The 72,089-nt window shown below is 40.1% G+C and overlaps 1 protein-coding gene across 1 annotated transcript; it reads left to right on the top strand.

Moving 5' to 3' along the window:
• The first annotated feature begins 53,511 nt into the window (after window positions 1-53,511).
• On the top strand, window positions 53,512-58,705 carry NR0B1 (nuclear receptor subfamily 0 group B member 1). Its single transcript, XM_002720004.5, has 2 exons — window positions 53,512-54,695; window positions 58,145-58,705. The coding sequence occupies exons 1-2, from the start codon at window positions 53,525-53,527 to the stop codon at window positions 58,387-58,389; spliced, it is 1,416 nt and encodes a 471-aa protein (XP_002720050.1). The 5' UTR covers window positions 53,512-53,524; the 3' UTR covers window positions 58,390-58,705.
• The last annotated feature ends 13,384 nt before the right edge of the window (window positions 58,706-72,089 follow it).

Genomic DNA, 72,089 nt, shown 5'->3' with positions numbered 1-72,089 from the left:
CCAAGGCTTAAAGATGAAATTTGGATGATTTACATCTCCATCACTTCAAACATTTATCACTTCTTTGTGATAAGAACATTCAAAGTCTTTTAGCTATTTTGAAATATATAATACGTTAGTGTTAACTATAATCACCCTACTGTGTAATAGAATACCAGTAATAACTTCTGGCAACAACTACCTGGCTTAGGTTTAAGGCATAGTCTTTCATAAGACTTCTTTTTTTATAATATTTGGATTTTGATGTCTTATCTATTTTTATCTTCTTTTTAAAACCTTTTTTTCCTTTTTAACTTAATTGCTTTTTTAAAATTGAAAATTTTGATTAACAGTAATTGTACATTTTTATGGAGTACAGGGCAACATGTCAATATATGTATACATTTCTACACCTAAATAAACTTGTTTTCTAATTTTATTTTTCCCCCACATACATTTCTGTCATTAAGCTTTTACACCCATCCCCAAACACTCAAACTGTTGGCTGCTAATGGTCCACAGCTGCATCCTTGTCTCTAGAATTACAAGTACTCTTGTATCTTACAAACATCTAGCTTCTTGGATGTAATTGGAATTTCCAAGATCAGAGCGAGGCCAGAGAAATAAGAAGTGACTCACACTCTTCCCAACCCACTAGATCAAAATCACCCAGAGAAAATAGCTCAGAGTTTATTTAATCTGGCACTTCTCTGGTTCTCCTATATTCTAGATATTGCCCTTGGATTAGTATTCCTAAAGTACATCTTCAGTAATGTCAGTTACCATTTAGACTTCTAGTGATCTCATTTCTTTATCTATTTCATAGAGTACAAATTTCTCAATTTGAAAACCATTATCCTACATTTCTTATTTATCTGTAGCTTTCCCTTTTAACTGTACTCTCCAGTAACTATAGGATGGTTTACTTGGCACTGAACATGAATTAGTACTGCAATATCTAGAGGATTTCAAATTATTTTAGTGCGATCAATTGCCTTTTTCACTTTGGAACCACCTTGGGGGTGGAAATGCTCCCATTGGGTCAGGTGTTCACAACTGCAACGTTTCTCAGGATGTGAGATTTTCTTTGCTAAAACTAGAAAACTCCCAGAGAAAGCAGAATGAATTGGCCGTCTTATCTGGGACACTGGTAAGGATGACAATTCAGTTTTCCAGGACTTTGTGAGCATCATGATCACTTCTTACTCCCATTCGTATATAGAGAAGACAAAAGGAGATACAACACATATGGATTAGAGAGCTCTTGTCCTAAATGAGCTGATATGATTATTTCTTCCATGAAAGAATATGAGAGATTTTGCTTCTATGGATGATGTTCTTACACCTGAACTGTTCCTAAAGAATTACCTGATTTTCCAAAGGTGCCTTCTTCTTATTTTTCAGCAATGAATGATATGGATGCTGTTTTATCCTTTATTCCTCTCCCTAGATCACAGTTGGGCAAACAGTGTAAGTATGAATAATGGGTTGTATTGGCTGCTGGGTTGGTGCGTCCATCCTCAGGATGCTCATGGTTGGATGCTAATGGCCCACAGCTGCCCCTTTGTCTTTAGAATCGCCATCATTGGTCTCTGTCAAAGGGGTGCTACCTCACCCAGAAAGTTACATGTCCTCCACCCCTCAGGGACAGTCAATAATCAATGACTGATGACAGGAGATTACAAAAACCGTCCATCTTATCTCAAGGTAGACCAACCAATTAGTGCCTTAGAGTTTCCTAATGGTCAAGTTGAAAAGAATCTCTAGCTGAGTCTCTATTCTTGCTTAACTTTCTTACTTGCTTCTTCCATCTCCCTTTTCTCTGAAAACACTCCATCATTATATTACTTGGCAGGTGACCAAATTGTCCTGGTTTGCCTAGAACTTTTCTAGTGTTAGCACTGAAATTTTCATGTCTTGGGAAATCCCTGAGTCCTAGGAAAACAGGGACAGTTGGTAATTCTACATTTTAACAAGAATCTCAGTCTCGGGCTCTGCCTCTAAGCAAAATCATATGTAAGACATCAATTTACAACACGTATCTGCTGAGGCTGCAAGTGTGCTATAACCTACTAGCTAGTGAGATTGGTGGTCTGGTGTTAGGAACTGGGCAGGATCCCATTACACCATAGGCTACCCTTGAATGAGTTAGAATACTCATAAAGCATCCCTCTTATCTGAAACAATCCCACTGCCATCTGGCTTTACCCTAATTGCCTTGTTGTGGAGAAAAAAAGCTCTGTTTCCTCAGGGGGAATGCAATTGCATGCTAGGTGCACCGCTTACCAAGAGGAGTACAGGCTGAATTTCATCCCCTTCCTCACCATCTGGTCTTGGTGCCTTTGAGCAGTGCACATGCTGAATGACCATCAATGGTAGCCCTAGGGTAAAGCAATAAGGGAAATCCTGACTATGTTCCATTTTTCTACATCTTTGCCCCTCCTGCTATTTAAATATCAGGATGACAAATTCAGATATGCAAGAATATTGAATTTTCTTTGGGCCATGCTGTACATAGAAGGTGAAATGAAGATGTAGGCAATCCAATGTCAGGAGAAAATCAGTCTAAGAAAGGCAAAGTAATCACCTATTTTCTATAGATCAGGGCATGAGATTTATGATTGATTTCTCTAGGGAAGACTCAAAACTTTTACACACTCTATAAGTGAGTTAAAACCATTTCCTTGACACATGGCTACTCTGGAATGAATGGCCACCATCACTTGGAGGGGGACTTTTAAAAGCGGTAATCAACCTAAAAGTAGTTAACACTAAACCAACAACACAGAGCTGTTAGCATTCCTAGACAACATTCAGTTGGAAGGAGAAATAAGACATGTTTTTAAACTTTTGCTTTCAAGTGTTCAAATAACTCATAGTTAGGTCTATATATCACCCGCGGAGTGAATCAGTTTGAGAACAATCTCACCACAATATATCCACTTGTTTCAATAAATCTTAACGTTCTTCAGAGATTCTAGTATCGAGACCGATGTTATGTAGAAAAGTGATTTTCCTCTTATGCTTCTTGCTATACTGTCCAAAGGAATGAAACAACAAAAAAAGACATCCTGTAAAGTAACAAAAAGTGTAATGACCCGGGAGTGAACAAGGCCATGGGAGGAGTGAACTTCGCTTCATTTCCAGTTGAGCTTTACAGAGAGTTGGTCTCTGCCAAATGCCTTTCAAAAGCTTTGTGTTAAAACCATATCCAATAATACTGTAACTGGGTCATTACCCACACACTGTTTCAAAAAGGACTGATATAATCTCATAGACAGTTAAAGTTAGAACTCCTCCCCTGACATCTCCAAAATCCATACTGGTTGACAGGAGTTATTTAACTTGTGGCTGTGGAGTAGAGAGAACTGGCTTAAGGAACCACTTTCCAGTGTGTCAGGAAACTGTAACAGAATTGGATATTCGAGAAATATAATGAAAGTATGAGGATAACTCAAAAAGGCCATGCAAAATGGAATCAAAAGATTAATTAAAGGCCTATTTTCATAGCACAAATTTTGAAATCTGTAACATGCATTTCCATGACCTTTTTGAATTTCTCTTGTATGAAGGGAGAATGTTCTTTATTCCTGTGTTTGGTAAACAGGTACGGAAAGTTAAAGAAAAGGCAGATACTGCTTATATAATGTCCACGTGAATATTTACACTATTTCTTCCAGTCTTTGGGAATTTATTACAAGGGATTTGCCAGGAAAATTAGCTGCAGAGAAAAAGTAAAAGCAAGGCAGAGTCTCAGCCATTTTAGCTTTACTATATTGCTTTCTTATTGCCAAAAATGGCGGCTCAGTCTTGTTCTGCCTTCTTTCCCAGTAGAGAATCCTGCTCCTTCTCCCAAACCTACCCAATTAATATATGTCTTCCAATGTGATTTTGTTTGGGATCATTTGCTGGTGAGAGCTTGGAATTTGAGTTTTACTCTCACCTGCGATGTCTCTCACTCCAGGAGTAGAGAACAATCACCTCATCCAGTTGCTTGCCTCATGAGCAAGCCTCTCTTTCTAGCAGGTCAGTGATACAGTGTTTCTGTTCAAACAAGCAGACCTCTCTAACCCTGGCATCACCATTCAGGAATTGGCTATACATCCACATCAACATAAATTGCAAAGGTGAATAAAATCTTATCTTTTTTATAGATGTATTTTATTTATTTGAAAGACAGGGTTACAGAGAGAGGTACAGACAGAGAGAGAGGTCTTCCATCTGTTGGTTCACTCTCCAGATGGCCGCAATGGCCGGAGCTGCGCCGATCTGAAGCCAAGAGCCAGGAGCTTTCTCCGGGTCTCTCACATGGGTGCAGGGGCCCAAGGACTTGGGCCATCTTCTACTGCTCTCCCAGGCCACAGCAGAGAGCTGGATTAGAAGAGGATCAGCTGGCACTAGAACCGGTGCCCATATGGGATGCCAGTGCTTCAGGCCAGGGCATTAACCTGCTGTGCCACATAAAATCCTGTCTTTAATGATAGTTGCAATGATTACAAATCTGCATCTTATATCTTGTAGGATAGGGCCCTAAGCCTGAGATACTACTGCTGTTTTTTATTACAAATAATCATTGTCGTTTTTAAATTCTGAAGTTCATTTAAAGAGTCATGTCTAGAGTTACGGTGTCCTAGGGTCTCTGAAGCCAAACCATCTGGATATAAATCCTGACTGTCACTTTTGCTAATTCTTCAATTTCTTTTTTTTAAAGCTTCTTTTTAAAAAAGATTTATTTATTTATTTGAAAGTCAGAGTTACAGAGAGAGAGGAGAGGCAGAGAGAGAGAGAGAGATCTTCCATCCGATGCTTTACTCCCCAATTGGCCGCAATGGATGGAGCTGCGCCGATCTGAAGCCAGGAGCAAGGAGCTTCTTCCAGGTCTCCTGAGCGGGTGCAGGGACCCAAGGACTTGAGCCATCTTCTACTGCTTTCCCAGGCCACAGCAGAGAGCTGGATCAGAAGAGGAGCAGTCGGGACTAGAACCGGTGCCCATATGGGATGCCGGTGCTTCAGGCCAGGGTGTTAACCTGCTGCGCCACAGCCCCGGCCCCAATTCTTCAATTTCTTACATAACAGCATCAGCTTTTGCAAATATAAAATGGGAGAGTGAATATAAAATGCTTAATACTGTGTCTGATTCATCACAGATGTTTCAGGTATATTTTCTAATCACGACATCTGGGCACAAATTTTTACTGAAGAAGCTTAGGGAATATGTGTTTGATATCTCATTGTGGTTAGCTTCCTCTCTCATATGTTCATATTGCATCATGTTTAATTAATTAAGCATACATTTATTGTGTATCCTACTTGTGTCAGACCTCATACTAAACAGTAAGAATGTAAAAGTGAAAAATAAAATAGACCTTCTCTCTGTTCTCGAAGAACTTGGGATCAAACAGGGGAGATCACTACTAAATAACTAATTCTGATTATATATTTAATTGCAATTATAGGTTACTGTGTGAGAGGAGGGAAAGGAACCTGAATTACAGTAAAAGGGCAAGGCGGACTTCCTTTGTGTATGATGTTTGAACTGAATCAAAACAGAACTGGCAGATTATTCCAGGTAAAAGAACAGCTGCGACATATGAGAAGCTGTTATTGAAGGAGCATGGAAACATTTAAGAAATGGGCCAGGGGGATGGGCAGCTGGCCTACTGATTAAGACATCAATTTAGATGTCGGCATCCCATATTGGACTCTCTGGATTCAATTCCCAGCTCCACTCCTGACTCCATCTTCCTGCTAATGCAAACCCTGGGAACTAGCAGTAATAGTGCGCGTGATTAGGGTGTAGCCAACTAAATGGGAGACCTAGATAGAGTTCCTGGCTTCCAGCTACAATCCCCTGGCTGGGCCATTTTGAGGATTTGTGGGATAAACCAGTGGATGGGAGTTCTTTCTCTCTCAAAAGAAAGAAAAGGAGGAGGAAAGAGGAAATGAAAGGAGAGGGAGGAGAGGAGAGGAGAGGAGAGGAGAGGAGAGGAGAGGAGAGGAGAGGGGAGGAGAGGAACAGTTCGGGGTAATGAAACCATACAGAAATTATTGATGTGAGAGGGGATTGGTGAGGTAGACAGGACACAGAAAATTCAGGGATACTGGCATGAAGGATTTTACTTTATTTTATAGAAAATTAGATGATATTTCCATAGGTGGTACATTAAATTATGCATATTTCTATTTTTAAGATGTCACTCTGAATGCATTGTGGGTAAAGGATAAAAGATATCTTAGAATAAATATGAGTCAGTTTGATAGCATATATTACGGTCATGAACTTATATTAGAATGTAGATGGAGATGGAGAGGAGTGGATAGACTTGGAAAATATTGAGAAGATAAATCAGCAGGACTCTCTTGTTGAAATGAGATATAGAAGGGGAGAATGGTGTCAAGAACAACTCCCAAGCTTGGGGCTCGAATAGATGAAGGTGGATGTGGGGTGTGCGTGTAAGGGGTGCATGGAGCTCCATTCTTTGTGTTAGAGAACACGAGGAGAGAACCAGCTTTTGTAGAGGTCAATTCCCAGTTGACTTTTGGACATGCCATGTTTGAAATGACTGTGAGACATCCAATTGAGATGCCAGGAAAGCAGTACACCTCCCAGGACCTTAAAGAAGGATTTTAGTGAGAGGGAGATACATGGCAGGCTCTCAGCATATAGATGATACAGCTTGTCTGAGAAACGGTTTTGAGTGAAGAGAGAAGATTGCTTGAAAAGGAGTCATGATACTGAATCATAAGTTTCTGCTTATTTTACTCTCCTTCCCACCAGTGTACAAGTTCTGTAGGGGCATGATTTTAGTTTTTTGTCTTTATATTTTCTGGGAGTTGACCTATCTTATTTATGGGGAGGCAAATGGTTTTCATATTCCCATTATACTATTTCCAAGTGATTTATCAGAGTACATTTTATGTAATTCCCATAAAAATGTTTCATATTTAGCTACTCAGTGATTCCTAAGAGGCTCTTCAAATAGGAGAAACAAGGATATTTCCAATACTTGAAAGCTAATTGGAAAAACTTCTGATAACAAGAGTGCTATCTCATTCATTCTTCTATTCATTCCTCAGGATTAGTTAAGGTCAATAAATCTAGTTTCCGCAACATATAAATGTGAACATTTCCACCTTAATGCAATAAAACATTAATTTTCTCTCTTCCCATTCCAGTTTTTATTGACTAAAGGGAGGGGTGGCTCTGCTCCATGCTGTCATTCAAGGACCCAAGCTCGTTCTTTCTTATAAATATGTTGTTCTGAGGTCCTTAGAGTTCTTTCCATTCAGGTTCTGGATTGGGAAGGAGAGAGAGGATCATGAGGGGAAACTTTCTAAAGGCCTATCCTAGAAAAGTTACCTGCACGGTTTGCCTACATTCCATTGTCAGTACTCAAACATGTGTCCACACCTGATTACAATGAAGGTTGGAAAAATTGAGTCTAGCTGTGTGCACAGGAAGCATGAAGAATGTAGATAGCTTTGCCTCTCTCTCACATCACCCAGTATGTGATAACTAATCTATCAGACACTTGTTACTGTGTTTTAAACATAGTAGATGCATTTCCTGCTTCTGTGGTAGCTATTGAAAACAAGAGAAATAATCAGAAAATTTACAGTTTGGGGGAATTTGAACGGTTTCTGAAATTGGGTAAGAAGGGCAATTGACTTAGAGTCAATGGGACTTAGCTTGTGCTTGGCATGTTTCCTTCTATTCAGTTGGCCACTGAACAAGTTAGGGACAGCATTATGTGCTTGGGAGACCCATATTCTATATGGGTGCCAGGGGGTCAGTTTCTGCCTTCAGTATGAATCCAACTTCCTGCTAATGTGCTCCCTGGGCATGATAGATCATGGCTCAAATACTTGGGTCTCTGTCACACATATGGGAGACCTGGATGAAGACCCTGGCTCCAGGCTTCAGCCTAGCCCAGCCCTGGCTATTGTGGGCCTTTGGGGAGTGAACTAGCAAATGGAAGATCTCTCTTTCAGTCTTTCCCCGTCTCTATCTATCTATATTGCTCTGTCACTCTGCCTTTCTTTTTTTTTAAGATTTATTTATTTATTTGAAAGTCAGAGTTACACAGAGAGAGGAGAGGCAGAGAGAGAGAAAGGCCTTCCATCTGCTGGTTCACTCTCCAGTTGGCCGCAGCTCCAAAGTCAGGAATCAGGAGCCTCTTCCAGGTCTCCCACATGGGGGCAGGGGCTCAAGGACTTGGGCCATCTTCTACTGCTTCCCAGGCCATAGCAGAGAACTGGATCGGAAGTGGAGCATCCAGGACTCGAACTGGTGCCCATATGGGATGCTGACACCTCAGGTGGTGGCTTTACCCACTACACCACAGTGCCGGCCTGTCACTCTGCCTTTCAAATAAATAAATAAAGTTTAAAATCACAAGCATTTGAGGGAAGAAATGAATTTTTTTTAAAAAATATTTATTTATTTGAAAGGCAGAATGAGAGAGAGAGAGAGAGAGAGAGAGAGAGATCCTCCATCTACTGGTTTATTTCAACAGCTAGGTCTGGCCCAGGTGAAGCCAGGAGCCAGGAAATTCATTCTGGTCTCTCCTGTGGGTGACAGGGGCCCAAGTATTTGGGTCATCATTCACTGTCTTCCCAGGCACATCAGCAGGAAGCTGGATCAGAAGCAGAGGAGCTGGGATACTGTTGCTTCAATATGAGATGCTGGCTGTGCAACAACATTGGCCGTGAGAGAAATGTTTTTGTTAGGAGCACTTAGTTATACCCTCTCTGAATTTACATTTTCCTCATGAAAATCACTCAATCTGAATGTCATATACTAAAAATATTGTACTCAAGAAATGACAGATTTTATTTATTTTCAATATCCTAACATCTTCTTAATAACAGGCAGCTAAAATAAAACAAAGGATTAATCAAAATTATACTAAAAGTCCTAATATTATCAAATAAGGAAGATAGTGCCAACTTCAAAAACATCAGAGAAGGACTGAAAAATAATTTTCAGTTGTTATTTTTTAAATAATGTGTTTCAGCCTTTCTACTTTGTATTTCCTGAGATAAATGGAAATCTTTCCAGAGGAAGTTCTTTGATGTGACCCTATATTTTGCACAGGAGACAATCAGCAAATGAATGACTTGGAGAAAAGGGAATTTTTTTTTCTTAACAGTAATGAAGAAACAGGAAGCATTAAGACCCATGGCCAAGTGCATGGATTTTGGAATCTGGTGTCATGATCTTGACTCCTGAAACCGTTTCTGGCTATATTCCTGATACTAAAAGGATTCACTGAGCTAATGCAAGTAGTGTTAGTGCCTTGCTTCACATGCATTAAATGTGTGTTCAAGGGGCTAGTATCGTGGCGTAATGGGTTAAGTCACTGCCTGTAATGCTGGCATCCCATGTGGGCACCAGTTCAAGTTCTGGTTGTTCTACTTATGATCCAACTGCTTGCTAATGTGTCTGGGAAAGCAGTGGAAGATGGCCCAAGTCCTTGTGCCTTGCACCCATGTGGGAGACCTGGAAGAAGTTCCTGGCTCCTGGCTTTGGCCTGGCTCAATCCTGGCTGTTACAGCCTTTTGGGGTGTGAACCAGCAAATGGAAGATATCTGTATCTCTCCCTCTCTCTGTAACTCTGCCTTTCAAATAAATAGAAATCTTAAAAGATATAAAAATAAGTGTGGGTGTTCATGTTGCATACCATGATTATCAGCCACATGAGTTGTGAGGGAGTTAAAAGGACTGCTCTGGCCACCAGGAGATATAATCTAAAAATAGAGTATGATATTTAAGTCATATTGTGATTTCCAGGTATGTTAGCTTCCTTCGGGGAGCCAAAAGTTGTGGAATAATAAAATAACAAGCATGTTACAAAGCAAGCTCAAATAATTCATAATTTGAACAATCACTACTTTCCATCTGCTTTTTTATTTTCATTTCCAGTTAAGTGCTGGGTTCTTTCTATGCTAGTATCAGAATAAAAACTCAAAATAAAGGAAAGAAAAATTCTCAGAATTACAGCCATGTCCATGATTAATGCAATATTGTGTTCACCCTTTAACATAGGTGGAAAGAACTCTGAAAGCCAGGATTGATAGCTGCAAGGAACAGAAGATGCACTTCAACTGCACACATTTCCTGAATGATCAGCTTTGTATGACCTTCATATAAAACCCAAAGGTATTTATTGGCCTTGTGCACAAGCACATCTCAAGCAAAGGCAGCTGTCTTTCCTCGCAGTACAAGTGAAAGGTTTTAGATTAGGAAGCAGATGAGGTTAAATTACTTCATTATTTACTCATTGGGGGAAAAATCAATTTCTGGAATATAATCCTATTGACCTGACTGGCACCAACCAGGAGCATAAGTAATTACAACCTTAAAATAAATATCCGTTCATACCTTGAGAAGACTCCTACACTAGCCATTCTCCTTTATGCATTAAGGGTCTCAAATAACCATGCAAACCAAATTCAAGGCTAATAGGCCTCTTTTTTGAATATGCCACTGAAATAGGATGGTGAAAATTCTACTTATATTTTTCTGACCTTGTGAAAATTACACATTCTATGTGTCAAGACTGTGTATTTCTTCTCTCAAGTTAGTAATAAGATTATTATGGTGCCAAACAATGTTGAAACAACAAACATCACACAGAAAAGTTGTTTAATTACAATATAAATTAGCACATTCATATCCAATGTGCAACAAATTATGGTACAATATAATAGACAATATAAAATTTAACCCTATCTCTAGAGCTGGGGTCCACAGTGACCCAATGCTACTTTATTTCTCATGGAAATTTGAAAATACTTTCCTTCCAGGCTTGTCCTTTAGCAAGGATGTCCTACGCTTCCATCATGTTGAATTTAGCCTTGCAAGGATTTTTAATTAACAGCGATGATCCACAAGCCATGATTTATATGCAAGAAAGATGCCCTATTTTATCTTCTTTCCCCAGGCTATGATATATGGATGCTTCTAATAAGCCAAAGATAAAAGTGGTTTGGACCAAAAAGCACCTATTTTCTCAAAGATGCACATGAAGACTGCAGCTGTCAACAAGGGAATAAAGTAGAGCTCAAGTGACAGAAAATATAAAGGAAGTAGTAAATGATCAAGGTTTAGTTTATGTATTTGTGATAAGATCTTATTTTTTTCTTGAATTATTTAATTTCTACTCCAAGTAAAACACTATATTTAAGAATTATAGTTTAGTGAGTGGTTATATGAAGCATTTCTAAAGGAATGTGATGCTAGCCTAATGAAAGATTCTTTAATTTACCCATTCAAGTTCATGCTGCTCATAGGCTATCCACTTCTCATGATGATGTTTCTGTAGCTAAAACTATGGTAGCATCTTTTTTTCTACTATAACTCTCAATACAGTGGCATATTCTTCTGCATATACGTAGTGTTGGAAAATCATGATATTTTGTGGCTGGATTGAGAAACTGAAAAAGCCTATCCTCTAGTCCTAGCTCTGCTATAAAGTAGTTGTTGACCTTGTGCTGTCACTTAATCTCTCTGGGGTATGGTTTACTTTTATATATAAAAGTGTGATTGGACTACATCACAGCCAGAGGCCTTTCCAACTATAAAATTATTCAATTTTGTATGTTGATACTTGCAAACAGCCAGAAAATAGTGTTGAAACTGGAGAAATATAAATTTATATGTTTAGAAAAAGAAATTCTCATGCAGACACTCATTCTTTCAACAAATATTTTTGAATGTCTACCATGTTCCAGGCCCTCTTCTTAGTGCTGAAAATACATCAGTGACCAAAATAGTAGTACTAACTTTATGGAACTCAAATAATGGCTGGGAAAGACAGTCCATAGACAGTGAATGCAAGAAATAAATCAACTGTAGAGTACTATAACATAGTGTAGTGTAAGTACTAGAACTAAAAGTAGAGTGAGGTAAAGAGGATGGGGAGTGTGGCAGTTGGGGTACTAGGAAGGGGTAGTCAGGTGGTAGTATTAAATAGAGTTATCAGTGACAATCTCATTAGAATGTGATGCTTAGACTTGAAGGAGAACAGGGATTTAACCAAATGATATCTAATGAAATAATGACTCAAAGTGAATAACTAAGGCAAAGGTCCTGAGGTAGGATAATGTGTGCCTTGTTTGTGAAGGAGCAGAGGTGTCAGTGCTGCTGGAGCAGATGGGGCCATGGTAGGAAATGACAAAGGTAACAGGGACTATTGTGGAGGGCCTGGTGGGCCACTGTAAGAACTTCGGCATATATATCAAGTGGCATGGGGACCATTGTAAGGCTTTAAATGAAGTAGTGCTGTAAACTGACTTGCATTTTAAAAGGATCACCCTAACTGCTATATTAAGAATAGTTATAGGAGAACAAGAGTAGAAGCTATGAGACCATGCCATTTTTTCTGATGTGTTTTGCAACATAAACAAACACATGAAGTTGATTTTAAAAGGTTGCAAAAGTCTTTAGCAAAAGGTGTATTGGAATATTTGAATAATTTCAAACATTATCTAGGTTTGTAAATTCTGATGAGTTTGTAACAATATCTGTTCCAATAGTTATATCCATAGGTCTCTATTGTTTGTATTCCCACAATCTTCTGTTTAAGCTGATGACAAATCGTTCAGAAGTGAAGATGATGATCACTGCTTAAAAAATGTATTTTCCTGCTCAGAGATATATAGTTTTTCAAAGGGAAGAGGGCACTTACTCATAATAGAAAAAAAGAATCTGTATTTTGTATTCTTGTGTCTTTGAATATCTGTGGAGGATCCTTCCCACCTCTACAAAATGTTTCCTATTGTTTTACCTGGTTGTGTTCATAACAAATTTACTTTCTCCGATCTTGTTCCTGCCCTAACAGATACCTAGTGTATCTATGGCTCTGGCTTTAACAAATATTGTGAAATTGTTGCCCTACCGGGACTTGTCAGAGGACAGCCTTGAACTCACAGTTGCTCAGTGGCTATCACAAGCTTGGCTGAGACAAGCTTGTTTGGAAAATTGTCAGTACTCTATTTTAGAAGGCGAAGGCAGTGTCATTTAATTGAACTTTCTACAGTGATGGTAACATTCTTTATGCTGTTAACCTTGTAGGCCTAGCCCAAAATGGCTTCTGAGAACTTGAAATGTAGCTAGTGTGACTAATGAAGTAAAATTAAAAGAAATAATATTTATTTGAGAGGCAGAGAGATAGCCAGAGTTGGGGGAAGGGAGGGAGAAGGATGGAGAGGGAGTGCTTACGTTTGCTGGTTCACTCTCCAAATACCCACAATGGCCAGAGCTGAGCCAGACCAAATCTGGGAGCTAAGAACTTAATCTACATCTTCCATGTTAGTGGCAGGGGCCCAACTACTTGAGCTATAACCTGCTGCCTTCCAGGGTCTGCATTATCAGGAAGCTGGAGTCAGAAGCCAGCTTAAATTTACACGTAAGTAGTCTCATGTGGCTAGTGGCTACTGAACTGAACAGCTCAGTTCTAAACTCCTAATGTAGATTATGGTAGACTAACCATGAGGTATTCCCACTCCATATCGTTTTATTATCTCCCTGAAATGCTTCTCTTGAATGTTCTTTGATATTCCACTGTCATTCATTAAGGGCATTTAAAATAAACAGTCTTATGAAATCTATTTATGTATTTATGGAAAAGAAGTTGTTGAGGTCATTGATAAGTATATAACATATATAGAATCCCATTACTCTGGCCCTAATACTAGGAAATGATGTAGTTCTAAAGTTTACCTGTACCATATAATTTACTATATTGCATCTTTGTGTTTGCTGCAGGGCAGCACAGAGTCAAACAAGTGCTCCATCTCTAGTAGGGAATATTATCTACTCATAGAGTATCTGGGGGTACGTTCTGTGTACTTATTTTATTCTTAACTACTTTGTCTTATTGTTTCTGTCCTTACACTCTCTTTGCCTATTTTTGTGTTAATTTGAATGTTACCTGATGGTATTCATTCTCGCATCCCACAAATAAATTGGATAAAAACAAGTTAAAACCTTATCTATTTTTGATGATGTACTCATTCTTTTTCTTCAAAGTGCTGACCAAGTCTTTTATTATTACTACTGTTTTCATTGTTCTTTAAATTATTTACAAATTGGCCGGTGCGTGGCTCACTAGGCTAATCCTTCGCCTTGTGGCGCCGGCACACCGGGTTCTAGTCCCGGTTGGGGTGCCGGATTCTGTCCCGGTTGCCCCTCTTCCAGGCCAGCTCTCTGCTGTGGCCCGAGAGTGCAGTGGAGGATGGCCCAAGTGCTTGGGCCCTGCACCCCATGGGAGACCAGGATAAGTACCTGGCTCCTGCCATCAGATCAGCGCGGTGCGCCGGCCACAGCGCGCTGGCCGTGGCGGCCATTGGGGGGTGAACCAACGGCAAAGGAAGACCTTTCTCTCTGTCTCTCTCTCTCACTGTCCACTCTGCCTGTCAAAAAAAAATATTTACAAATTCTATATGTGTCATGCCAATTAATGACCCTAAGCTGAAATTAAGACATTCAAAACATCCTAGAGATGACAATGAGAATAAAATAATCTTATACATAAGTCAAGTAAGATGACAATTTATGCATTTCAGTGTCATCTTTGTTATGTTACTATGAAAACTTTTGATGTTATAAAAGTTTCATATAAATTTAAGTTCGTGAAGACCTTGAGTTTTACTAAGAAGATGGGATGTCTCCTAGGTTGAGAGTATGGTTATTTTGGGAAAAGAGCCATTTCAAAAAGTGTACAACAGTGGTTTAAAAAATGAGTTTTTGAGGGGCCAGTACTGAGGCATAGTGGGCAAAAGCTGTCGCCTGCAGTGCCAGCATCCCATATGGGTGCTGGTTCAAGTCCCAGCTGCTCCACTTCCAATCCAGCTTTCTGCTATGGTCTGGGGAAACAGTAGAAGATGGCCTAAGTCCTTGGGCCCCTTCACCCGCATGGGAAATCTGGAAGAAGCTCTTGGTTCCTGCCTTCGGATCAGCCCAGCTCTGTTTTTTGCGGTCATTTGGAGAGTGAACCAGTGGATGGAAGACCTTTCTCTCTGTCTCTTCCTCTCTGTAATTCTGCCTCTCAAATAACCAAGTAAAATATTTTATTAAAAATGAGTTTTTTGCCACATGTGTGAGTGCATGACTTAGAGATCATTAAATAAAATTAACTACAGTATTGTTTGCCTGCACTGAATTGAGTTCATTTTGTGATTTTTTTTTCACAATCATGACTGTTTTCAGAGCCAAACTGCAAATAAGTTTATGATGTGATTTCTGTCATCAGAATTACTTATGGTTTGCAACAATTTGAATCAGTTAATTTATTCAAGGGATTAATGAAAATTCTATTTCTTATGAGGAAAATATTCATCACTTGTTACACTTAACAGTCTTCATTTCACTGGATATGTTCAGTTGGGCACTTGGGTTCATCATTATGAACCAGTTCACAAGATGAGAGGGTCCTGGTGTCTCAAGATGTTATCTAATGTTCTACAGAGTGGTGAATAGAGGGGATAAAGGAGATGAAGGTTTGAAGCAGATGACTCCTCTAGAGTTTGAATGGCAGAGACAATGTTATTTATTTACCTATTTCGTTTTTTCTACTGGGCACAAAATAAAATCACATTTTCAAAACCTCTTGAAGATACCTTGTTATCAGATCAGTTGATTTCCCCCTTTTTTTACCTTATAAGAGAATTTTTTTTACCAAAATCGATTGTCTTTCCTTCAATCTATCTCTCCTATCATCTGTCTATCATCTATCTATCTATCTATCTATCTATCTATCTATCTATCATCTATGTATCCAATTTACCTAATTGGAGGGTACTCTGGAATTTTAACCATAAATTTGCCTTTGTTTTCACAGTATTATGCTTCTTAGCTTGATATTTTCACTATATGGTTCTAGAATGAGCATATCATCTTCTTTTATCTCTGTGTCCATAGGGCTGTTGCATCCTCTCTGTACCATGATCCTTAATTTCCCTATTGCAGCACAGGCAAACAAGGTTCCAGTGATGTGCTGGAGGGAACTCCTAGTGATTCCAGATAGCCAAATGCGTACATCTCTTCCAACTGTGTTCAGTGACACCATGCTAGTGTCTTGAAATCAGCCATAGTGGGGATATTTACACCATAGAAATAGACAAAACACTACAAATCAGAATATTTATATTTCAGAGTGCTTGATAACTGAAAGACATGACATGAGAGCTGAAGGTAGAGGAAACACAAATTTGGTATTGTGGAATGGAAGAAGAGTGGATAGACCGCAGTAATAGCTAGCAACTTGATAATTCTTAAGAGATTGGATCCATGTTGGGCAAAGGAGAGAAATTGCTTGTTCTACTGGAGGTTTTGCTGCAGTCCTGATTAAGGTAATGTTTTGTCATTACCTGGCAGTGAACCACAAATGGTAACCAAATGGTAATCTACCTTTCCTGTATTGGAAAACTAATGTTTAAAACTAATGAGTTCTGTAAGTTTGATTTATTTTTATATTAATTTGCCACTGATCCCTTTGCTATATGAACTCTATAATTTTACTGAAAAAGTACAATAAATTACAGTCCTGTTCTTCACATTGCAAGGACAAGATTCAACTGAATAGCTAACTCTTAAATAATTAAAGAGGAAAGTAGGTCAATGCCACGTATTAAATGACTAGCTCTGAAGATAGCTATATCAGCTATTGTGATTTTAGAGATGACTCTCAAAGATGTAAAGTTATTAAGCTACCTTTGGAGCTAGTCTTTTGCTTCATTTAAATGTATGGAATTGACCTCAAAGATTATCCTCATATTGAATTAAATATTAACTTGGTTCTGCTTCATCATTTAATACATGGCATTTATATTTCAAGATAGAAAATAACTTTTATTGATTTTAAAACTCTAATTACAATAGAGTTCCCTAACAATGTGTCCTTGGAACATGGTAATTATCCAGACACTCTTATCAACCGTACACTATATTACATTTGGACCCACTTAAAAATCATCTGTGTGAAGTCATGCCCCTCTTATTCCACCTCTTATGAAAGAGAACAGGCATGAAAGAGTTAGTCTTCACATTCTTACCTCGCACTCTCAGACTTCTATCCCCTGTACTCTGAAAAGGTTCTTATCAAGGTCACCAGTAACCTACTTAATACCAAGCCCTGTGTTTAATTTTCAGTTCCTAACTTCTCTGACCTCTCAGCAACATTCGACACAGTTAACGATCCTCTCTTCCTTGAAACTCTTTCTTCTATTGAATTTCCAGATTTTTACCCTCCTTCGCTGATTGCTCCTTCTCAATTTCCTTTGTTAATTCATTTTCTTTCTAAATCTCTAAATGATAGAGTATCCTAGAGCAATCTTCATCCCTCTTTTTGTCCACACCTTATCCATTGGTGATTACAAAGTTCAGTGAATTTAAATACTATCTAGGATTATGACAACTGCAAAATTTAAATCTTCCACCTTAATCCATTTCCTGAATACCAGACTCATATATGAAACCACCTGCTCAATATTTTTATGAATTAAAGAGCATAACTTTAATCATTTCCTTTCACAAATCTGAGGCTTCCTCAGTGTTTCTTAACTTATGATATCATAACTCTGTTTACTCATTTGCTCGGATTAAAAATCTAGGAGTTGTTGTTAATTCGTACATTTTCCTTCCATCCGTCTTCCAACTTATTATCAAGTTCTACTGTCCCTTTCTTCAAAATACATCCTCATTCTAACTGCTTCTCACTGTTTCCACTACACTGAGATAAGGTTTTTACAGTGCTGGGCAAAGTGCATGGAAAACATTTTTTCTCAGACTCCCAATCCAATTCATCAGCAATGCCCGTGGGCCTTACTTCAGAGTATGTCATGAATCTCACTGCTTCACATAACTGTCATAGCTACCACCTTAGTCCATGTCATTCTCATGTCATACTGGAGAATGGCCATAACTTCATAATTGGCCTCCCATCCCCCAGTTTTATGCTTACATCTGTTGAGTGTTGAGTGATATTTCAAAAACATGAATTACATGAATCACTTTTCTATTTAGAACCCTTCATTTGCTTTCCAATATACTTAAAATCTAAATTTCCTGTTAAAACTTGCAAAAATCTACATGATTTGTGTATTTTCTGCTTCCTGGAGTATTTATCTTACCACCCTCCATTTTAGTATCTCTGCTTCAGTTACACTGGCCTTCTTGCTACCTTTGTTAACACATAGATTTGATCTTGTCTCAAATGTTTCATTTGATGCTTCCTGTATTTGTAAAGTATGTTCTCATTGAAACGAACCTGGTTCACATTCTCCTTTCATTTAGACCTGAAATGTTAACTTCACAGAGAGGTCTTCCCTGCCGCATTGGTAAGTTTCACCAGAAAGGAGGCAGGTGATGAACATCCATCTGAGGAAGGCTGGACATTTACAAAGCTCGAGCTTTGCATCCAGACACCCTAGGTTCAGCCTCTTGGTCAACCATCTAACAGTAACATGACTGTGGGCTTCAATTTCTTCATCTGTAAATGAGGAATAAAATTAGGAGTAGATATTATTATTATGAAAGAGTTCATAAATTGGGTAATCAAATAATTTATCATCCAAACTGGGTACTTTAAGAAGAAAATGCAACATTTGAAAAATGTTCCATTTTATTTTTAAAATTATCATAAATTTAAATTAGCCTTTTTTGTGGTGCACAAGTCTATCCTTTAGATATTTATTTATTTGACAGGCAGAGTGGACAGTGAGAGAGAGAAACAGAGAGAAAGGTCTTCCTTTTGCCGTTGGTTCACCCTCCAATGGCCGCCCTGGCCGGCATGCTGCGGCCGGCACACCGCGCTGATCCGATGGCAGGAGCCAGGTGCTTCTCCTGGTCTCCCATGGGGTGCAGGGCCCAAGGACTTGAGCCATCCTCCACTGCACTCCCTGGCCACAGCAGAGAGCTGGCCTGGAAGAGGGGCAACCGGGACAGAATCCGGTGCCCCGACCGGGACTAGAACCCGGGGTGCCGGCGCCGCAAGGCAGAGGATTAGCCTAGTGAGCCATGGCGCCGGCCAAGTCTATCCATTTTAACATATGAGGAGGTCTATGGGGGTAGTCCTAATAGTTATGATATCCGCATCCCACATGAGAATGGCTAACTTCAAGCCCTGTGTTTGCTCTGGATGACATTATTCACTGCTTATGTGGTTCTTTGCCATTTGTGTATCTTCTTTGATGAAGAAAGTGTCTGCTCAAGTCTTTCTCTCATTTGTAAATTAGGTTTTTCATTTTCTTATTGTCGTGTTTTGAAATCCCTTAATGTATTCTGGATACATGTTTTTAGATTTGAAATTGCAAATATTTTTGTCCAGTATGTAACTTGTCAATGTTTTTTCCTCTGAATATCTTTCACAGAAGAAAAGTTTTCAGTTTTTACAAACCTCTATTTATTAGTTTCTTCTTTCATGGGTTGCATGTTTGGTATTATGCTTAAGAACTCGTCACCTAACCTCACATCACAAAAATGTTGTGTTTTTCTTAAAGGTTTAATAATTTTATGTTTATTTTCGAGTTTATGATACATTTTGAGATATGCCTTGTGTAAAATATGAGGTAGATTGAGGTTAACTTTTTGCATATGGATGATCGATTGTTGTCAAACTATGGATCTTCTACTGTATAGTCTATTCTTTTTCTATTAGATTTCCTTTGCACTTTTGTTAAATATTAAATTGTCATATTTGTCTACTTCAGGACATTGCATTCTATCTAGTGATTTATGTGCTGTGTGTCTATCTCATATGTAATAGTGCACTTTATCATTAAGGCTATATAGAAAGTCTTAGTATTAATTAAGGTGATTCCTCCCATTTTATTCTTCTTTTTCAAAACTGCTTTAGTTATTCTACTTTATTCCCCCTTCCACATAAATGTCAATCAGTTTGCCCATGTTAACTAGAAAATACTTCTGGGTTTTAATTGTTATTGTTTTAAAATCATTAAGTTATTTGGGATGAATTAACATAGTTAATATGTTGATTCTTCCAATCCATTAACACAATATATATCTGCAGTTATTTAGGTCTTTGATTTTTTTCTAAGGTTTTTGTTATTATCAACATATAGACCATGTACATGTTTTGTTAAACTTATTTAATAGTTGTAGAGATAGTCAGATTATGTAGTTAATATTGAGGGAGTTTTGGCAGCTTGTAGTTTTCAAGAAAATTTTCTGCTTTGTCTTTTTTTTTTCTGACAGGCAGAGTGGACAGTGAGAGAGAGAGACAGAGAGAAAGGTCTTCCTTTCGTTGGTTCAGCCTTCAAATGACCGCTATGGATGGCGCGCTGCGCCAATCCGAAGCCAGGAGCCAGGTGCTTCCTCCTGGTCTCCCATGGGGTGCAGGGCCCAAACACTTGGGCCATCCTCCACTGCCTTCCCACGTCACAGCAGAGAGCTGGACTGGAAGAGGGGCAACCGGGACAGAATCCGGCGCCCCAACCGGGACTAGAACCCGGCGCCTCAACCGGGACTAGAACCCAGGGTGCCGGCGCTGCAGGCGGAGGATTAGCCTAGTGAGCCCTGGCGCCGGCCATTCTGTTTCATCTTGATTATTGAATTATTGAATTCATGTGCATAGGGATGTTTGTAATATTTTTATTATCCTTTTTATGTTTAAATGATCTTTAGTTATAAATCCTCTTAAGTTATGATATTGGTAATTCGTATCTTTTCTCTTTTTTCTTTATCAGACTGTCTAGAAATTTATTTATCGATATTTTTCAAAAGCCAGATTTTGATTCTATTGATTTTCTCTATTGTTTTTATTTTCAATTTTATTGATTACTGCTCTTATGTCTGTTATTTCCTTCCTTCTGCTTGCTTTGGCTTATTTTACTCTCTCTTTTATAATTTCTTTTTTTCTAAGTTAATTAAGCTTGTATTTATTCCTTTTTCTTTATTTTATTTTTTGAAATTTTCATTAGCATGTAATAGCTGTTCACCTTTATGGGGCACAGTGCCATATTTCAGCAGATTCATACACAGTACATTGATGAAATCAGACAATCAACATCCATACTTTCCCACCTTTCCTCCAGATCTTCACACAGTATATGATATATATATATAATATATAATAATATATAATATAAAACAGTGTTGTGACCTATAGTTCCCCTACTGTGCTGTGGAACACTAGAATCTCTTAGTTCTAGCTAACTGTGTCTTGATACCTTTTTTTCAACCTCCCTCTATTTCCCCTCTTTCTAATTAGATGATCCATTTGAGAGCTTTCTTATTTTCTAATATAAACATTTAGTGCTATAAATTTCCTCCTAAGCATTGCTTAAGCTATGTTGATATGTTGTATTTTCATTTTTGTTCAATTCAGAATGTTTTCTAAGTAGTTTCATTGAGACTTTGTTTTGGACCCATGGTGAAGCATGTGGATGAATTTCCAAATATTTAGACACTTTCCAGTTATTGGTCTGTTATTGCTCTCTAATTTAATTCTACAAGGATCTTACTTTGGGTGATTTCTATCCTTTTGATTTTTTTAAGGTTTGATTTATATCCCAGGATAGGATATAGATGGTCCATGTGCATTTGTAAAGAATGTGTATTCTGCTGTTATCTGGGGAGATGTTTGATAAATATCAAGGACATCTAGTTAGTTGATGGTTTTCTTCAGTTGTTCAATATCCTTGCTGATCTTTTGCCCACTTGTTCTATTATTAAGTGACGAGTATCAAAGTCTCCAACAATGATTATGAGTTTATCTACTACAATTTTAACTGTAATCTATGAATTTTCATGTCTGCTCTAGAGATTTCAAAATAAATACCTTTCACAATATGTGTTTTAAAATTTATTCATTTATTTGAAAGGCATGGTTACAGAGAGAGAGAGAGAGACAAAGAGAGGGAGAGAGAGAGAGAGAGAGAGAGAGAGAGAGAAGAGATTGATCTTCCATTCCCTGGTTCACTCTCTAAATGGCTGCGATGGCTTGGGCTGGGCCAGGCCCAAGTCAAGAGCCTGAAACTCCATCCTAGTCTGCCACGTGGATGAGTGGCCCAAGTACTCAGGCCATCTTCTGCTGCTTTCCCAGACGAATTAGCAGGGAGCTGGATTAGAAGTGGGGCTTCCAGGACTTGAATCGGTGATCATAGGGGATTCTGGTGCTGCAGGTGGCAGGTTAATTTAGAGGAAATATTTAAAACAATTGGAATGTATATACCTTACTACCATACAATTATCCTGATTCCTGAAGAAAACATTTACTGGTTCAGCCATTTAATGGTTAAGATGCCTGCATTCCACGTTAGAGTGCCTGGGTTCAATTCTTGGCTCTAGCTCCTAACTCCAGCTTACTGATAATGCAAATCTTCAGAGGCAATGATGATATTTCAAGTAATTGAATTCCGGCCACCTACACAGGAGATCTGGATTGTGTTCCTGGCTCCCAGCTTCAGTCCTTGCCCAGCCTCAGTCATCGCAGGCATTTGGAAAGTGAACCAGCAGTTGGGTGTGCTTCCCCCGCCTATCTGCCCAACAAATACATAAAAAATAATTCCTATCCTCATCTACATTTTATAATTATAATTATCTATTACTTCTGTGTACATTGAAACACCTATTGGACTGTTAAGTTTTGTTTTCAATTAATAAATATATTTTATTTATTTTTATTTACTTTTATTTAATAAATATAAATTTCCAAAGTACAACTTTTGGATTATAGAGGCATTTTCCCCCCATATCCTCCCTCCCACCCACAACCATCCCATCTCCCATTCCCTCTCCCATCCCATTCACATCAAGATTTTTTTCAATTATCTTTATATACAGAAGATCAATTTAGTATATACTAAGTAAAGATTTGAACAGTTTGCACCCACACAGAAACACAAAGTATAAAGTACTGTTTGAGTACTAGTTATACCGTTAATCACATTGTACAACACATTAAGGACAGAGATCCTACATGGGGAGTAAGTGCACAGTGACTCCTGTTGTTGACTTAACAAATTGACACTCTTGTTTATGGCATCAGACATAGGTCATAGTCAGAGTGAAAGTTCTCTCCTCCCTTCAGAGAAAGGTACCTCCTTTTCTGATACTGGGATCTCACTCGCAGAGATCTTTCATTTCGGGTTTTGTGGTGTGGTGTTTTTTTTTTTTTTTTTTTCCACAGTGTCTTGGCTTTCCATGCCTGAAATACTCTCATGGGCTCTTCAGCCAGATCCGAATGCCTTAAGGGCTGATTCTGAGGCCAGAGTGCTATTTAGGACATCTGCCATTCTATGAGTCTGCTGTGTATCCTGCTTCCCATGATGGATCGTTCTCTCTCTTCTTAATTATATCAGTATTAGCAGACACTAGTCTTGTTTATGTGATCCCTTTGACTCTTAGTCCTATCATTATGATCAATTGTGAACTGGAATTGATCTCTTGGACTAGAGAGATGGCATTGGTACATGCCACCTTGATGGGATTGAATTGGAATCCCCTGGCACGTTTCTAACTCTACCGTTTGAGTAAGTCAGCTTGAGCATGTCCCGAATTGCACATCTCTTCCCTCTCTTATTGCCACTCTTATATTTAACAGGGATCACTTTTCAGTTAAATTTAAACACCTAAGAATAATTGTATGTTAATTAAAGAGTTCTACCAATGGTATTAAGTAGAACAAAAAATACTAAAAGGAATAAAGTAGTAAGTTGCTCCTCAACAGTCAGGACAAGGGCTGATCAAGTCACTGTTTCTCATAGTGTCCATTTCACTTCAACAGGTTTCCTTTTAGGTGCTCGGTTATTTGTCACTGATCAGGGAGAACATGTAATATTTGTCCCTTTGGGACTGGCTTATTTCACTCAGCATGATGAATAAACATATTTTAAAGAATTTGAGAAGTGAGGAAAAGAATATTATATTTCCCACATATTTACAATGTTTGGTTCTCTTCCTTCATTGCTGATCTTTCTTTCTGGTATATTATGGCTTCCTTTTGAAGAACTTCCTTTAACAATACTCTCTGAGCAGGTCTTTTGTTTAGAAGTTTTCCAGTTTTCCTTCAAATGATAATATATTTTACCTTCAGCCCTGAGGAATAGTTTATCTGAAAATAGAATTCTGAATTGGCAGTTCTTTTCTTCCAGCATTCTAAAAATGATCTACCTCTTTTCTCTGGCCACCATAGTTTCTAATGAGAAATCCACTTCCATTTAAGTCATAATTCTCCTATGGGTAAGGCATCATTTTTCTCTGACTGCTTTTGAGATTTTTCTTTGTCTTTAGTTTTCAGCAGTTTGATTATAATGTGTTTACGCTTGAAATTTTTGGGTTGTTTTTGTTTGGGATTTATTCGGGTTTCTTGAATTTGTAGGTCTTTTGTAGGACTTGGGAAGTTTTCAGCCATATTTCTCCAAATATTTTTTCAGCAGCACATTTTCTGTCTTTTTTCTAGGACTCCAATAATGTGAATATTAGATATTTTATTACAGTTTCACAGATAACCTTTGGTTCTATTCATTTTTTTCTCAAATTTTTCTTGGCTGTTGTTCAGACTTGATAATTTCTATTGTTCTACCTTGAAATTTGCTAATTCTTTCTTTGTCATCTTTATTCTGCTACTGAATATGTTTAGTGAAGTTTTTATGTCCATTGTTGTATTTTTAAGTTCTAAAATATTGATTGATTTTTCTTTATATAGTCAATTTCTTTGCTTATACTTTTTATTTGAGTTTTTTCAAATGTGTTCTTGATTGTTATTTCTTTTTTTTAAAGCTTTATTTCATTTTATTCGGAAGACAGAGTGAGAGAGGTAGAAACTGAGAAAGAGGTCTTCCATCCATTGGTTCATTCCCCAACTGGCTGCAACAGCCAGGGCTGGGCCAGTCCAAAGGTAGGAGCCAGGAACTCCATCCAGGTGTGCCATCTTCTGCTGCTTTCTCAGTCATATTAGCAGGGAGCTGGACAAAAGTGGAGTAGCCTAACCAGTACACAAACTTAATCTGCTGCTGTGCCACATATCAGCCCCCTTTGAATGCTCTTTCAGCATTTCTACTATAGGTACATGAAAGTCTGTGTCAGAAAGTTCCCATCTATATATCATCTCATTGTTAGCATCTTTTTATTGTCTTTTTCCATGTGAATTGAGACTTTGGGGGTTCTTAACATGCAGAGCAATTTGGGATTGTTTCTTGGACATTTTGACTTTTACATTTTGAGGTTTTGGGTCTTCTTTAAATTCTGTAAAGAGTGTTGACATTTTTTAAAGAGGTACTTGAACTGGTTAAGATATTTTTGTGATAACATGTACTTCACCTGTTTAGATTCAGGTTGCAAGTCTTAACCTACCTTCTGTGAGGTGTGGTACCAATGTCATTTCAGTCACTGAAGGCTTCCCATGCTATTTGGAACTGTCCCTCATGTGCACCACCCAGTGGCCAGTTTGGGGCCTGAAAAGAGGTCTGTCAGCTTAGTCCTTAAAATCTTTAGTACCTCAGATCAAATCTATGCATGAGCAGGTGGAGAACGAAGCCGGAAGTTTATCAATGGTCTCACTGGGCTTGACATCTGCTGGTCTAGACGCGTCCTCCTCGGTAAGCTGTAAGGTTCTCCCTGCTCAGGATGCTGAGCAGAGGGAATGAGGGTGGGGTTGCCTGCTTCTGTCATCACCTCATAGAACCGGAAATCCACGTCTTCTTTTAAAAATACGAGGTAGTAGAGTGAAGAAGGTAAGTGACAAAAAAGGACGGAGACACGTAACATTTTCCTCTTATGAGAAAGGGTTAACTTTGCTGCAAATTCTGGAAAAAGACTAGGACAATTATAGGAATACCAACATGAGGTTAATATGGATGTTCATCAGGTTCCTTCTATTTCCCTGGCACTGTCGTTACGTGTGAGAGTTATCTTTTTCTGCACTAAGCTATCCATTTATATCTCCAGTTCCAACCAGTGTGAGGAGCACTGGAGTGAGGCAAGTGGTTGCCCCTTGGAGAACACGTGGGATAGGGATGCTTGCATAAATGACACTTAAGGGATATCGAAGCCCTGGGAAGTACTAGGAAGAAAACAACAGATATTATCATCTGCAGAGGAGTGATATATGTTGACAGATGATAGATACCTTCTGTCATCCTGCCTAGTCAAATATATGACCTAATATCATATATCATAGTGACAAAAACAAATTCTGCAAAGCCACTGTTTTCCTGTGACTAAAAGGCCGCAAAATATCAGACAATCAATTTGAATTTGCATCGCATGTATCTAAGGCTAGAGATGTTTGAATGAGTAACAAAATTAATACATATATCTTTAATAAGTTGTTACATATTTATTCAAAGTATCTTTTTTGCTGTCATTATGATAAAATCACTGCTATTATAATGAAGATTTCCTATAAATTGTGTCTACAGACAGAATTTATTAAAAAAGTGCTGTCCAATAGACACATGAGCCACACTTATGAATTCAAATGTTCAAGTAGCCAATTAAAAAAAAAAGTGGTGGGGCCCAGCTGGTAGTGCAGTGGGTTAAGCTACCACAAGCAACACCAGCATCCCATATGTGTGCTGGTTCGTGTTCTATGTGCCCCACATCCAATGTAGCTCTCTGCTGATGCACTTAGGAAAGCAGTGGAAGATGGCCCAAGTGCATGGGCCCCTGTACCCACATGGGAGACCTGGATGAAGCTCCTGGCTCCTGGCTTCAGCCTGACCCAATCCTGGACCATTGAGGCCATTTGCTTCTCTCTAACTCTGTCTTTCAAATAAATAAATAAACCTTAAAAATTATTTAGGATCCCATACTCATATATCAAATATTACAGTTTCAGCATTTGACCAATACAATATTAATAAGCTATTCAATATTCTTCATTTCATATTAAATGTTCAAAATCTGATGTGTATTTTACACTTTATAGCGCATCTTAATTTGGAATGATCACATGTCAAGTGCTTAGTGGTACTTGTGTGCTAATGGTCACCATATTAAGCAGAACAGATTGAAAGGGTTAACATAAATGTAGGAGGGTACTTGAAAATGTTCACAGAAAATGCAATTTAAAAAAGTTTATTTTGATGCAAAATAATTTTGAAATCCATGCATAGTTTTTCTTTATATGCATTGCCATAAACTTTTTGAAAGCCTCATGAATGCATAGATTTTTAATTTTTTGCACCAAAATAACCATCATTTTTAAAAATACCATTATTTATTAATTAAATTTTCCACAAACTTTTTGAAGTCTTCTCATATTTTTATCAAAATATAAATAAAAAAGCAAAAATTATAATTGTATCATGTTTTCAAAAGGATTTTTTCAAAATGCTGTCATATTTTAAGATTAAAAGATAAATTTAAACTATAGTTAGTGTGAAAATTTGAAATCAAGCTCATATAAATGAAACTGACACTGTTTTTTTGGAAATTTTAATTAAATCTTATGAAATATTATCATGAGGGTAAAACAACTACTTAAAGCATTCAAAATTCATTTAGTTGTCATTCCAAAAACACCACAATTCAAGTATGTTCCATCTATATCTACTTATACACAAACTTAAGAGTGACATGAATTGATTATTATTGAAAAATGTTGCTTTGGGGCAGTGTGCTAATTCGTATCTCCACACTCACAACTGGAATTAAAACAGATGTGAGGAATAAAACAATAAGCAATTTTAAGAAATAGTGCTTTGTAATATCATTTCATTCAGGCAGAGGGAAAGGATACAAGTGCATTTCTCTCTTTTCTTTTACATAAGCCCTTCTGTCACTCTAATCTTTCCTATGATCTGAAGCAGGACCATCTCCAATGATAGTAGGACAACTTGTGATTACATTTAGATTGCATAAGGCTACAGATATTAAGAAATATTTCTTTGTGCACTGGATGGTGTTAGCTGTGAGAGCAGATGTTCATAAAATATGTGTGGCTACGTTAAAACTGAGTGCTGCATCTCCAGTGAAAAAGGCACATGTGTTCTTTAGTTGTGTGTATGTGCGTGATGCACATGACTCAAGGCAAACATCCCCTGTTGCTTGGTCTAAGGGAAGTACTGCTCTCAGGCCATCTGGCCAGATGGAGCAACTAGCTTATCATGCACGAAGCCATGGTTAACTAGGAAACACGGTTCTTCACATTTGCTTTTACTCTCTGCATCACTACTCCTTTCTCTCACTCTTGATTCTTAAGATTGCATACCTCATAAAATGTTCAAACTAAGATTTTGCTTAAGATTTATTTTCTACAGAGCCCAGGCTGAATTTAGTTACTTCTTACAGATTATTAGAAATACTTTCATGATCACATTGGTATATATTTTTTCAGCTCCTTGGGAAAAATTTACTGGGACTTAGTGACTAGAATGAATTTAAACAATTACTCTCATATCTCATTTTTTGAAAATCAAGCCAACTTTCATTTTGTTGTTACCATGTCCTCGCTGACAATGTGTGTGTGTGTGTGTGTGTGTGTGTGTGTGTATAGTTAACATTTACTGAGTGATTATTATGAATTGGCAATTGTGTGTTAAGCACTTCATTTGTATTATCTCACTTATCCCAGACAACAATTTATGCGACAGATACTATTATCTCTGCCATGCAGAGAATGTTATTTAGGCTTGTTGGCAAGGTTGAGAACTTTTTTTAAGTTCACACAGCTAATAAACAATGGAAATGTGAATCAGACCCTACTTCAGAATCCATTTTCTTTACTCTCAAATGCTGTGCTGTACCACCTCTCAGGAAGACAAACTTTTGTCACTTTCTTTATCACTTAAATCACAACAATAATCTCCACTTCTGTTAGCACACTTTCACCAACCACTTGATGTCATATATTCTTGAACTGTCCTGTCTGCATGTAGCTTATCTGCCTCTGGAATAGTCACATATTGAGGCTTGTCAACAATCAATCAAGTCCTCATCCAAGACTGGAACTGAATTCTCCCTTCTATCTATACTCTCCTACGTCTATTCCATCAGTGTTCCTATCAAATGTGTACATTTCTCTATCACTGGGACCCAAGCTGTCTTCTTAAAATATGTTACTTTTAGTTCTACTTGCTTCAGTCAACTTTGTTTGGGTCCACCTTGCAAATCATCAACTATTACATGCCCCTATCACCCTGAGGGCCTTTGAATTGTTTTCAAAATATTTTAAGGTTTTTACAATGATCAGGTAATGTATCAGATGCTGAAAATTTACAGATGAAAGTATGAGTTCTGCCTTTATGTAGCTCACAAGTAAATAGAAAGCTATAATAGATTTGGTTGTTGCCCTAGTCTTCTTTTAATAGCTGTGACTCAGTGTGGGTAGAAACTTGGAGATTGGAGACAGTAACTTTGTCATTATACTTGTTTCAAAAAATGTCGCCTCTTATAACAAGACCTAAATATTCAACATGCTTTCATCATGAGTCATGATAAATCATTCTCCTTATATCTTCCTCAATTAATACCCTGGAACTTAACTTTCTGCCCAGTATACATGCATGTCCTTCACCATGACAGGCCTAAGGATTCTGCTCAGAAAGTGATCCACAAATGCTGATGCACTAGGACAGAATATGAAAGATAACTAGACCTAGGGAGCTAAATATAAAAGAGAAGTGGTATAAGCTATGGGCAAAATGTTTAGAGAGGAAGACTATGACACAGGAGAATACAAAAGCTTGGAGATAAAGACTTTTTCATAAGGAGGGGTGCCATTTGGATTTTCAAGTAGGTCTTTTCCCAAGCAGATTCAGTAGAATAATGGAGGTGGGAATGGTTTGGAAAGTAATAGACTTGAGTTTGAGAGGTTGATGATACACGCAAAGTAAGGTTGAAAATATAGGTCTAGAAGTTAGACAAGAGATTAATGGGAGATTTAAGGGTCTTGGAATAAACAATATGCATGAATTAACTATAGAGAATTTATAAAGTTGATGAGTGCCAATATTTGGATTGCCATGAAAAGTACGTTGAAGGCAAGAGTGGAGGAAGTTAAGTCAGGAAAGTGATGGGTAGAGTGTCTAGAGATGCAGGAGAGAATTATGTCACTCCACGTGGTGGAGTGTCAAATGTTGTAGGAAGGACATGTCAGACAATTAGCAAACACATTTATTTAGCTTTAGCAACTGGAGGATCATTGGGTATCTCTCCAATAGTAGTTTTAGGAAAGAAGTGTTACTATAAGTCATCTTGGAATATGTTGGGAAAGTAAATTAATTGAGTACAAACTACTCAATTGAAGAGAGAAGTAAAATAATGAAGATCACATGGAAGAAGGAAAGCATGAAATCCACAGTACAAGAGTTTGCACTGGATTAGGGAAAGGGAAAAACACATCCTACACTGAAGCTGGAGGGAAGAGGCAATGTTGACACATGTCCAGGAAAAGTGGGTGTATTTGTTGAGGAAGGAGGATGAATTTTCGAGAAACTTTACCTTTTGAGTTTAATATCTTCTGTGGCAGTGGGTAAATAGGCTGGAAATGATGCCCACCTTGTCAACTCACTTCAATATCTTGATAGCAAATATCCCACTAATTTTAATTTAACATTGTGAAACATCTAAACTAAAGCTTCTCCCAGCTCTTCCAGAAAGGAGAAACACAGGGAGTTCTTTTTACACGGTAGACAGAAACACGCTACTTGATCAACAGAAGCAAACCTTTGTTCAGCTGTGAAATTTGGAGGGATCTCAGTTGCAGTAGGACTCATCAGAGGTTTTTCCTTTGGTTAGGGATTGACCATAGAACTGTGATGATGACATTCTGGCTGGCAAGCTATTGATACCAGAGACCTGCCAACAAGGCTTTCACCTTAGGACTAAAGTTCACATATTGGTCAAGGCTGGGGAAAATTGGCAAAACATAGAGGGTTTGGGGGTTGGGAAAGTTATCAAGGCCTCACAATAATTCCCACAGTTGTTGAATAAGAAAGGTGATTGTTTTCAGGAAAAAGCAGTAGTTACCAAGACAAAGCCAGAATTAGAACTGGTGACTTGATGTTGAATATTGAAGTGGCGTTTCTTATTAATAGAACCAAATGGTTCTAAATCATAGCTGCACACGGGAACCAATTGAGAGTTTTAAAAAACACTGAAGCCTGGGTGCCACCCCTGAAGGGTCTGATTTAATTGGTCTAGGAATAAGCTTGGACACAGGGACGTTTATCAGCCTACTCAGGTGATTCAAATGGGTAGCTAAAATTGGGAGCCATGACTTAAACTAGACTCTGTCCTAGAAAGTTTTCAAGTCTCTATACTTCTGGATTGACATATAACTTCATCATTTCTCTGCATGCCTTCCCCCCAAGCTGCATACTGTCTGGCTTTCCACAAATCTCCAAATGGCTTACGCTTAAAAAATTGTTATCTACTTCCAGCAGAGAATTTCTACCTCCTTTTACTTCTCAGCCCATTCCCACCCCATGATATGACTGATTATTTAAGATGTCTTCTTGAAATCATTTCCAGGATATTACTGCTCTCTGCTCCCAATGTGACTCACTATACCCACCCCACATGTAATCTAAAAGTTGAGTACCTGTTGCATAAATTATATCGATTGCTCCACATCTGACTGCCCTTCTCTCCAGTGTTTATCCTTAAAGACATATTAGCCTTAAAGACATATTAGAAAGATGATATTCTATGTGTAGCTTCCAATATATCCATCTTCATAATGTGCAATTTTTCTAGCTAGCTTCAAGAGCACCACCATCTACAAAAAAAATTCAAAGATTGACATTTAAGACTTTCAAACCCACTCTGTTTATGCCTCTTTCTCATGTACTTTCAGCTCACCTGAATTCACCTGAAGTTGGAGTGAAGGCACTTTTGAGCCTGTGGTCAGATCTTCATCTCAGAGCACTGGTGTTTCTCTTTTTCTATCTGCGGATTTCTCTAGTAACCAGGGGGCTTGCCTAGCTTTCTGGAGTCGCAGCCTGGAGGTGTGGTTGTACAGAAACCTTTACTCCTCAATCAATGGGAAATGGCACTTGACAGATAAATACTTCAGTTTTACTGTCCTCCAGTGGAATAATTTTTCTCTGTGTTCCCCAGGGTTTGCCAGGGAGTTCCCTAGAGGGATTGGGCCCTAGTTTCCCACTAGGGGACTTGCTCATCATTGAACCCCTTTTCTGCTTTTTTTTCCTTCACTGTGTCACTCCTTCATTGAACCCTTCCTGAAATTAATTCCCAAATAAACCACCTGCATCTAAGTCTTTGTCTCATGATTAACTTTTAGAGGAACCCAAATTAAAACTGCCTTTCACCATAGCTAACCCAAATTAACCTTAAAGCCCACTCCACGCCAAACTGATTGACTTGGAACTCCCAGAGGATTTTCTCACCACCATTCATTATTCACAATATCCCCTTGCTTGAAAATGCTTCCTGCCTATGAAAAAGAGTATCCCTCTTCTTATCATCCAGCTCACATGCAACCTGTATAAAATCATGTTCAGCATTCTTAAGACCAAAGAGATTGCTGGGTTGTTTGAACACTCATAATTCTTTGGAAACGCCACTGGGAAGCTATCTAATATCCTAACAATATAAGTATACATATAAAGATACTTTAAGAAGTTCATGGAAAATGTAATTAAAAGCTAAATTTATTTTGGTGTAAAATATTTTTGAAATCTATGCACTGCTTTCATAATATGCATTTTTATTAATGTTTTGAGGGCTTCATATATGTATATATATATATATATGCTGTTCAAACTATGGATACAAGCTCAGTTCAAAACAATGTCTTTTTTAACTATAAACAAGTAGATTTGAAGAAAACAGATTTTTAAAAATCAAACAAAACAAACTACTATCTAATATTCTGCAGATCATAGACACAGCTTTTCAAAGAAGGAAAATAGAAAAGGTTATTACCAATAGATTTTATGCATTTCCATGTCTATAACAGGAAACTTTGTTTTTATAGCAAATACTATGATATATGTATATATATTACTATATAGTAATTGTCTAATTATATATATTTGTATATATATGTACAGTTATATATAGTAATATATAGTATATATAGTATATATATAGTATATATATAGTAATTGGTATGCTAAGTAATAAAGATGAATACTATTATAATTTTATACTTTGGCAAATACTTCTATGTTCATTAAATTTCAGATAGAATGATGGAAAAGTAAAAGATCACTATGACATAATTTTAAGACATTCAGTAAAAGATAGGACATTACTTCACTAAATCTATGTGGAAACTCACTTTCCCTTTGAAATAAAGAACATGGTTTTGTCTCTGGAGATTGATTATCCCCTAGCCGTTGGGAAGGCATTAAAATGACATACACACTTCCAGGTACAGTTAAGATCAACATTTCTCTTTTTCTTGTCTTACAATATACTCAATCTTTTATATAGTGCTCTCAAAGTTCTTTTTCAAATAAAATTCAATCCAACAAATATTTATTGAGAATCACATAGACAAGGCCTTGTGCTAAGCTGTGAAGGGGTACAAATGTGAATAAAACAAAATTCTTGCCCTCAAGGAGTTTGCCCATACCCTGGGCCAATTTATTTATGACCATGCTTTGCATGAAACTAGCTCTTTGCTAGTGTTAAAGATTGAAAAACACATGGTATAATTGCTGGAGGCAAAGCTTGATTAACCCTAATGTTTTACATCCCCTAAGAGTCAAGGATCAAGACAGAAAAGGAGATCCTAGGGACTTTTACTTTGTACTCAGTTTTTTAAAAAGAGAATGCAATTGTAATCAGAAGAGTAGGAATTACTTTGTTATTTTGTTTTAAGAGCACCTTTAAAGATTTAATGGTATTTAAAACTAAATAAACTCTTAACTATGTGTGCTATTGAACAGATAGCTAGACAAGTATGTATGGATTTCAAAATTTTTGCACCAAAATAAATTTATCTTTTAATTCTCTTTTCCATGAACTTTTTTTTTTTTAACTTTTATTTAATGCATATAATTTTCCAAAGTACGACTTATGGATTACAATGGCTTCCCCCCCACACCGTCCCTCCCACCCACAACCCTCCCCTTTCCCACTCCCTCTCCCCTTCCATTCACATCATGATTCATTTTCGATTATCTTAATATACAGAAGATCAGCTTAGTATACATTAAGTATGGATTTCAACAGTTTGCTCCCACACAGAAACATAAAGTGAAAAATAATAGATGATTTTTTTAAATGATGATGAAATCAGAGCAGACCTATTGTCATGTTTAATCCCAGTGAGAGTCAAGTTGGGAATTGATAATTTCTTTTTTTTTTTTTTTTACTGAGGATCAGTTTAGTATGCATTAAGTAAGGATTTCAACAGTTTGCACCCCCATAGAAACACAAAGTGAAATATATTGTTTGAGTACTCGTTATAGCATTAAATCTCAATGTACAGCACATTAAGGATAGAGATCCTACATGAGGAGTAAGTGCACAGTGACTCCTGTTGTTGACTTTACCAATTGACACTCCTGTCTATGGCATCAGTAATCTCCCTATGCTCCAGTCATGAGTTTCCAAGGCTATGGAAGCCCTCTGAGTTCTCCGACTCTTATCTTGTTTAGACAAGGTCATAGTCAAAGTGGAGGTTCTCTCCTCCCTTCAGAGAAAGGTACCTCCCTCTTTGATGACCTGTTCTTTCCACTGGGATCTCACTCGCAGAGATCTTTTGCCAGAGTGTCTTGGCTTTCCATGCCTGAAATACTCTCATGAGCTTTTCAGCCAGCTCCGAATGCCTTTAGGGCTGATTCTGAGGCCAGAGTGCTATTTAGGACATCTGCCATTCTATGAGTCTGCTGAGTATCTCACTTCCCATGTTGGATCACTCTCCCCTTTATTTACTCCATCGGTTAGCGTTAGCAGGTACTAGACTTGTTTATGTGTTCCCTTTGACTCCCAGTCCCTTCACCATGACCAACTGTGAACTGAAGCTGATCACCTGGAACAGTGAGATGGCATTGGCACATGCCACCTTGATGGGATTAAATTGGAATCCCCTGGTATGCCTCCAACTCCACCACTTGGGGCAAGTCAGCCTGAGCATGTCCCAAATTATACATCTCTTCCCTCTCCCATTCCCACCACCATGTTCAACAGGGATCACATTTCAGTTAATTTTCAACACTTAAGAATAACTGTGCATCAATTACAGATCTAAACCAGTCATATTAAGTAGAACAGATAAAAAAAACTACTAAGAGGGATAATGTATTAAGTTGTTCATTAACAGTCAGGGCTATGCTGATCAAGCCACCATTTCCCATAGTGTCCACCTCACTCCAACTCTTTTCCATGAACTTTTAAAAGTCCCCTTATGTACTGAACAAGTAATATTCTGTCCAGAATTAAAAACCATGTTTTGCACTAAAACAGAAAAAAAGAAGCTTTGTCATTAATCATACTGGGAGGACAGGCACGTAATATTAATTGCAAAATTAGCAGAAATCACTAGTTCTCCCAAAGCTATGTAGTTGTTTTTAATTGCCATAATAACCATCCTCCCCACCCCTTTCCTCAATTTCAGTATTTCTTTCGTTCTTACTAATTACACTCTCAGGTACACTTTACCATTCTCATTTATTATGGGGAGTACCTAACCTGCCCTTGACTCCTCTAGCTAATCCCCACTTCTTCTGATCCCACCTCAGAAACACTAATCAGACTGGAACTGATCCCCACTTCCCTGAGACCCTCCACAGAATTGTTTGGCTGAAACCCAAACCTTACTAAAGGTGCTTTTATCAGTCCACAGACCATCTGGGGTGTGCCCCTCTAACTTCATTAAGGTAATAAATATGATTTTGACAGACTACAGGCTTGTCTCTTTGGTTCATTAGGCTTTAGCCACACATAAGCCCATGTAGAAAAACAAAGAAAGAATAACATGAAAACCACATAGTCTTCATAGTTCACCCAGGAAGCAAAATATTTATTTTAATTATTCAAAAACTGTACAAATTGTCACTTAGAATTACCCTTGGAGATGACAGTCTTCCTTCCTGCCTGCCTTTCTTCTGTTTTCCTGTAGTTTTTGGTGTTAAATACAGTGATGATGGAGATGAAACTTGGAAGTAACAAAGTATTACTTGGAAATAGCGTTGATTTGTACTTCTCCATTCTTGCACGTATTTGCTTTAAAAAGACCCTTTTTCTGAATTTCTGTTAGAAAATTCTTGCTGTAAATACTTTTTTGGAAATTTATTTTTGTGAAAGGCAGAGTGAACAAGACAGAAAGGAGTAGGAGAGAGAGAGAGAGAGAGAGAGAGAGAGAGAGAGGGAATCTTTAATTCACTGGTTTACTATCCAATGGCTGTCAACCAGGTCAGGGCCATGCTGAAGCTGGAAGGCAGGAGCGTCATCTGGGTATCCCACATGAGCGGCAGGCGCCCAAGCACTTGGATTACCTTCTGCTGCTTTCTCCGTGCATTAGCATGAAGCTGGATCAGAAGCAAAGCAGCCAGACTTGAAATGGTGCTCTGCTATGGGATGCTGGTACCACAAGCTGCAACTTAACCCTCTGCACCATAGTGCCAGCATTTTGATGTAAATTTTTAAATATAATGGTTCCATTAGCCTTCCAAATGCAATGGTTACCACTTTTTTGGCATAAGTATATAATAGAAGAGTATAGAATTTCCCTCTATGGTAAAATATGATATGTCCTTGTGCATAGTGTACTGTTGCCCATCTATTTTCCTATCTACAATGATTTTTTCAGTGATGTTCAAAAATAGAAAAGCCCAACCATTAAATATTTAATAATTTATATTGCATATACCATAATTTCTCAAAAACAAATTTTAAATGACTATCATTTGCTTAAATCATTTGGCTTATCTAGTCTCCATGACTGAAATCAGAGACATATTTTCTTTCTTTTTTTTTTAAAAAAGATTTATTTATTTACTTGAAAGTCAGAGTTACACAGATATTGAAGGAGAGACAGAGAGAGAGAAAGGTCTTCCATCCACTGGTTTACTCCCCAGTTGGTCGCAATGGCTGGAGCTGGGCCGATCCGAAGCCAGGAGCCAGGAGCTTCCTCCAGGTCTCCCACACAGGTGCAGGGGCCCAAGGACTTAAGCCATATTTCACTGCTTTCCCAGGCCATAGCAGAAAGCTAGATGGAAGTGCAGCAGCCGGGACTTGAACTGACGGCCATATGGGATGCCGGCACGGCAGGCGGCGGCTTTACCTGCTACACCACAGCGCCAGTCCCCAGAGACATATTTTCTAAAACCTCTGTAAATCTGCCTATCTATTCTATAGAAGTATCCTGTTTTTTCTACAAATCATCCTCACTGAATTTTCAGGTCACTTATTAAATCCTTTGATTTAAAATTACGTTTCACCAATCTACCTGGGCAGTGTTTTGGATTTTCCCTATTTCTTTTTCTGAATTTATCTTCATCTGAGAAAAACCCTTAAGTTACCCCATTCCCAATGTCCTGAAGTCATATAAAACATCTCTATATAATCTTCAATGTCTTGACTCTAGGTTGATCTTAACGTGAACTAGATTGCTGTCAATTAAGACATTAATTGTAATTCCCAGGATAATCACACAATAACATGTACATTAAAATATATAATTAATATATACAATGAAACAAGAGTCAAAGCAGAGTACTGAAAAATACTATTAAACATAAGACAAAGCAGTAATGAAAGAAGTGAGAAACACAAAAATTCCTAATACATATAGAAGACAAAAAGAAAATTCTTTACTAGTAATTACATTAAGTATAAAGTGATCGCCTCTCCAATTTAAATGGGGACATTGAGAGAAAAGAGAAAAATACATGATTCAACTACATACTGTTTAGAAAGACTAACTTCAGCTTCAGAGACACATATTGGTTCCAGTGAAAGAATGTAAAATAGATATTCCATGTAAACAATAACAAAGAGAGTTGGGGCAGCTGTACAAATATTAGGTAAAATATATTTTAAGGAAAAAACTGTTATAAGGACAGATAAAAACCTTATATATTGATGGAAGGATCAATCAATCAAGAAGATAGAGCAATTATAGACATGTAAGCGTTTAAGAAAGCCTTCAGAATAAGAGACAAAAAAAGGACAGAAATTGAAGGGTGTGGGGAGCAAACTGGACTAGACTGAGTTACTGGAATTAAGACTTATTCTATGCATCTGCTCTCCCACAATATGGCGCTGGGAGAGAAGTAAACAGCTTCTGCACAGCTGCCTCCAGTTCAACCAATAAACTGTAGGACTTGCTCCTGATTGGAGAGCAGCGTACTCGGCGTGTGGGCAGCCGAGTTAGGATTGGCAGAGGAGGACTATAAAGGAGGAGAGAGACGGCATGCACCGGGAACATCTAAGGGGAACATGTAGCTGAAGGAACACCTGTGCAGCCCCCGAGAAGAGCCGGCCGGCGGTGTGCCGCTCCCCTGCGGAAGTGGGGAATGCGGCCAGGGGGAACTGCCCTTCCACGGAGGTGGAAGGGATAGTAGCCAACCCGGGAAGAACCAGCAGCAAACCCGGGGAGGGCCGAGCAGACGAAAGAACAGCGCAGGGTCCTGTGTCGTTCCTCCACGAAGAGGGGGAGCGACATAATGGTGCCGTGACTCGGATATGAAGCCTAGGCAAGGTTTAGTGTCGTTCCTCCACGAAGAGGGGGAGCGACATAATGGTGCCGTGACTCGGATATGAAGCCTAGGCAGGGCTTAGTGTTGCTCCTCCACGAAGAGGGGGAGCGACATAATGGTGCCGTGACTCGGATAGGAAACTTAGCTCGGATAGGAAACCCAGGACGGATAGGAAACTTAGGAGGGAAGAAACGGGAAGAACTGGGAAAATATCGGAGAGAGAGACTAGCAAACAGCCTAGGGAAAAGCCGGACGAAAAGGGTGCCGGAAGAAGCTGTTGAAAGCCTAGGCATAGATTCAGATACGGACTACAAGGGGAAGCTGGGAGAAATCTCTAAGGTCGAAAGCGAAAGTGAAAGCTAGAACAAACAGACTCGGATGCGGACTGTGGGGAGAGGCCAGGAGAAATGAGGGAGGAATATTGTTGGAAGAAAGCTTGGGGAAACATACCGGGTAGAGAAAAATGTTAGGGAAATTGAAGCCGCGGGGGGCAGGCCGAGGCTGAAACGAAAGCCACTTTGGGATTCTCAAGTTAGCCCGGGAATAGGGGGCGAAAAGTTGAAACCAGAAGCTGAAACGTAAGCCTGATTGGGATCCGTCTGATTAGCCCGGGGAGCAAAGGACGGGAAGCCAAACCGTGGGGCGGAGACGTAAGCTGGGTTGAATTCGCCAGGCTAGCCCGGGGAACTTAGATTGAATGCTAGTGGCGGACACGTAAGCTACGCTGTGTGACTCGTGGAGGCTGCCGCGCGCAGACAGAGCGTGCGGGGCTCAAGTACATAGGGAACGCAGGGCTGGCGCGAGGCCGTGGTTCAGACGCGAAAGGGTTAAGTGCGAGACCGCGGAGTGTGCGCGCAAAGCCGAGCCGCGCAGATGAGAGAGGCGCGGGCTGAAGCGGCGCAGAGCCGGAAAGCCGCAGGGATAAGAGAAACAGAAGTTTAGAAGTAAAAGAGAAATAGGAATGCTGGAAGATAGAAGTAAAATGGGAGAAATAGGAATGCCCGGAGATAGAGAAATAGAGAAATAGAAAGGCCTCCCCTCAACACAGCAATGTGAGAGCTTGGATTCAGTCTGCCTGATTAAGTGAGGCGATGAGCACCTGTGGCGGCTAGCAGCTTATGCGCCGCAGGTCACCGAAGGCAGGCACGAATTAACATCAGTAAGGCCTCCCCACAATACAACAATGAGAAAGCTTGGATTCGGTCTGCCTGATTAAGGCGGTAAGCGCCAGCAGGCGGCTCGACCAGAGTATGAGCCGCAGGTCACCGAACACAGGCACGCATCAGCGCCTAAAAACCTCCTCACAACATGGCGAAGAGAGGACCCGGATTCGGTTTGCCTGATTGATAGGACTTGTAAGAACCTGTGGCAACTCTAGCAAGTAGAGCAGAGTGTGTGCCGTGGGACACCGAAGACAGGCGCGTATCAACGCCAAAAATAAAAAGAAAGGGGGATCTGTGGGGAGCAAACTGGACTAGACTGAGTTACTGGAATTAAGACTTATTCTATGCATCTGCTCTCCCACAATATGGCGCTGGGAGAGAAGTAAACAGCTTCTGCACAGCTGCCTCCAGTTCAACCAATAAACTGTAGGACTTGCTCCTGATTGGAGAGCAGCGTACTCGGTGTGTGGGCAGCCGAGTTAGGATTGGCAGAGGAGGACTATAAAGGAGGAGAGAGACGGCATGCACCGGGAACATCTAAGGGGAACATGTAGCTGAAGGAACACCCGTGCAGCCCCCGAGAAAGCCGGCCGGCGGTGTGCCGCTCCCCTGCGGAAGTGGGGAATGTGGCCAGGGGGAACTGCCCTTCCACGGAGGTGGAAGGGATAGTAGCCAACCCGGGAAGAACCAGCAGCAAACCCGGGGAGGGCCGAGCAGACGAAAGAACAGCGCAGGGTCCTGTGTCGTTCCTCCACGAAGAGGGGGAGCGACATAATGGTGCCGTGACTCGGATATGAAGCCTAGGCAAGGTTTAGTGTCGTTCCTCCACGAAGAGGGGGAGCGACATAATGGTGCCGTGACTCGGATATGAAGCCTAGGCAGGGCTTAGTGTTGCTCCTCCACGAAGAGGGGGAGCGACAGAAGGGAGAAATAGACAGTTGATCAATAATAGTTGGAGACCTCAATATCTCACTTTCAATAAGAATTAGAACAACTACACAAAGAATCAACAAAAAAAAAAATCAAGCTTGGGCCAGCATTGTAGCTTAGTGGGTAAAGCTGCTGTCTGCATCTATGGCATCCCATATGGACACTGGTTAAAGCATTTAGGCACAAAACATTTTAATTATCCACTGCTTATATTTGGGCAAAAATCTTTGCCTAATTTATCTTCAGAATGATTATTGCAGAAAATTCTATGTCATCGTCTCATGTTTCTTTTTTTAAATAATTATTTTATTTATTTGAAAGGCATTGAGAGAGAGAGAGAGAGAGAGAGAGAGAATCTTCCATCTACTGGTTTATTCCTCAATGCCGGGCTGAAGCCAGGACCTTGGAACTCCATCCATGTCTCCCACGTGTGTGGTAGGGGCCCAAGCACTTAATTCTTCTACTGCCTTCTCAGGTGTATTACCAGGGAGCTGGAGCAGAAATGGAGCAGCAGGGAATCGAATCCACATTCATGAGATGACAGTGTCACAGGCGGTTTAACTCACTGCACCACAGTGTTGGCCCCTAGCAGCTCATGTTTCAAAGAAGCATCACACCAATTATAAGATGTTCATGGCACACTTAAGAGCATGAGAAAGGGCAGGTTTAGTGATAATTAAAAATATCAGCATTGCCATATATTAAGATATACATATACTCAGAGATGAGTATGTCTATGATATTGATATATTAAATATAGAAGGTGTACATTTGACAGGAAAAAAATCCTTCTTTTCATTTTTGTGGCATGTGTTAAGCAGAGCTTAATCTTCAGACTAAGGTTTTACTAGGCTTATGATGACAAAGAAAGAAAAAGTTTCTGAGACTATGTAACTGTCTGGATAATGGAAAATAGAATCAGAACTGCTCTTTTGTACTAACCAGTGATCTTATGAGGGTTGAAATTGAGATTTACATTGTTAATAGTGGAAGAATGGCAGGTATGTTTGAAACATATATTGTTTGCCTATAATAAATAAAACTACATATAAGGAATTTGTTCTCCGATATTTAATATCATTATAAACTAGTTCTGACAAAGTATGATGATGTTTCCACTGTTGCCTTGGGTCAACACAGCAAAGCATTATCAATTCCCATAACCCTGTGTGATTTGGGGTGAACTCTTAGATGTAAGAAATGTTCATTATTTCACATGATATACTTGTAGTAGGATTTTATTACTATTTTTATACTTTAATATTTTAAATGAAAACAATGCTAGTTTGAGTAAAATGCAACTTTTATGTGTAAGGAACAGGGAAAGACCCCGAGATGTAGGAAGCCCTGTGGTAGATGATGTTCATTACTTCCTCTCACTAGAGGGAGACTTACATATCCCTGTATCTCTGACATCAGACTCAGCCATGTAAGCAGAAGTGTCCATCCTTTCAATAAAATTATATTGCTTGATCCTATTGAAATTGGAAGTAGTTATTGTCTTACTTGAGAAGTGGTATGTATGAATTCTAAGCATACAATTTGCAATCTCATGGATTATTTTTTGTTTCTTTTTTCTCTGTCACGAAAGTTGGTATGTTTCAGATGAAAAGTGTTCTACTAACCTGTGTCAGGGAGAGAAAGTATCGTGAAACAAAGTCACAACATATCCACGATATCACAAGCAAGAAACACCTTTGCTATTGTAGATCACAGAAGTTTGGAGCCTTATTTGCTATGTGGCATAATTTAGCGTGAGGTGACTGTTAGAGATCTTAATGAATAAAATGTGAACTGAATCTTCTAGAATCTCATTCTATAATAGGGAAGATACAAAATAATTACAAAACAGTGCATTGAAAGCTAACAGGGCACATACAAAGCATAAATACTATACCAGAGCGAGACAAACTCTATTTGAAGGCTTTGAGGAATGCTTTGTGAAGAAAGTAACTCTGAATTTGAACTTAGGATACTACATAAGAGTTTGAAGATGTTTTTCATAAAGGAGGACATTTTAGAAACAAACAGCATGTTCATAAAAGAAAATTATTTTTAAAGGTTTATTTATTAGAAAGGCAAAATTATGGGAAGAGAGGGAGGAAGGGAGGGGATGGAAGGGGAGGAGAGAGAGAGAGAGCTCTTCCATCTGCGATTCATTCCCTAAATGACCAGAAGAGCCAGGTCTTGGCCAGGCTGAAGCCAGGAGCCAGGGACTCTATTCCAGCCTCCCCCATAGGTGACTTTCCAAGTGCTTTAGCAGGGAGCTGAATTGGAAGCAGAATAGCTAGGACTCGAACCCACACTCCAATATAAGATGCTGGCTGTCCTTGAAAATTAATTTTGCAAAGGGATACCACTAAGCATGATGTGTTTCTGAGATGCTTAATGTCTATAGGTGAATTTATAATATGAGGAGAAGATTGGGGGATGAATCCAAAAAGGTTGTTAGATTACAGAGGGCCTTATACATCATACAAGAGAGGTAGAGGACATACAGGCAGCTCAGGGTTCTGTCTGCCATGAAATATTCTCTGCTTGAAAAAGAACTGTTAGTGTCTTCATATTTTGCAATGGGATCAGTAACATCCAACTAACAGATTTGAGTTGGAGAATAAAAGAAATAACTAATACTCAATAAATCTTAGTTCCCTCAGACCCGTTATGCTAAGTAGATGATATTTCATGTAAGAGGGTGGGGTTGGAGTGTTTTATAAGCAATGAAAGGATAGGATCGAATCATACTTTAGAAAGATCACTCTGGGGGCTGGAGTTGTGGAATAGCTGGTAAAGCTGCCGCCTGCGGTACTGGCATCCCATATGGGCGCTGGTTCATGTCCCAGCTGCTCCACTTCCAATACAGCTCTCTGTTAATGGCCTGGGGAAAGCAACTGAAGATGGCTTAAGTGTTTGATTCCCTGTCATCCACGTGGGAGACCTGGATGAAGTTCCTGGCTCCTGGCTTTGGCCTGGTTCAGCCCTGGCCCTTGCAGCCATTTGGGGAGTAAACCAGTGGATGGAAGATTTCTCTCTCTCTCTCTCTCTCTCTCTCTCTCTCTCTCTCTCTTTCTCTTTCCCCTTCTCTCTGTAATTCTGACTTTCAAATAAATAATTAAATCTTTTTTTTAAAAAAAAAGATCATTGGCAGCAGGTGGGAGATGAATGGGGTAGAGGCATGAAGAAAGGCAATGAGACTAGTTAAGAGTTCAGTGCTACAAAATAATCAAGATATAATATGGCTTCAGGCTATGGTAGTGATAATACCTGACTTTTTCCCCTTATCATTTCCTTAGGTGACATGTATATATATATCAATGCCCTTAACAGGGAAGGAAAACACAAGAGAACCAGCTGTAGCTTCCTGAGTTTCAATTTTCCAAAGGTGAATTCAATTTTGATCCCTTGGCAACCAGACCAGTTTATCTACTGAACCCTTGCTATGTTTGGTACTTCCCAGGATCTAACGTACTAGGCTTTTACCCTTCTCCACTGTCATTTTTGTTCCACTCCCTTTTTGTTCTTCTAATGTGATGAAATTGTCAGTATAAACATGGTCAATAAACAAAACATTCCCATTAATTTCAGTTTTCATGTTCACTTTCAAATGTGCTTTCTGATAACTTATCCCCCAATATAACCTCATCTTCTTTGTATTGTTATTATTGTTTTAACACAATGATAATGGTGCTTGGTTCTATTTTTAAGAGCAATGATTTTCAAACTTATCTGCTCATTATGATTACCTAGAGTTTGTCAAACTCTATACTTATCAAATTTTAATAACAACAAAAACCCTCTTTGCTGATTAAATCAAAAATCTCAGTAATTTGGGGGATGTCCTTATGATACCAAAGTGCAGCCAAATTTGAGAAGCACAGATTTACAGAGTGATTCTGCAGCGTTCCTGTGCTTGCCAGTCCTCTGGGAATCTTGTTCAAATGCAGATCCTGATTCCATAGGAATGGGATGAGGCCTGAGATTCTGCATTCCTGACAAGCTCTTATGCTGCACGTCTGAGGACCACACTTGGCTAACTAGGACTTAGTGCACAATTAATATCTCTGTTATAGAACCATTTTAGGATATTTTAACGGAATTACTATCATTTGTGATTTTCTAGGAAGATTTTTCTTTCTTTTCCTTGCTTCCAAGGCTACATTTGAAATTTTGCTTGAGTATGCATCCCTTATTTGGCCATCAGTTTTGCATTCAAGTAATGGACTGAGTGCTAAAAAGTCAAGTGTGTTTACTTCAGTAAAACACAGCTGAGATTTGCACATAGGGAAACAATGTGTGATACAATTTATCCTTTTAATAGGAATTAATGGCCTTGATACGTGAAAGGCTATGCTGTACTGACCTTTAATCAGAGAACTTTAAAAGGATACCTAGCAAATCAATGCATAATAGTAATTAAGAATGCTAAACGAACATTTAACAGATGCCAAACACAGTAAAACCATTTAAAATGACCTTTTCTGTCTGAAAAGGTTGTTGTTATTGTGATTAAAGTTGATTTACAGAATTAAAAAATGCCAATAACCAACATGTTACTTCCTTCTCACATAAGTTCTAGATAAAGTAAAATGACACACTATATATTTCTAGTTTTGCTGGATCCTAGCTTTCATTTCTTATTTGTTTCATTTCTTAAATATGGAATGTCCACTTCAAATGTTGCTGAATGGTTGTTAAATCAATCTTTAGGTTCTGCTTCTCTAGTCGTATCTTTCACTTCCCTCCATCAAAAATTCAGCTAGAAGATTACTGAAGAGATACTGAACAGTTTTCTTTCATCCAGTTTCAAACCATTATTCTCCCATCCTGAACTTTGTGAGCTGTATATCACTTGTGGTTAAGTCCCTGGAATACTACTTCCTATAATCCAATTTCTAAAGACACACACACACACACACACACACACGGGGTGGGGGGAGCGGGCCAACAATTACATGCTTGATGAATTAATAACCAGGATGCTGTGGCTCAAGGTAGCACTTACAATATATACACGTATCTCTTCTCACACAATCCTATTGCAATGAGAAAGTAAATGATACGTATGGTATAAATCCATTCCAACTGTGAGAAGAAAATAGTTTATGGAACAGAGATTTGGATAGTTTTTATTTTTATTTTTTTGACAGGCAGAGTTAGACAGTGAGAGAGAGAGAGATAGAGAAAGGTCTTCCTTCCGTTGGTTCACCCCCCAAATGGCTGCTATGGCCGGAGTGCGCCGATCCGAAGCCAGGAGCCAGGTACTTCTCCTGGTCTCCCATGTGGGTGCAGGGCCCAAGCACTTGGGCCATCCTCCACTGCCCTCCCAGGCCACAGCAGAGAGCTGGACTGGAAGAGGAGCGACAGGGACAGAATCAGGCGCCCCAACCGGGACTGGAACCCGGGGTGCCGGCGCCACAGGCAGAGGATTAGCCAAGTGAGCTAGCCAGAGATTTGGATAGTTTTGAAAATGGAAAGAAGATATAGTTTTATAGATAGGTCAAGGCAGGGAAAAATCTGACTCAGAAAATACAGTAAGATAAATGCATACCTTTACTCAGGTCAAGCTCCTGAAAAAGTGTAGCATTTTCTATGTGGCAGAACTCTAAAGGAAGCTCCAAAAGCACAAAGGGCAGATGTGGAGAAAAAGAAGGAATGGGTTGCCGGATAGTTTTTCAGGTGGTTAATTAAGCAATAGTTGGCTCAGTCAACAGGAAAATGAAAAGAAATTCCAGGAAGGCAGTCAGATACAGGCTTAGAGAAAAACCCGCCCACATTATTCATCACCTTCCATGCTTTGGGCAATGCTCATGGTAATAAGGACATAGCACTGAACGCCTTGGTTTCCACTCTCATAGAACACATATTCTCATGGAAAAAGCTAACAACAAAAAATGTGTGAAAAACAAATCCTATAAACATATGTGTAACAATGGGTCAAGGAGAAAAAAGAAAGTAGACATCAAGGATAAAGAATGAATAGATACTATTTTAGAAAAGGAATTCAGAGAGGATCTGTCTGAAAATATGGATCTGAACAAAGGCCTGATGGATTTGTCTGATGGGGGGAAGGGGAATGTGGATTTGAGGAATATTAGGAGGTTATGTAGCTAGGGCAAAGGAACTGAGCAGCTGAGTTGGAGAGTGAGCCAGGGCCAGATCCTGTAAGATTTTGAAGCCTAGGGTCTACAAGGCTACACTTCTCTAAATCCAATGGAAAGGTATCGGAGGCTTTGATGGGTGGACGATCATTCTTTAAGCAACACTCTTTATCCGGAGAATTTATTACATGTAGAGAAGGGATGGAAGCAGGGAACCAGGAAGGAAATTGCAGTTTGCGGTCAGACAAGACGGCAGCTGGAGTCTAAGGTGGTAGTGATGTGGTAATGGGAAAGCATGGGTTCTGAAATGCATTTTGAAGGTAGAGGTCATGAAATTTGCTACTAAATTGGTTGGGTGGGTTGCAGGATATGAATCAGAGATAATTTACTTTGGTATAAAAGAGAAGCCTTCAAGAAACACATCCTGGCAATGTAGTTGGAGTACCTGGATACCAGCCATGCCTCAAGCCTCAAGAGGAGGCCTGTGTAAAGTTTCTGGTTTTGTTAAAATACATTATAAGAGTGAAAAAAATATTAAGAACCTGTGTACAATGGCAAACTATTCAGAATTACCTAAGTGATACAGGGAAGGCCACAACTCTGAATTTGCAGAACTCTATCTGGCGAAATTTCATTCTTTTGCTAGCAAACAGTGTTTTTATTTTCACTGCCTATCTACAAGAATGGCTGGTAACACTGTTGAATAAAGGCGTAGTCAGGACAAATTATCTACTTCTGGGTAAATGTTTTGTCCGATTTCCTCCACTAAAATCTTTCTTATCTAAAGAAATTAACATCTTGGGACATAATGGTAACATGGTTTTCAAAGATGAACAAGCTCATCAGAGGAGTGCAGTCACACCCCTTCACACTGGCTTTTCCTTCTTCCCGGTTTCACTTTTCCCGCACCTTCACCACTACTTTCTGGGATCATCTCTCAAGGGAGTTCACATAGTCTTCATCTTATACCCTGTTTCTGAGAACTTAAGCTAAGATAGCTTCTTGTTGATAACTCAGTCACATCCATCATGGCAAAAAATGCCAGTTTGGAAATAAAAATTCAGATTTTCTTCACCGGCAAGAGTTTGATTTGCTGCAAAGAAATTCACCTCTGTTCATTCACAACATTTTTTTTTTTTATTCTTCATATGGTTGGCATCGTGGGCTCAAAGAAAGCAATTAGGTTTATGACACAATTAATGTTGAATGCATTTAATTCTAGGCTTCAATTATTTATTGACTACAATGACCCTCTATTCCAGATGTATTTTTCATGTCTGTGTACAAAGATTTCAAATGCACAAATTCAATTTAATTGGGAAATACATCACTTCCAAAGGTTTGATACTGTGGACTTAAATAAATTGTGGTCTAGATCTTGTAAGTCACATTTGTGAGATATTTTAATATTAAAAAAGTATAACATCATTTAGTAAATTAAACCACTTTGTGAAAAATGTAAAGGATATTTTTACTCTCATGTTATAAATTGTCAAACTAAAAATAAGAGGAGTTAAGAAAGGTAGCTGGTGTTTGGCAGAAGGTGCCTGAAGTCTTTGAAACCCAAACAGTCGGGGCAAGGAGTGAAGGTTTGGTAGGCTAATGAAATAAGGAGAAACCTAGATGCAGAAGAAACGCTTCACTCACTGCTTGACTCAGCAGGTGTTTGTTGAGTGCCTTCAGTATGCCAGGCAATGTAACAAGGCATTTCTCTTGGTCAATTTTCTATTGCTGTAACAAAATATCTGACACTGGTTGCTTTGGAAAGAAAAGAGATTTATTTCACTCACAGTGACAACATCTGCTTGGATCTAGTGAGGGCCTTCTGGCTGCATCACAATGTGACACATGGCACACTGGAGTCCCACGAAAACTGCATTAATCCCTTACGAGGGCAGTGTCACTTCCTACTAGGCCCCACTTCTTAAAGTTTCCATTACTCCTCAAAAATCACTGGACAGAAAGTCAAGGCTCTAGCACATAAAGCTTTGGGGGCTGTTCTCATACCATATCCACACCATAGCAATACTCTAGAAGTATGATTGTACGGAGAAAGTTACTAAGAAAAGTTAGAAGGGAGAAGAAAGCAGTTTCCTTGCAGAGAGATATTAAAACAGCCACAGGTCACAATCCAGTTGAAGTCTGTTACTACATTCACCATCCCCATTAGGGGTTAAGCTATGTGAACAAACAAAGCAATGCTTTTTCAAATCTGTCAAAGTAATGGGGCAAAAAATTTTCCACCTGTCAGTTGAATTCGCTAATTAGATAATTTAATAAACATCTGGTGTTGGGATGGTCTCAAAATTTGTAAATCTGATGAAGTAAATGAATTTGATGATCAGTTTTTCCTTGGAAAGAATGGTTGTTTGATTTGGAAAGTTGACTTTAGGACATTTCAGGAGTACAGTAAATACAAGAGTCATAATTCTAGCTCAGCAATTATGTGGCCCCTAAGGCAACTGATTATTTTCTTTGCAGTTTATCTGAAGGAAATAAATAATGATGATTTGATCTGCTATAGGGGCTTCATGAATCAGCAGCTGAAGCCTATTGATTCTTTCATAAATAAAGCTTTAAACATTGTGGGTCTTGGGAAGGAAAAGGAGGACGGCTATCTCTTGAGTTTTATCTGCTACTGTTCATTTAAAATGGTGTTTATCTGATATTTACCATGAAAAATAAGGAAAGCATTTTTGATACTCCCTGTATCCTATTTACTGAAGGAACTGAGTTCTAAGGCAGTCCAGCTCTTTTAAGTCCATATTAAAAATTCATATCATGCTTCAGATCGTCATGCCCTCCCAGGTCAAGAGTAGCTTGCTGTCAGAGGCCAGTTACACAATTTTACCCAGCTTTATCTCCACCTTTACTTCACTCCTACATCCTTTAGCGAAAACTGCATTACTTTGAAGTTGAAGGTTGTACTCAGGCAGGCAGAGGAGCTTTCCTCCCACCCGGAGTTGGAACAGATAATGGATTCTACAAAGCAGGTGTCCAACTGGACAAGGTCATCGCACAATGAGTCAGTGTAAATATCCAAATTGCAGTGTGGACAAACTCAGCCCATGACAGATGCAGTTGATGAGTGTCTTTGTCTAACTGTCACAGTGGTCTGAGAACATGGGACAAATCAAATGAGAAAGCTTGTGCCTGACTTAGAAGATACGTCTTCACTAACGCTTTAGCAATCAGCAGGCTGGCTTTACTTGGTGAAAATCTCTTGACTGGTGTATTTGGATGATTTTGTTTTTCAGGAGCTATTTGTTCAGGGGAAACAATGAAAAGTAGAAAGATGAAATTGGTTTCTCCTGACATTTCCAAGGATGAATACTTATGAAGGGTAAGTAGGCAATCTCTCCTCAGAAACAGTCAATCCAAAGAGCCCAGAAAGTTCTCCAGTATTTCAAATAGAAGATCAGATCACAACTTCAAGAAAAACAGAAGAAAATAAGAAGACCCTTTCTCTGGGAAAGAACTTGGATTATGACCACTATATTACAAATTCATGATTCTTGGTTCTGCACAAGGGATTTTCAAAAAGTTCATGGAAAACAAGTATTGTTTAAAAAACTATACATGGACCTCAAAAACTTTTTGCAACAAAATAAACTTGTCTTCAATTCTATTTTTTTCACAAACTTCTTGAAGTCTCCTTATACTTAAGTTTCAATTTCAGTCAATGTCTGAAATTTAAAAGCAAAAGCATTGAATATGTGTAAGGTGTGAATGACTAAAGTCACACAAAATTAGTTTAAGTTTCCAGGATTTTTAAAACTATAGCTGTTTAGATGTAAGGGTTTTTAGAAAAGTCCTATAGGGCTAAGGTGTATATATTAAAGCAAGTTTAGAGCACTTTTCCCCTCATTTTATGGAAGGAATGGCTAACATAATGTTAAATACTTTGCTCAACATTAAACCATTATAAAGCAACTCAGTATGAACTTAAGTTACTTTTTATTTCAATGTAGAGGAGGTTCCGGGAAACATTTCTGTAAATTGCCATATTGAGAGATAAATATCATAACTCTTTAATGATTTAGAATAAGGTGTCCATATCACAAATGAGAAGGCTAAACAACTTGTTCGATGTTGTATCTTCAGAGTGTAAAAGCCCTAATTCAGGGCATATCTTTCGACCGTAAGTCCAGTTCTCTGGTTTTTCTACCACAGTGCCTATAGCACTGTAACAAAATAGGCCTCAAGAAAATTCCGTGTCTAATAAAGTTGGCTAACTTCGCCTCCATTCCAGGCCAATGTAGCAACAGCTCTGTGGGAACACTTGGTCTCTTCATTGAGTGCAGAAGCTGTAGCCTCCTACTCTCTGCAAAGGTACAGTTGCCAACAAATACAGATAATTAAGCATCTAGCATGTATCAGCCATGGTTTTAGAATGACAGATTCCTTGTCCTCAAGCTTCTTGTGTGTGTGTGTGTATGCATGCCCGTGTGTGTTGTGGGGGGATCAGTAATCATCAAGTAACTAAATAAACAAATCATATCAGGTATTGGTAAGAAAACAAAATGATAACCAGTATTGGCAACTTAGGGCTGAAGTATGCTGGGTTTTTTCAGGTAGGCTGGTAGGTGGGTTCATTAAGCAGAAACATTGTGGAAGCAGCAATAATAATGCCCAAAATAGTAGCTTGAGTATTGAAAACGGCAACTAATGAAACTGACAATGAGGTAATATTGCCAATACATGTTATTATTGTGGATAAGGTGACCTATCTGTCATTCTGAGTCTGTGACAAGAAATGTGGACATCTTAAAAAAGTGGGAGAGAATTATGTTGGTGCTGGTGCAGTATCACTTTCTCACACTCAAGTCCTCCTATATTGTCCTAAAAAAGAAAGGAAAGTAATGGTCGATACATCCAACACCATATACTGAACACTTTTCTAAGCATTTCAAATGATTTGACTTGTGTACAAGGATTACCTCACAGAGATTCTTGGTCATGTTTTACTTTCACATATGACGAAACTAGGCCAGACGGCTTAAGAAGCTTTCCTATACAAGATAAATAATGCTCTTGTGAATTTGCTCATCTTGCAAAGTAAAAGAGACTTTGTAGATGTGGCTTTGAAGATGGTGATATTTTCTTAGATTATCTGGATGCAGTATAATCACAAAGATTCTTAAAAGAGCCAAAGAAGGACATAGAAGCAGAGGTTGGAGTGATGTGGCTAGGAGCCAAGGAATGTAGGCAGCTTCTAGAAGCTAGAAAATGCAAGGGAATAGATTCTACTCTAGAGCTTCCAGGAGGAATGTCACTTTGAGTTTAATCCAGTGAAAATGATTTCTGACCTCCAGAACTGTAAATCTGTGCTGTTTGTGTTGCCTTAAGCCACAATATTTGTGGCAATTTTTACAGCAGCAATAGGAAACTAATACATTGCCCTAGGCCATAGAGCTATAAACTGGCATGGCCAGGATTAAAATTGAGGCAATCTGGTGCCAATGCCAAAGAATTAACCACGTTGGTAAAGGGCCTGTCACAGACAGAATAAAATTTGGGGTTGAAAGAAAAATGAGGATCTTCCATGCTTTCTTCTCATGCTCTGAATTCCTGGTCTGAGAAAGAGAGAAGGGGAGGGAGGGAGAGTGAGAGAGAAAAGAAAGGGGATTGTATGCCAGCTGGTATATACTAATCCCCTTTCCTGCTCTATATCTTCAGCTCTGGATCCACAGATTACTAACATAAACATGCCATTTTAGAGATGAGACATTTGAGGATGAAAGGGTTGTGATTTTGAAGTTAGGCTGGGCTGGTTGGCGGGGAAACAACGACCTTGTTACATTAAGGGATAAGTGTTGCTATGGGGCGATCCTCAGAGTTCAGTGTCTGTGGAACTCGAGAGAGGCTGCGTGGCACGTGAAGACCACAAGATCCAGGCTTCCTGATGCTTCTATTTCTCACCGTTGGCTTAGAGAGGGTGGGGAAAGCAATGTTAATTACACTTACCAATATAATGCCTCCACAAGGATGGAAAGTTCTTACTGTAACCATCTTTTAACCTCTGGTGGTTATTTTATTTCCACTTTCATAACCTGGTCGCTGCCTCCAGCTCTCTAATACAGCATTGAGGACAGTAAGCACTTCTAAATCTTGATTGAATTAAAAGGAACGTTTATGATAACATACTTAGATCGGTACTTTGTAAACATTAAGGCACATGGGAATCCCATGGGAACTTCATTAAAAGACGGATCCAGCGTAAAGTTCTGGTTTGGGCCTGAGATTGGGCATTTCCACCGACCTCTCATATGATGCTGATACTGCTAGTCTATTTTTCAAGGTCTCACCCACACACAAGATATAAGTCATACAAAATGTGATCATTTAATGAACATTTACACAGATGGCACAGAAATAGGTGTTCCCCTTTTAGGCACCCCTGGCCTCCCGATAAAGGGACTAAAGTAGATGTCAGGGTTCAATGGAAAGTGTCCAAACAGCGCCCCAACTCCCTGCTCCAGGCGCCGGGCTCGCGGTCTTCCAGAAGGAGGGGAAGGAGCAATGAGAGGAAAGTGGGAAGTGTTCCGGAGCTCGCTGGCTGACGTCTCTCTTCTATTTCCAGCTTACAAAGAGTATCTGCCCCTTTGAACCGCCCAGGTCACGGGCGAACGCACCGGAGCTCAGCGCCGCGCCCCCCTCCGCGCCCTTGCCCAGGAGGAGGCAACTGGCGCGCCTGCGTGCGCGCTCAGTATAAATAGGTCCCAGGAGGCGGCCACTGGGCAGAACGGGCTGCGGGCGCCACGGGCCATGGAGGGCGAGGACCACCCGTGGCGGGGCAGCATCCTTTACAACATGCTTATGAGCGCGAAGCAAATGCACGCCGCTCCAAAGGCGCCCGAGGCGCGGCTCGCGGGTCCGTGCTGGGGCTGCTCCTGCGGCGCTGAGCCCCGTGTAGGCGGAGAGGGGCTGTCCGGCGAGCGAGCCCTGGCGCTCCTGTACCGCTGCTGCTTTTGCGGTGAAGACCACCCGCGGCAGGGCAGCATCCTCTACAGCATGCTCACGAGCGCAAAGCAAATGCACGCCGCTCCCAGTGCGCCCGAGGCGCGGCTCGCGGGTCCGTGCTGGGGCTGCTCCTGCGGCGCTGAGCCCCTGGTGGGCGGAGAGGGGCCGTCCGGCGGGCGAGCCGTGTCGCTTCTGTACCGCTGCTGCTTTTGCGGTGAAGACCACCCGCGGCAGGGCAGCATCTTATACAGCTTGCTCACGAGCGCAAAGCAGTCGCACGTGGCTCCGGAAGCGCCCGAGGCACCACTGAGAGGCTGTTGGTGGGAGCGCTCCTACGGAGCACCGAGGCTGGGGGCTAGAGAGGGGCTATCCGGTGGCCGAGCCCTGTCGCTCCTGTGCCGCTGCTGCTTTTGCGGTGAAGACCGCCCGCAGCGGAGCAGCATCCTCTACAGCGTGGCCAGGAGCGCAAATCAGACGCACGCAGCTCCAGAGATGCAGCCGAGGGCCCCCTGGTGGGACACCTCCTGTGATGCGCTGCGACCGGTGGCCCTCAAGAGTCCACAGGTGGTCTGCGAGGCAGCCTCGGCGGGCCTCTTGAAGACGCTGCGCTTCGTCAAGTACTTGCCCTGCTTCCAGGTGCTGCCCCTGGACCAGCAGCTGGTGCTGGTGCGCAGCTGCTGGGCGCCCCTGCTCATGCTGGAGCTGGCCCAGGACCGCTTGCACTTTGAGACCGTGGAGACCTCGGAGCCCAGCATGCTGCAGAGGATCCTCACCAGTAGGCGGCAGGAGACCGCGGGCAACGAGCCACCGCCCCTGTCCACACCGCAGTCACATTTGGCACCGCCGCCGGAGGCCAGGCCGATGCCCTCAGCAGCAGAGGTCCAAGCCATCAAGGGCTTCCTTGCCAAGTGTTGGAGTCTGGACATCAGTACCAAGGAGTATGCCTACCTCAAGGGGACCGTGCTCTTTAACCCGGGTAAGGGCGCTGGCCTCGGGCGTCAGCTTCTCTCAGCTCGGAGAAGCATTGAGCAGTGTGTGTTCTCCCCTCCCCCGGGCTGTAGGTGCTAGTGTTTTCAGTGGTCGGGGCGGGGATGTCGGGGCACAGAGACTACTCAGCAAACTGGGATGGGATGCTGTGGGAACCACTTCTCATGGCTGAGCTGTTGCCAGAAACTCAGTAGACAGAAGGGAATTGCTTGTTGAGGTTTGCTTTTGATTCTCTACATATTTTTGTTACTATGGAAAAGTTTGTGCCTTCCTGGGACACGACCATTTCTTCTCTAATTCACTTTTAAATCCAGTAGCATGGCTTCAAAAGAAGTTTTTGTTCCCTGGAAAGCCCGTTCTGAAATTTACTAGAATCTTTTTATTGGAGGAAATTGATTAGGTCTGGTAAGAAGGGAAACCTTTGTGAAGGACTTGGTGGAGAGACCATCCCCTGGGGATGCTGTCAGGACACTGTATTTAGTGTTTCACTGGTCGGCCTCTGAATGGTCTTTGTACTGTCCTTAGCATCTGGACCATCCCATCCTCCAAATTTCTGTGAATGTCAGGTTGGGAAAATGCCAGAGAAAAGACACAGTAGGAATGGACATCAGGGGCACCAATTCACAACTTGAGGGGACCTTAGAGGCACCCTAATCAATCCCTTCTACACCCTCTGCCATCCCCAATTTACAGAATAGGTTGCTGAGTCCAAGGTGACTTTACCCTAAAACAAACCGCCTGTGTTCCGTGGCAGCTGGGTGTCCTGTCTTCTGGGCCCAATGAGATGTCAGCTGCAGCACAGTTTCAGGTTGTCTGTTGGATGCTGGACTCTCACAGTGCAACCAAATCCCAGGAGACCATGGCCTCAGGCAGTGCGGCACCTTGTCTCAGATGTGTCTTGCTCCTAGAGTCATCTTCAGCCAGCGTCTTTCTGAGAGGGTCACAAGTGGGAAGGAAGTTTCCAGGCCACTTGAGTTGGGAAAGTTTTTATAATGCTCCTTCTACATCCTTTTCCCGAGACACTAGTGGTCTTTGATTATGTCCCTGGCCCCTGTGTAGCACTTTTCCAGAGTATAACAGCAGTATTAGATGAGACAATAATTCACTCATGTTTTGTGATCTAGAGAACTCAGCTCATCCCAGTGACTATTGTAGATCACCTTTTATTTATATCATTGTTTTCCAAACTTGCCTGTGCATAAGATAGTACTCACATATGTTGAGGAGCAGGGAGTTAAGTCTTAAAGACTCCTCCCCTAGTGATTCTGATTCAGTAGTTCTGGCCCAGGGTCTGCAAATACATATTTATAATAGTGCCCCAGATGATACTTAAGATCATTTGTAAGATCATTCAGCCAGTGCTACTAATCATTTGTAATGTGCCTTGTGCACTGGGATACACAAGTGAGACCAGAGCTCAGCGTCCAGAAGTGTTATATATCAATAGTTCTTTCTTTTCCTTGAGCTTGTTTCCCACCCCTCTCCTTCTTCTCTCTCTCCCTCTCTTCTGTTATTCTTCCTCTGCTTTTCCAAATCCTCTCTTAATAGCAGTTTAACTAGCTAAGCTGAGCATGTTTGAAATGCAAATAAAATGCAGCAACATTTGAGGGAAAAGTAATATATTTCTTTGTTGTTTATCCTTTCATATTCCCTTATCTTTATGTATAAACCCGTATGTACTTTTAATAAACCCACTTGTTCAACCCCTACCCCCCCACAAGATGTCTTCAAAAACTTCATGGAAAAAAGTTTTATGAAAAAAAATGCATGGATTTAAAAATGCAGCAAAAATAAACTCATCTTTTAATTCTATTCCTACAAACTCTCTGGGTTTAAACATAAAGATAAGGAGAATTAGGAAACTGTGGAGCCCACCTGCCATTTCTATTTCTTTACTTTAAAGGTAAGACTCTTTTGCAGAAAAAGCCGCAATTTTGGAGGGTGTGGGCATGGATGGGTGTGGTGTGATAGCAGAGAAAAGTAACGTGGAGGTCACAGATGAAGTTTTCATGAACCATGACTCTGGACCTGGAGGAACTTTGAGTTTCTGGTGGAGTTTCATGCAAGCCTCTTCCTTTCATCAGTGGGATTCAAACAATATAATTGAGTTTCAAGCCTGGATGTTGAGCTGTAGGTAGTAGGAGACATTAATGTGTGGACTGGGTAATCTGATTAGGGTATAGGTTAGACGTGCTGCATTATTTTGCTCTTATTTTATTGATCAGATATTTGCCTGTTAGAAGAGTGCCTCATATCTGTCACCATTAGTTTTTAGAGATCACTGATTGGTTCTGCTACTCTGTGATGATTAGCATAATACTTATAAAATATTATTCTGTTGAACTTTGTAGAAAAAGGGAAGGGAAGTGATTGCAATCATAATTGGCATTATTTAATCCTAATGATAAACTATTACTTACTTGAATACAAATTAAAGAACTTTGGAACGATATTACTGTCATGGAGAATCATAGGGCTTTTAAAAACAGACTCCTCTTACCACCTTCTGTACAAGGATTAATATATATAATACAATATAATAAAATAGTATATTAATATATATCCTTCTTTCCAGGGTTGCATTTTCATTCACTTTACTTAAGTATCCACTTGACTGAAAAGAGGTCATGCATTGTCTATTAAAAAAGTTCTGTTTGAACTGTGTTGTGGTCCGTGATATTCTAGTATTTACTTTTAACCCTCTCAAGACTGGAGGAGAATTATTTCTAAAATCTTTTATTTATATATATATATATATTTAAAAAGCCTTTTGGAACACTCATTAGAAGCACCTCCCCTTTTTATAAGCCCCCCAATACAGAAACCATGATACAATGAACTAAATAGCCAGCATTAGTTTTTAAATTATTTTGGGCCTCTAGATTAATATTGATCTGCAGCAAATAATACAGTGAAACCCAGGAGTCACAGTTTGTGGCCGGGGAGTTTACCACTATTGGTTGAATAATCAGTATCATGGTGGGAAATTTGTGGACGGATGGTAAAATATTTGCAGATGGCAAAACTTATTGTACAGTGGACTGTTTTCCATGGTATAAAGCCCAGTGCTCTCCTCCTGAGATAGCATTATTTTTTTTCATATTTGTATAAAAAGTGAGCTGGCACAATGATTCATTAAAGTATACTCGACTGTCAAATTAGGCGTGCACTTGTTGGCTCACAGCCAGCATTTTTAAATGTGTGTATACAAGCATTGTGGATATTTAATAAGGAAAATCACCTTAATGTTTCATTCTTGGAAGTGTTGTTTCTGGAAACTTACAACTGGTTTGGTATTTTATCTGTGCTCTCAAAAACCCTTGAATCAGGAATCTTGAGCTTTTGTTTAATTGGGAAGAGGCAGAAAGGATAGATTTAAAAATCTAGCAAAGGATTTGTGATGAGCCATTTCTAACAAGGAGATTTTTCTCCCTCCAGACCTGCCAGGCCTGCAGTGCGTGAAGTACATTCAGGGACTTCAGTGGGGAACTCAGCAGATACTCACTGAACACGTCAGGATGACGCACCGAGGGCACCAGGCCAGATTCGCTGAACTGAACAGTGCTCTTTTCCTGCTGAGATTCATCAATGCCAATGTCATTGCTGAACTGTTCTTCAGGCCCATCATTGGCACAGTCAGCATGGATGATATGATGCTGGAGATGCTTTGTGCGAAGTTATGAAGCCATTTAGCCCATACAAGCCAAGTTAACCGTGTAAGAGGTGTGGATAGAAGAATGTCAAATATTGTGAAATAAACTTTCTTATTATTTTTACATGCATAGTATTTTTGTATTCAATTAAAGAAATAGTTTAGTTATAGATGATTAACAAAGCCTCTGTTCTATGATGTTTCATTGTGAAGGAAAACGTTTGTCAACAAGTAACACACTTCTGTACATCTTTAAGAGAAGAGCAGGGTATTCCACTAGTCAGCTATTTCCAAAAGCTTAGTCACTGACTCCAATGTACCTGCTCAAATTGAATTTGTAATATTACATTTTAATAAATTTTAAGGTGTTAACCATTAACATGACTGAAAAGTTTCATTGGGGGCTTAACTAAGACTTCAAAACTTATTAAAACCTAGTCAACATAAGCAAAAAATACCTCTCTAAGTAACATGGCATTTGATGTTATGGCCTGCCAGTGTTGTTAGGAAAAGACTTTGCTCTGTCTTCATTTCCACACCTGTCAGTTACATGGAAGACTGTCTTTGTACCCAAAAGGAGACAAGAAGCAGTGTTGGTTGGAGAGCCTCATAAAAATGAAATATGAGAATTTTTAGTTTTCTTTTGGGATATTTCTATACACCATTATGGAACTGAAATCAAGTTTACGTTCTATAAGGAAGAGTTATAGTTCCAGAACTCAATATAATTATAAACCCCTAATTACCTTTCACCTTTTAGATGTGTTGTCTATGTGACTGTAACTTTGAACAAACATGGCAGAAAATCGTAAAGTGACTTCACTATGGGTTCCTGGTACCTCTTGCATTATAATCCACAGCACTGCTTCTTCTTTGTCCCTGGATGAAATTTAGGGCACTGCATGCTCATTCACTTATGAGTAATAAATTGCTGATTAGTAATAAGCATACATCATCCACGGTAATAACCCGTTGAAGGGAGTCTTCAACTTTCCAGACCTCTTTAGCAGTCTGGTGAATCCTGTGGATATCTTCTCGGAATCAGACTTCCAGAGCAATGTAGCAAAACATTCTTAAGAAAATAAAATAAGCTATATACAAGCACAACATTTAAAATATTTTTTACATGTGGTATATGTGCTTCTCCATCAACACAGTAAATAAGAAATTACATAGTGGCAGAACTAATAAGTCTCTTAATTTCAGAACTAATTACTGTCTTAATTTCAAAGCAGTGATCAGCGTTACCTAATATTCAAGATACCCATGGACAGTGTGATGAAATTAGCTGAGATTTCCACTGATTGAGGGACCACAAGATCACTGCTTGATTCCAAGATGTGTTAGGTGTCATGTAAATAGTTGTGTTCAGCATTAAGATTGATTACAGAGATGCCGTCAGGCTATATAGCCAGAATACAAGGGACAGAGACCCAGGTGGAGTCTGGAGGAATCCATGTGCAGGCCTCCTTATTCTCTCTCCCTCCCATAGGGATTACGCAGGGAGCATTCTTTCCCCAGAAGTGAAAACTCAACAATATGTGTGCAATATTTCCCCTAGAGAAACCATTTGAGATTCAGAGTTTAGGGTTTTCATTGAGAGCTGATAGAGGAACCTGCTACTTAGCTTGCACCCAAATTCCGAACACATGGACAAAAAGCAGGTGCTCAGCATAAACTACATTGTTTCCACAATCAGTCTAGGCACAGTGAGTCATCCTCATGGTTAGGGAAGGGCTCAAATGCTTCCGCAGATTGAAGTTCTTTGATGTCCGCCAAGGGCTAACCTTGCAAACAGGCCATGTTGTCATTAAGGAAGCAGTCTCAAACCCGTTGTGTTAACTGTTTCTGCACAGTCTACCCCTTAAGCCTTGGCAAAGGGTTAAGAAGAATTATCACTAGGATGCTGCATAGCAGGATGAGACCAACCTGCAATGTTCATTATGCCCTTTAGGTGTTCTGAACCCAGCCTTTTGAAACGAATCCCATTTACCATAAAGGTCTATCTTAGGCAGTTAGGTGACTCCCTCAGTTTTTGTATGAATCTTTTTTTAAACCTGGTCCAAGGTATCAATTCAGGCCTAGCACAGTTCTGGCCAGTAAGTGGAAGCTGACCTGGACACCTGCCAGTGTCATGATAACACACACACACACACACACACAGAGAAAGTATAGTCCCTGAAAACATATGTGGTCCCTGGAGACAAATGGGTGACAATATCAGGCACACTGAGCAGGATATGCATTGGACAGGTCCCCAAGGGGCCTCTCTCAGTCCAGTGCAAAGAATTCTGTTCAGGCTGGTGCCACGGCTAAATGGCTAATCCTCCGCCTGCGGCGCTGGCACACCGGGTTCTAGTCCCAGTCGGGGCGCCGGATTCTGTCCCGGTTGCCCCTCTTCTAGGCCAGCTCTCTACTGTGGCCCGGGAGTGCAGTGGAGGATGGCCCAAGTGCTTGGGCCCTGCACCCGCATGGGAGACCAGGAGAAGCACCTGGCTCCTGGCTTCAGATAAGCGCCGGCCGCAGCGCGCTGGCTGCAGCGCGTTGGCCGCGGCGGCCATTGGAGGGTGAACCAATGGCAAAAGGAAGACCTTTCTCTCTGTCTCTCTCTCTCTCACTGTCCACTTTGCCTGTCAAAAATAAATAAATAAATAAAAGTAAAAAAATTAAAAAAAGAATTCCGTTCAGTCTACAGTTTCAGAAAGGGTGGCCTAAGGCTGACGGCTTCAAACAGTTGAGCCAGGGACACTAGTTTATCCACCTGGAAACTTTAGATGGCTTCTGCCAGTCTTCTGCAGGGACCAGGATTGTGCAGGGGATGGCTCACCCTACCATATCAGAAAGAGAGGAAAGCTTCCAGAAGCAGTTCCTAAAAACAAAAATCACTAATGCCCTCCTCCCTCCCTTGAGCCTCCCCAGGCACCAATTTTTTTCCTAGGTTGTTATGAAATCAGTGAGTTCTATTCAGTAATCCTAACATTACAATTTTCCCTATGCATTTCTTTTTTCACCCAGACCTTTTGTCCTGAAAAATTGTGAGCAAGAAGGACAAAAACACACAGAATAACCTTTTAATACAATTTAACCAGAAAGACAAAGCGTGTTCAGGAACTTTTCAGGGCAAAATCTTGATTTTTTGATATTTTTTTCCCAAATGAATTTACATAGCCCTTCCCCAAGCCATTTGTTCTGATCACTTATCCAATAAGCAAACTAGAAAAGACAAATCTCTTTCTGGTGACAACTGCACTGAGTGATCAAGTTGCATTACTGAAATGCCTGTAGCAGGAGAAAGGTAAGAGTAGAGTCTGGCTATCAATCCATTGTTGCAAGAGCAACTCATCCGGAAGGGGGGACAAGCATGCTTGAGAGTCTGCTCTCTTGGTGCCTGTGGCGTGCTCTGCCCTACAGTGCAACTTCAGCAGGAATCACAAGTCAGGATCTTGCATCAGAAATAGAGAGCTGATCAGCAGCTCCATTTCAGAGGGTCCCACTAGAGAACCAGCCCTTCCTCTAGGTGATCAGCAAGTGACCTAGATGGCCTGGCCAGCATCCAGGATATTGTATAGCTTACGACTCTGCAGAGGGGTATCTTACATTTGCAAGAGCCCCAGCTACTTTGTGCTGGACATTGAGCCTGTGCCTGCTTTCAGTTCAGCACAACTCAGTGCTGAAATTGAAACAGAGCCTAGCAGACAGTATCAGGTTTCAGCCTGGAGTCAAATGCAGGAAATTAGGACCTGCGAATTCAGTATTCCCACAAAGCCAGAGGCTTTTCCTCAACAGCAGCAACGCTGAGACGCTGGAGGGCCAGACATCTGCTGGAGGGCCAGACATCTGCGTTCCAAGTCTAAGCAAACAGCAAGGCTTTCCTAAATGCTTTTCTCGCTGGCAGTCCAGATTGTCCAAATTGATCCAAGCAAAAATATGCACATCAGCCCAGAAGGTTATAAGCCCCAAAGGATTAACAATCTGATTTTGCAAGAATTCATTAGCAAAAACAAAACTGCAACAATAAAGAATTTGACTCCCCACCCCTCCCAGTCAGACCCAAACCCTAGAAGTCTTTTTTGAAAACCCTAGAAGTCTATTTCCATCTGGAGATTGGCTCCCTTTGTGCAGAGGCTCCAATTGGCAAAATTATTAAAAAAATCCTATGTTACAGATCCTTATTTCCAATATCAATAGTTTAAATTCTCATGCACTCACCTGTGACAAAAAGCAAGGAGGCTGTGTCGCATTAACATGATTTTTCTTTGCAGGTTTCTCTAATTGAGATGACCCCTCTGTCATTTATGGAATTATATGCATACAACATTTCATAGCAAATTTTATCACACAGCCAGATCCAATAGCCACAAATGTAAATCTGTGGTTTAAAGTTCTCTTTCTTTTTTCATTGCATGTTTACTCAAATCCTTAGCAGTACAATTGTCACTCAGAGTCCACATCCCAGCTGTCAATAGAATCCAGCTGGAATGGAAGGCAGGGGAAGGAGAGGGAAGTTGTAATAGCAGCTAGGTTCAGGATATGGCTAGAGTGGTTTGTTCCCTCTGCTTTATCTAAGGTCTCTCCAGCCCTGGAGCTACTTAGCATTTTATTCTCCTGCTGGGAGGAGGGAGCAACTACAAACTAAATTCTATGGTATTTGGTCTGTCCAAAGCCCATCACACAGGTATTGCTAATACTTCTGTGTTATGTTACTTCCTTTCATAATTAAAGGAAATATTGAGTTTAGTGAAAGGATGATGAAAATAAGTTTCTATTTTTTCTCATTCAAGTTCATTGAACTGGGCAGGTGTTTGGCATAGCGGTTTAGCCAGTGCTTGGTGCTCCTGCATCCCAAATCTCAGTGCCTGAGATTGAGTCTTGGCTTTGTTCCTGATTCCAGCTTCCTGCTAATGTACACACGGAAAGGCAGCAGGTGATGGCTCAAGCAGTTGAGTCCTTGCCACCCATATTAAAGACTTGGATTGAGTTCCTGGCTCCTGGCTCCTGGCTCCTGGCTCCTGGCTCCTGGCTTCTGTCTGGCCCAGCCCCAGACGTTGTGTGTATTTGGGGAGTAAACCAGCAGATGGGAGATTTCTCCCTCCTGGCTTTTGCTTTTGATCTCACTCTCTTCTGCCTTTTAAATAAATAAAACAAACAAATAAAAAATTTTTAAAAATTCATGGAATCCCTGATTTCTGTCTACTGCCTTCTCAAAGAGGGGGAGTCTACTGATAATTGATTTAGCATCTCTGACAGTTAATTGCTAATTTTTTCTATCTGCGATATTTCCAAGTAACTGCCTGCAGTGGATCAGCAGGGGCTGTGAACATTTTCAGAGCCTTTGCACATCTATCCCTACCTTTGCAGGGGCCTTCATGCTTGGAAGACACCAACAAGGAAGAAATAGGCAGAACAGATCCTACCTGATTGATGCCGATGTTGTAGTTTTCTCTGGCCATGACCGAGGTTTAAAGTGCACTCTTCCTGGGGGTACTTTATTTTTTTTTAAAGATTTATTTATTTGAAAGGCAGAGTTATAGAAGAGACGGGAGGGGGGAATCTTCCATCTGCTGGTTCACTCCACAGATGGCCACAACAGCCAGGGCTGGGCCAGGAGTCAGGTGCCAGGAGTCAGGTGCCAGGAGTTTCATTTGGGTCTCCTACGTGGATGGCAGGGACCCAAGCACTTGGGTCATTTTCTGCTGTTTTTACTAGACTATTAGCAGAGAGCTGGACCTGAAGTGAAGCAGGTGGGATGTGAACTGGCACCCATAGGGGATGTTTGCGTTGCAGGAGGTGGCTTTACCCGCTGTGCCATGACACACCAGCCTCCTGAGGATAATTTTCTAAATTGTTTTGAGAACTTCCTCCATACTCCCCTCACCCCCTCAGCCATGGTCACTTGGGATCTTTCTCCTACAAATACCTCTATATTCCTTCTGGTTTTACATCTCCTTCCTCAGCCCCTATGTGTGAGCCTCTCCTTGTAGCTCTTTCTAATAAGTTTTCACTCCTCTAAACAACTCTTTTGGACAGGATGGAACTCGAACCTATGGCAGAATGTGTGTGTGCTTTCCCTTTTCCCTTTTTGAAAGAGAACTCTCCTGTTTTGCCTTGGCAAACTGACAGCACAGGCAGCCCAGCCCGACCACTTATTCCATGTTCTGCCACAGTGTGTTCCACCTGCTCTGTCTGCCACCTTCAGATTTCCAGGTGAAGAGTCAGACACAACCAGTGGATGTCCCCTTCCGCCAAAGTGCAAAGGACACAGACTAGCTCTTCAAAGTCCTTCTGTTGACTTGAGTTGAAAGGGGAAGTACCTTCACCACTCCCACCTTTGGGGTGCCCACAGCACAGTTTTTTCAAACATTTCTTTTGCTGATCACTTGCAATCCTTTCACATGCTTGATGAGGGATTAAGAATCATTTAAACTTTATAGTACCTGCTTCATGATTTCAAATTTGGCTTGACATCTTGTTTTCTTTGTGCCTCCACAGAAACTGGCAAAAGAATTCTATTTTAACATTCAATTATTAATTTTCATTCATTGTCGCTCCCCCTCTTCGTGGAGGAACGACACAGGACCCTGCGCTGTTCTTTCGTCTGCTCGGCCCTCCCCGGGTTTGCTGCTGGTTCTTCCCGGGTTGGCTACTGTCCCTTCCACCTCCGTGGAAGGGCGGTTCCCCCTGCCACATTCCCCACTTCCGCGGGGGAGCGGCACACCGCCGGCCGGCTCTCTCGGGGGCTGCACAGGTGTTCCTCTTAGATGTTCCTCTTAGATGTTCCTGGTGCATGCCGTCTCTCTCCTCCTTTATAGTCCTCCTCCGCCAATCCTAACTCGGCTGCCCACACGCCGAGTACGCTGCTCTCCTCCAATCAGGAGCAAGTCCTACAGTTTATTGGCTGAACTGGAGGCAGCTGTGTAGAAGCTGTTTTCTTCTCTCCCAGGGCCATATTGTGGGAGAGCAGATGCATAGAATAAGTCTTAATTCCAGTAACTTAGTCCAGTCCGGATTGCTCCCCACAATTCATTAATATTCTTTTCCTTAATAGTTGGACCCAGGGTCAACATGTAAATCTAGTGAGTATCTTTTCTTGGCATACAAGATGATTTCAATCCTTGCTTCATTTGTGTTAAATTTGAGCCACACTTCTCTTTTATTTTTCTACTTTTTATTTTTTTATGAAATAATTAGGGCAAGGGTAAAGTACAATAAACTATTTAAATATTTCACAAACACTTCATTGCGCACAGTAAGATGGCAAAAGTTCAGAAATGCAACTGTTGGTGGGCAGGCAGTACTGTCATGAGAGAGCTTCGAATGTTCTCTCATCAGGTGATGGATTGAAGCCCATATTCAGCTCAGGAAAAGGCAGTTCTAAGATTCTTGTGTGCGATTCCCATAGGTGCTGAATCCTATTTGTAACGATTGGTTTGATTCATACACTTCTTCTTTTAAATTACTAATACCAACAGAGAGGCTCACACCTTAGAATTACTAAGTTAGCTTTCTTCCCTCCTTCCCTCCCTCTCTCCCTCCCTCACTCCCTCCCTCCCACTCTTCCTTCCTAATAATACTAGTCACCAGGAAAAGGTGAACTGGAGAAATGGGAGTTTGTCTCTACTGAGGCAGAAGATGACTGTTGGATGATTTTTGTCAGGGAATTTTGATCTGGATATATGAAGCTGGTGGACTGATGAAGGGGGCCGGGTAAGAGAGCCCAGCAATAGGCAAAAGAAGGTCTCTGGAGAGAAGCCATCATTAACAACGTATTTAAAAATTCTGAGTGAGTGGCTCCAGCGGCCCCCTGCATTTGCTGCCCTCTTTTTCTGTTAATGGTTGATGGAACCTCCTGCAGCACTACAATCTCTTTTCATCTTGATTAATTTTCATTCTGCAGTTAGTAGATATATAGCCACGAAAGTCAAAATGAGTGAGATACTGTTGTGAAGAGAAATAAAGCTATTTAAAAATTCCTTGATATGTATACACAGGCATTGTCACACCAGTTAAGTTATATGTGGGAACTGAAACAGCTAACATTTAGTGTTTTACGGTAATAATATCTGGATGTTGGGGGGTATTTGCTCATTTAGTTTTATAGACTTTTTATAGCTCAACAGTGCCAGGTTAGACTTCTTTTTTCTATTCTAGTCATGGGATTCTGTTTAAGTAAGCAGTGATGTCTAATCCTGCACTTGATGTTTTAAGTCAGAAAAATCTTGCCAAACTGCATGCTTGTGGGGAGCAACTCGGACTAGACTAAGTTACTGGAATTAAGACTTATTCTATGCATCTGCTCTCCCACAATATGGCGCTGGGAGAGGAGAAAACAGCTTCTACACAGCTGCCTCCAGTTCAACCAATAAACTGTAGGACCTGCTCCTGATTGGAGGAGAGCAGCGTACTCGGCGTGTGGGTAGCAGAGTTGGGATTGGTGGAAGAGGACTATAAAGGAGGAGAGAGACGGCATGCATCAGGAACATCTATCTGAAGGAACACCTGAGCAGCCCCCGAGAGAGCCGGCCGGCGGTGTGCCGCTCCCCCGCGGAAGTGGGGAAAGTGGCAGGGGGAACCGCCCTTCCACGGAGGTGGAGGGACGGTAGCCAACCCGGGAAGAACCAGCAGCAAACCCGGGGAGGGCCGAGCAGACAAAAGAACAACGCAGGGTCCTGTGTCGTTCCTCCACGAAGACGGGGAGCAACATAATGGTGCCGTGACTCGGATATGAAGCCTAGGCAGGGCTTAGTGTCGTTCCTCCACGAAGAGGGGGAGCGACATATGCTCAACTGTGGAAAGCAGAAGACTCAACATTTTAAGTGATTCAAGAAATATGCAGGGCTGTCTACAGAAAACAAAATGTAAAGATAAGTAGCACAAAAACTGGACAGTAGCACAAAAACTGGACAGTGGCAATTAGAAGAGGGTAGGGGACAAAATCAGCAGGAAAAATAACTTTGTTGTAATATAAAAGAAATGTCCAATTTTCCTAAAATAGTTCACATTCTTATGTTGCTCATTTTATTCCTAATACATAGATTCAAAAACTATAGTGCATCCCAAGTAGAAAAGCTAATATTTATTGTGCCACGCACTACTCTGAGTTACTTTTCAAGTAGCATATCTTTTGATCCTCACAATTGTCCTCCAAGCTAAATACCATTTCCCCAGATGAGAAAATAAAGGCTCAGCAATTGGGTATTTCCCCTGAAGACCCCAACAGCAGCATGAAGCATGGCTAGAATCTGAAAGTGGACTTGGATGATTAGAGCCTCTGACTTCCTACCATACCATACTGTTTTCCAATTGTGCTACAGAAGCTACAGGAGAGAGTAGATTTGTGACACTTTATACAAGATCCTGAACATCTAATTTTCTAATCCAGGTACCTAAGATTACTTATGATTTTTGATGATGGGTAAATTTGTTTTTGCTGTTATGTAGTTACGATGAACCCATTTTCCAAACCAGAAATTGGGACATAAAATTTTGCAAAGAGAGTTTCAGATGTGTACACATATTTATATTAACAACCTTACAAAGGTTTATATTAAAAGCCTTAGAAAGATAGAAAATGAAAAGGTATTAAATTATATGCTTAACAAAATCACCCGAATTGAAAAGAAAAATAAAGTGACATGAAATAAGGTCCAGTTTGAAAAGAGCAAACACGTGGCCCTGTAAAACATACTTCTAACTTTTATAGCCGAATCCTTTCGTTGCTCACAGGTCTAGTCTTTACCCTTACTAATTTAGTTATAATCCTTGTTTAGCTAAGAACTTTGAAGCCATTTCATGCTTCAGTGAGGAAAGGTAATTAATGTTAGGATTTTGACATTTAAAAACACACGTAGAGGATTTAATAACATTGATGTAATTACAATGCATTAAGTGGTTATTTCTTTTCTTACCTCCACAAAGTAATTGTAATATAGTCTGATGCTACTATTATCATTGCTATTTAAATTATAAACAAGGAAATTACCAAAGTGGAAAATGTATCCTAATTCAAATTAGGCATAACATGTAGAATATTAAAATACAAGGAACCTGGCTTCCTTACTTCCTTACTTTCTAATACAAAATAAAAATGATTGTTTTCAATTATCCCTGAGCCCACTCACAAATACGTTTGGTTAAATACCATGATCCAGGGGCCAGCTTTGTGGTGCAGCAGGTTAAACCGCCAGCTACCATGCCAGCATTCCATTTGTGCACAGGTTTGAGTCCAGCTGCTCCGACCCAGCCCTGGTTGTTGAGGCTATTTGAGGAGTGAACTTGCATATGGAAAATGTCTCCCCCCCCCCCATCCCTGTAACTTTCAAGTAAATAAATAAATCTTTAAAATAATAAATACCATGAATTATTTATTTGGCAGTCTTACAGGAGACAACACTTAAACAGTGCATGAATGATAAACCACTATAGTCTGTTGGATAACTGATTCCATAACTAAACTAAGAATGGTAGTTCTCAGCCATATCCCCCATAAAAATGAAATTCTCTGCTTTGTAGGGAGCAGAACTATAATTACTAACCCAGTATTATGGAATATCTCTGCATGATTTGTAAACTGGCTCTCCATAGAGCCTACAGATATAAATCTGTGGATCAAAACATCTATAGGAGGTAAGGCATGTCCTCTCCACTTCACTGTAGTTCACCCCACTCTAGATCGTCTTATTATATATTTTATTTCACTCATTTGAGTAATCTTATGGATCTCTAGGATCACGCCAGTTTATTTCACTTGATTTAGGAGAGGAATTAAAACATATAATTATGTCATAATGGTCATTATACCTTTTAAAAAATGTGGGCACTTAAGATAAGTTCATTGTATTTGCAAATGTGGCTAATTATTCGTTCCTTGAGTCCAAGCCTCATCTCCTCCATTCTTTGCCTCTGTTTGTGATATCAGAAGAATATCTTGTAAACATCTTCTTTTGCCAGTTAGCACAATGTTGATGTTAACCAAAAAAGAAAAAAAAAAGAGGGAGAGGGAGAGAGGGAGAGAGGGAGAGAGGGAGAGAGGGAGAGAGGGAGAGAGGGAGAGAGAGAGAGACTTAAGGGACCCTGAAATACAATGGTAACAGGAAGGTACTTTCCTTCCTGGTTCTGGTCCTCCTTTTTTATTAAGCAGCACAGGAGCCTACTGAGTGTCATGGTTCAGCTCCAGCCAGCCACAAGCTCCGGCCACACGTTCTCATTACTCACTGGCCTGCCAGCTGTGATCTATGCCCTCTGGCAAGTGTTTTTGCTCCTAGAGGCTGCCTTTTCCTGATCTCTTTGATGACATCTGAACCCTCAGTCCAGAGGGGGAGAAGGGATGTTCCCTCTGCTAAATTAATGCTCCCACACTCTCAACTCTCTTCAGCACACGTACTGTGTTTTTCTGTTTGTTTTAGAACTTGCTCTCCTTGAACTCTTCAGAATCTTCTTGTAACCCTTTAAGTATTTAAGCACCTTTTATTAATCATTAATTATATATGTTCATCTTCTTTATACAAATTACTGGTGCTATTTCTGTTTCCTCATCGGACCCTGATACAATGAACAGCTAAGATAAAGAGTGTTTTATTCCAGATAAGATGCACCAAAATTTCTTATGCACAAAGTTAACAAAATGTTCTAGGAAATAGAAACTGAAGCATAATCTATTGAATGCCAGATTGCACTTCTAAGTACAGAAATTAAGGTCCACTTTAAAAATTACTACTTAATATCAATAAGCTTTCATGAATTGTAAAGACAATTGCTGAGTTTTTTATAAGGAGGAATCTGAAAACCAGAGCCATGAATTTCAGCCTAGAGTATCTGAAGAAGCAATTTTGAGTACTGATGTGAACAAAAATCAGACTCCAAGGAAAAACACACAGGTGTACAGAAAATTACGTAGGTGAGGCCTTTCCCTTAGTTATCACTTAGTTTACATGCCAGCAAAATGCCAGCATTTTACAATTGGGTGGATTGAGTGTTCTTTGTTAGCAATTTTTTTCTTTTTGTACATAGGTAAGGATTGTAGATCAATAATCATTTTGATTTCAGCATGCAATTACATTCTTTGCTTGAGTTCCTCTGAGGTATGCGCAGGCTTCCTGCTATGAAGTCACTGTATTTGTTTTTCTGCTCTCATTTCACTGCTTGCTGATAGCAAGTTAAATTGTGGAGAAAAACCTTAGTCTTTAATTCCATCAATATGTTGATGTCAAGAGACAGGCAAAGTTACAAATCAGTTGATACTAGGGAACTTACACCTGACTCTACAAAAAATTACACCCATAATTTTATCTTCTTTGGTTTGGGTTGAAATTAATATATGATACAAGGGTACGCATAGTGCAGCCTTGTAAATTCATTTAAAGACTTTAAATGAGGTACCTTCCATTAATAAGATCAAAAACATAAATAACTTTTTTATAATTATTATTTATTTGACAGAGTTAGACAGTGAGAGAGAGAGAGAGAGAGACAGAGAGAAAGGTCTTCCTTCCTCTGGTTCACCCCCCAAATGGCCTATGATCCAAATCTGAAGCCAGGAGCCAGGTGCTTCTTTCTGGTCTCCCACACAGGTGCAGGGGTCCAAGCACTTGGGCCATCCTCCACTGCACTCCTGGGCCACAGCAGAGAGCTGGACTGGAAGAGGAGCAACTGGGATTAGAACCCGGCGCCCATATGGGATACCGGCGCCACAGGTGGAGGATTAACCAAGTGAGCCATGGCGCCAGCCTCACATAAATAAATTTTAATTGAGGTGGGCATGTGGTACAGCTGTCAAGTTGCTATTTGGTGCTCTCACATCCCAAATCAGAGTGCTTGGTTCAAGTCCTAGCTCCTCTGCTTCCAATTCAGCTTCCTTCTAATGTGTACTGTTGGAGGAAGGTGATGACTCAAGTAGTTGGATCTCTGCCACCAGTGTGGGAGGCCTGACTTGAGTTCTTGGCTCCCAGCTTCCTTCTGTTCCACTCCAGAGTGGCATTTGGGGAATGAACCAGCAGTTGGGAGCCCTTTGTGTCTCTTATCTCTCCTCTCTCTCTCTCTCTTTCTGCCTTTAAAATAAAATGAAAATAAATAAAAATTAAAACAAACCTATTTTAAAATAAATAAATATATTTTAACAAGCAATAAAGCTGCTCTCCATATGGTAGTAATTTATATCAGCTATCTCCTCCCTCAAAATGGTAGGAACTTTGTAACTTTAGGCAAAGCCATCTAGGTCAGCAAGTAATTAAAGCAAACAACTTTAGGAGTTCAGTTCAATCCAAATAACACAGAGTTCCCATGATGTGCAAAATATCGTGCTATCAAGAAGCTTAAGGTCTGATTTTGGATGGACAGGTAGCTCACCCTGAAGTGTTCCACATTTTGATGCTTTACACATGAACAATAATCTTCAGCAACTACATTTTAACTAAGGGTTGGCTAGAAATAAATCATTGCCTCTCCTGTCTTCCTTCTGCCTTATTCACTCCTCTTCAGTAAACCTTTGCTTTTTACCTCCTTTTCATTACAGCTGGAGCAACAGTAAAGCCAGAGATTGGATAATTCTGAAAAAAAAAGACCTATAAAAATAGACTATTTGTTCAAAAATATTTGGATAACTGTCCTATATCAGTTTTATTTCACTAGTAGATGGTCATTATTTATAGGGAACTGGAAAAATCAGTAAGAGACACAAATCAGTGCTAGGCCATTTTGACTGAATATCTTTGACCATGAAGTATTGAAATAGCTTTA

The sequence above is a fragment of the Oryctolagus cuniculus genome, chromosome X (genome assembly GCF_964237555.1).
Source record: "Oryctolagus cuniculus chromosome X, mOryCun1.1, whole genome shotgun sequence".
NCBI lineage: Eukaryota > Metazoa > Chordata > Mammalia > Lagomorpha > Leporidae > Oryctolagus > Oryctolagus cuniculus.
The sequence above is the reverse complement of the archived record's forward strand: the minus strand, read 5'-3'. Positions and strand labels throughout refer to the sequence as shown.

Coding starts and splice junctions, on each gene's coding strand:
- NR0B1 (XM_002720004.5), top strand. CDS start 53,525: ATGGAGGGCGAGGACCACCCGTGGCGGGGCAGCATCCTTTACAACATG. Junction 54,696..58,144: donor GACCGTGCTCTTTAACCCGG/GTAAGGGCGCTG, acceptor TTCTCCCTCCAG/ACCTGCCAGGCCTGCAGTGC.